Source organism: Dreissena polymorpha, chromosome 13 (assembly GCF_020536995.1).
Source record: "Dreissena polymorpha isolate Duluth1 chromosome 13, UMN_Dpol_1.0, whole genome shotgun sequence".
NCBI classification, from domain to species: domain Eukaryota; kingdom Metazoa; phylum Mollusca; class Bivalvia; order Myida; family Dreissenidae; genus Dreissena; species Dreissena polymorpha.
In genome coordinates this window covers 10,707,105-10,779,193 of record NC_068367.1, presented here as the reverse complement: position 1 = coordinate 10,779,193, position 72,089 = coordinate 10,707,105, and the positions used below count along the sequence as shown (strand labels likewise).

General features: G+C 34.1%; 2 protein-coding genes across 3 annotated transcripts; one reads left to right on the top strand and one right to left on the bottom strand.

Annotated features, from left to right (window-relative positions):
* The first annotated feature begins 4,978 nt into the window (after positions 1–4,978).
* LOC127855543 (uncharacterized) lies at positions 4,979–23,840 on the top strand. 2 transcript variants are annotated; one of them, XM_052391270.1, is made up of 3 exons: positions 4,979–5,404; positions 21,948–22,055; positions 22,313–23,840. In XM_052391270.1, the coding sequence occupies exon 3, from the start codon at positions 22,333–22,335 to the stop codon at positions 23,587–23,589; it is 1,257 nt and encodes a 418-aa protein (XP_052247230.1). In that variant the 5' UTR covers positions 4,979–5,404; positions 21,948–22,055; positions 22,313–22,332; the 3' UTR covers positions 23,590–23,840. The 2 variants fall into 2 exon arrangements, with proteins under 2 accessions (XP_052247230.1, XP_052247229.1); XM_052391269.1 differs by having other exon boundaries at positions 21,948–23,840.
* Positions 23,841–40,258: 16,418 nt separating this feature from the next.
* Positions 40,259–58,663, bottom strand: LOC127855939 (UPF0415 protein C7orf25 homolog). The gene is given in 9 exon segments (XM_052391856.1): positions 40,259–40,357; positions 40,957–41,037; positions 41,408–41,592; positions 44,691–44,891; positions 45,544–45,808; positions 45,940–46,139; positions 46,333–46,398; positions 46,401–46,566; positions 58,583–58,663. Coding segments are annotated over 9 exon segments (1,344 nt in total).
* Between the last annotated feature and the right edge of the window lie 13,426 nt (positions 58,664–72,089).

Genomic DNA, 72,089 nt, shown 5'->3' with positions numbered 1-72,089 from the left:
ACCAAGCAAATCATATCACTCCTGAATTGCTATTTATTGTTTTACATCCACTGGCACAGATAGCAAGCAAATCAAAGCACCCCTGAATGGTTACTAATTGATTAACATCATCTGGCACAGATACCAAGCAAATCAAGCATTCCTGGGTGGCTGCTTAGTAAATAACATTCACTGACATAGATACCAAGCTAATCACATCACCTATGAATGGTTACTTACTGATTAACATTCACTGACACAGATACCGAGCAAATCACATCACCCCATAAATGGTTACTTACTAATTAACATCCACTTGCACATATACTATGCAAATCACATCACTACTTAATGGAAACGAACTGATTATCAATCGCCGACACAGATACCAAGCAAATTACATCACTCCAGAATGGACATTAACTGATTAACATCCACTGGCACAGAGACTAAGAAAATCACTGAGTTGAAACTAACTAATTAAGAACCACTGACACAGATTCCAACCAAATCACATCACTCCTGAAAGAAAGCTAACTGATCTACATCCATAAGCCCACTGACAAACCAAATCACAACTCACCAGAAAGGTTGCCTTCTGATTCACGGTTTATTTTAAGAGTTTCATACAAAGTCAGAAAAGTAGTAAGTTGACCAACTAATTCACATGTAACTTCAGAAATCAATTAGCGTTGGTTAATAACACAATATCAACCAAATTGCTGTCATGTTTTTTTTTAAATATCTATTTATCCTAAATGTCATATTTAACTTTCTATGATGGGGTATACAACAAACTAGTGTAATAGGTAATTACGAGAGGAGAATACAAAGATTTAAGGAATCAGCAATTTAACAATTTAAATACACAACTTTACTTTTAAATTATGATCATCTTAATTCTTTTATTGTTTTAGTTTTCTAAAACATTATAGCAAGATATTTTACATTACTTAATTTGGTAGAGCTCAAAAAAGGCTCACATCTCTCTGAAATTTATTTAAAAAATTTAAATAGCTTTCCTGCAATTACGTAACTTTCAATTTTTTCAATAAGCTTTATAAATAAAAAAATATACATGTAAAAAGAAAACGGAATTCAAATTGTGATTTGATGCTTATTTAATTGTTAAAAAGTTATTTATTAATGTTATACATGAAAAAAAAATCATTTAAGAAAGTGTGTAAATACCCATATTCAGTACGAAAAAGGTCTAAGTGAATCTAAGTGAATAATATTAACCAATGTATCAATATGTTTTCTTAGTTTTTATCAGTTACAAAATATTATCTGTTCTGGGGGTTCTCAAAATACATTTTTTTGTAAATATATTGCTCAATTATTGCTAAAAGCTTCATTTAGAATTTTTCTATGCATCAACAACCTTAATGCGAAAGAGCTCTAAACAGCACTTCACTGCACATAGAACCTTTTCGCACTAAAATATATTTAATTTCACTTAGAGATTTAGGACAAATTACAATTTTACTTTTTATTTGATTGCCTGAAACTAAGATATTTTAATGCAGACTGGGCATGGATGTTACGATACAAAATATACAAAAAAGTCATTTTGTGAAAAAATGTCAGTTAGAGCCGTTTCGCTTTAACCCCTCGAAATGTATTCGTGTGTTGTTGTTTTTTTTTTCAAAGTTATAATTACCTAAAAAACGGTATTTACTTCCGAATCAGTTACTACATCGGACGAACAGGTTGATGTTATTCAATTATAAAAAATATGTTAATTGTTATGTGGAAAACTTACTTGAAACAAGTCTGCGTTGACGACAATTCATTGACGTCAGGTCAGTAAGAGTGAGTTCCTGAACATTTCATATTTTCCGCACACATGTTTTTTCTACATACAGTATATTACCGTTTAATGGCGACAAAATGATAGCTTAATAACAAACTGTGGCCACGGCCAACTTCACTACTTACCGTTCTCGCAATATTTGCTATTCATGACTTACGTAAAACAAGAAACCGTCGGAGACGGATGATGCTCCCCAAAGTTGTTTTGTCACAATATTGCACAATATATTCAGATAAAAGAAAACTCTTGAGGGGCATTACTTTGGACAAAATAATACGATTGATGGTTAAGCAACTGACAAATTTCAAAGGGTCATAACTCTCTAAATTAATCATCTAAACAGAATCCACAAATAACATGCGCATCACCTCAAGGTAGTTAAGCTTCCCTTAAAGCTTTTTTGAATTCCAGTCAGTAGTTGGGGAGAAATAGCCCGGACAAGAATTGCACTGTATGTACAGTTTAAAGATAATTTCAAAGGGCCTGTGAAGATCTCTGTGAAGAATCATCCGACCATAACCGGCTGATAATATGCAAATCTCCTGTTGGTAGTGCAGCTTCCCAAAAAGTTTCATTGAATTCCCGTAATAAAATGATGAGAAATAGCTCGGACAAGAATGCCACTATATGTACAATGGAAATTTTCAAAGGGCCGTGACTCTGTGAAAAACCATCCGACGAGAACCGGCTGATAATATGCACATCTCCTGTTGGTAGTGAAGCTTCCCATAAAGTTTCATTGAATTCCCGTAATAAAATGATGAGAAATAGCTCGGACAAGAATTGCACTATATGTACAATGGAAAATTTCAATGATCAGAACCGGCTGATACTATGCACATCTCCTTTTGGTAGTGAAGCTTCCCATAAAGTTTCATTGAATTCCGGTCATTAGTTTCTGGGAAATAGTCCGGACAAGAATTGCACTATATGTACAGTTAATGGAAAAATTCAAAGGGCCATAACTCTGTGAAAAATCATCCGACCAGAAACCGCTGATAATATGCACATCTCCTCTTGGTAGTGAAGCTTCCCATAAAGTTTCATTGAATTCCGGTCATTAGTTGATGAGAAATAGCCCGGAAAAAAATGTGCATGGACGGACATACGCACACACACACGCACGGACAGACGAAGCGGCGACTATATGCTCCTCCCCAAAAAAAATTTTGGGGGAGCATAATGAATACCGTTTAGGTGTTTTTGCAAAACTCTACGTTATGCTGAAAAAAGGTATCACTATATCAGGACCATAATGTGGAAATTGGAGTTTATAAAATATTTATTGGATGTCATAATATGGTTCTTTAAGGCAGAGTTTGTATTTTGTTAGTTTATGTGGTCCTTCCGCGCCTCTTGCTTTATTATGTTTCCCCGGCACTCCTATCTTTTACTTACCAATAGGAAGTAATCACGTGATGATCGAAATGAAGTCAAGATGGCGGCGTCCTTGTCGATACTTGAATTTTTCGACGTTTTATACCATGTATACTGAATATTATTATTTTAATGCCGCTAACTTCTCAACTATGTAAGTAAGAAAGTCATGAGCGTTTATTTCGTATTAATATTAGCTTTGTATATCGAATGTTACGCTAAGAAATTTCGTAGCCAATATTAGAGCGAATATTTATTAAACCGAGGTTATAAAGGGATTACAAAGAAATATAAAATCATGTTTCGACACGAACGTCGCCATATTTAACATCACGTGATTATCCATGCCCTCTGTTACTAGACTCACGAAAGTTTGAACTAATTTTTAATTACCGCTGCGTTGTCAAGCTGTTGTAAAGATTTTTAGACTGTTCAGTTTTAATGTGGCCGTATGATGTAGGGGAAATTAAAAGAACTCGTTAGTAACAACATCTTGGCAGTATTGAAACCACTAGCATGTTCACATGGGCTGGAAAATAATCATCCTTTTATCATTTACATTATATTTATATAGCATGATATTTCTAGAATATTTGCATAATTCATTTATAGGTGACACAGCTTTTTGTTTTCAGCTGTTCGTTTCATAAATGATACATCAATGTATTAGTATTTACTGGTGTCTTCTGAAATAATAAATTACTACAACAATTAAAGTATGCAAAAACACGGTTTTCATCCGTCGACTTGCAACGTTTCGTAGTTGTTTGTTGTTCTTTCTGAAACAAACAGCAGTGCGTGGACATTTATGTAAGTGTGACGAGTATTTAATGTATTATATTTTAATTAATGTATGTTAAAACACTGTACAATCGAAACGTTCATGTTTAAATAAAAATCCGCATATGAAGTTGTACTTGTTATAAAATATCTATAGAAACCACTGTGAGATGAAATGCAAATGGCAGAAATCTATGTTGAAAAGTGCAGCACAACTTTTACATAATAACATGTACACCCTTGATCATAAAATGTTTTAGAAAAAATAGCGTAATATGTATTTCTAAATTAACAAAGTCATCGCAGCACATGGTGAAATCAAATGATTTGATAAGGACTCTCAAATGTCATAACAGTATTAACTTCAACTCTGGGAATGGCATTCACCAAATCAATTACGCCCATCCGTGGCTGAATATCAATCAATATGAATTCAGACCAATAAAAATTATGAACTTTTGTAATAAACACGTAAATAAACCCCTTACCGCTATTAGATTTTAAGGTCATAATAAAGTTTTTTGGGGATGATGGTTAACTACATTTTGCGTCGTTTATCGTGATTGAAAGCGTAATTCATTAACAAAAACAGTATCATAGACATCAATGGAAAGCAAGATTCGACTCAAAATGAATGCGTTTAGTAGTTTTATAATTAAAAAGAATATTTGTATCAAAGAAAGTCGCGATGCTCTTTGCATTAAATAAAAGCAATTAAACGTTAAATACTTCGACATTTGTTAAAAAGCATACTGAGCTTGTTGGTTATCTGTTTCTGTTATATTATCAACAATAATTTATAACACTTACACTTAAAAAAATGAATCGTGGATGATTAATCCAGAAATATCATGGTATAAGCATGGCTGTAATGCAAAGCATCGTCCGCCTGGTACAGCCGGTCTTTTCAGAGCAAGAAATTTGTTTCTCTATACCACTATCGACGGACGATCAATTTTGTTACATTGACTTGCAATCGCTATGCTGCCTCCACGCTTGTGGCATTTATTAATATGTACAGCGAGGCTCGAAATAGAATTTCATCAATTGTCGGCAAGCAGTCAATATATGGAGTATATTACTCTTTCACCATACAGCGTAAATAGATATGTGACTGGAAATGTCCGTCAGCCGATGTTCTGTGATAACTAACGGAACGGAATTGTGGATAGTGAACATAGCAGCACAAGCTCTGGTTTTCTAAACCTTTGGGAATCGTGTTGAAATACAAATAAACACAGTTCACTTGACAGAATTACAGATTATTTTGCTTGTTTGTACAAGTGTTATCGATACAATTTAACGAAATTGTACAAAAGGAATATTTACAATTGTTGTGAATGAACTAAAAACTTATACATTACACATCAAAGTATGTGCAGCTAGCTGACAATATCGGAATTTCATGAAGTTGAACAAAGAAAAGAGTTGTATCATAAGGAAAATACCACTGTAAGTAAACGATATTATTAATAGTTCAATACAGTTCTTTAGATGACCTCTGCACAATTTAACTAACAAAACTTAAAAATAGGTCCACAAATACAATCATAAGTGATTTAATATTTTGCTATGCGGTCTATGAGTGTAAAATTCCAGTGATTGTTATCTTATAATGGTTCTATAGCTAAAGTAAAATTATAATATGTGATTTTTAAAATATGGTCACCTTGAGCTATTGTTTAAATACTTTTTTTAATTTGTGAATTTCATTATTATAAATGTAAATTTAAAACTCTTAAATAAAAGATACGAATGAAGTAACTGAAAATTGACGGCAGTGAGTTACATTTTTTACAATCACATGAGGTCATATTTATGAAGCCCCCATAAGATTGCATCAACAAGTGTCGCTTCTAAACTAACTTTGCGCTCATGCCCGTCGTATGGTGGGAAATGTGAAGTACTACTTTTATTTTGCGCAAATATGTGCATGAGACGCTTCCAATAAACATTTGCTAAAATCCCCACACTATTTATTGGTTGGGTACATCTGTGCAGCATTTCAATCAATTGTGAAATGCTTCTCCGCAGAATATGATTAATAAATTTACATTCATTTGAAATAGGTGTGCTTGAATACGCAAGTAACTGAATTACTTATGCGCGTATTAAAACACTGTTTTTAGAGTTTGAGGCTCATACAATGTCAACAGTATCCTTGTTAAGAAAAATTTCATTTTTTTTTTTCGTGAACAATATCTTAGCGAATGCACATTTGGGGAGTGTTACCAACTATCGCGCTTTTATGACTATCGTATTAACGTATAAACTACAAGTAATAATGTTGTTTATCACGTATAATAGAATATGAAAATACTTCTTACTCGCGCGGTGGTATATACTATTGATCTAGCATAATTCAAAAGTATTCCAAATGCAAATAATGCAATTCAAATTATGTAAAATTTAGCGAATATAATTGAAATGACAAACATTTATGTGAAAGTCATGCGTGCATTATTGGAAGTCCAAATAGAAAATCAATGAATAATTTAAAAGGTTGAAACTTTCGGAATCCAACCATATGGTAGTTGTAATGTGACTAAACGTCCACGAAAACAGGTTAAATTACGTATATTTACAATTAAATGAGGTATATTTACAGTTAAATTACGTATACTTACAGTTAAATTACGTATATTTACAGTTAAATTACGTATAATTACAGTAAAAGAACGTATATTCACAGATAAATAACGTATATTTACAGTTAAATGAAGTTTATTTACAGTTAAATTACGTATATTTACAGTTAAATTACGCATATTAACAGTTAAATTCCGTATACTTACACTTGAACACTTGTACAACCAGGAGAGCATTGAAACCTTATACCCCACATTAACCTGTCTGCGGCATATACAACATAACAGTAAACATTCGAGAAAAAACATCTGTTTACGAACCATTAAATGAAGCTAATGTGTTTACGTTTATGAAGAGAACACATGTCAGAAAGATTAGACAACCTTCTAGATAAATTAGACTTACTCGGATTACAAGAGCAAAACAAAGATGAATACAAATCTTATTCAATGGCATGTAGCTTTTAAATTCTATCTCGTTTTCTTTCAAAAGATGTTAAAGTAATTTTGTTCAAATCACGATTGCTTTTCCGATAAGATGTGCCTTTCCCAAAGTTAAGGCAGCAATTGATGGATCAGATGCAAATATATTTGGTATCTATTGTTCTTCGCGTGTAATTTCGGGGGAAATCTTCTTTAGTAAATCAATTTCTGACAGAAAGCATTTTTGGATTGTACTTATTAAATTTGACCTCAAAACACATTTTTATACCTAACAAAATACATTAAAAGGTTCGCATTTACGAAAGACTTTGTGCGTGTTTACGAAAAAAACTATTAACCATTTACAAACAATCGTAAAAATGTTATATACAAGTAAAACTGCACATTAATATCATCTTACAAAAAGTTATTATATGTCAAAGCACTACGGGAAACTGTTAAAACAAACATGTGTACGTTAAATGCCATTTAGTGCTTTACTAAGGTCACAGTATTGTCAAGATGAGTGGATCAATAATATTTGCACCATTAATTCAAATCGCATGTGAAGAATGCCACTTGCGGTTTAAGGGAACCTGACTATCGACCATAACGATCTCACAATACTTGTCAATCAGCATAATCATCTATCAGATTAGTTCCGTCTCTTATAAAAAGTTTCAAAAAGGTAATGGGTGGTTTCATATGTCATATGTCAGGTATCCAAAGTTGCAACGCTGGATGTGGCCTGGTAACAAAGATTTGACGCGATAAAATATGCTCTTTCTTTTTTGTCTCACAATATATTCAATATGAATTTTCGGCTACGATATCCGACCATTTACGAGCGAATGCGATATTAGCTTCGGGTAGCTTCGGAAGCACGACGTAGTTCTCTTGCATACGTCGTTCTTACGACGCTGCCCACAGCCAGTCTCGCGTTCGCTCGTAAAAGCTCGGATATCTTGGCGCGAAATTGTCATAGTATATTATTATCGCAAAAAATAACAGCATTTTGTATCTCGTTAAATATGTTACCATATCATATATAGCGTTGAAAATGATGGCTATTGCTAGCAGAAACACTGTTTTTGTATGTGTTTACTTAATTTTACCAAATATTCTAAATATTCGTTGATTTTGAGTGTTTAGGTTACTTTAATATGCAAATCGTCATTATAGATCATACTGATGAAAACGATGTTGTATATAAAAAGCATTATATGTAGTTTAGCATTAATTAAATGAATCGATACAACACAATAACCATTTAATTTATGTTTAATTGTGTTAATGAAGCCGCATATAGATTATCTTTTACCGGTAATTTTAATATTAGCATGCATATCACTTTCACGGCGTTAATGTCTCTTCGAACGCAAGTGAACGTTAGAAGTCAATTAATATAGCATAACAGACGAATACATATTAGGTGGTTCTTAGAAAGAATTTTAATGAAATGGAAGAATCTCGTTATGTGTTCATGAACCTCACGCATTGTTATGCATACTCATTTACAACCAAGCTGTCCCAACTTTAAAATACATTCATTAACGAACAATCAATTTAAAAAAAACATTGTTGCTTGAACTCTTGCGTGATAACGGATAAGACTGCATTACAGAAGCATAATTTATATTAACCAGACTAATTAACATTTACATGGAACACTCAAAAGCAGTTGTGAGTTGAACAATATACCATATATGGCTGCCTTGATTGCAACTCTTATGCCATTAACCAGATGGGGTAATCGCGTGATTATCTAAACGAAGTCAGGATGACGGCGTTCCTGCAAAGACAGGTATTTTAAGATACCTTTCCATCCATATCAGCAAAACAGTGTCAGCGTCTTTGTCGTATTAACATTCGCTCTAGTTCTCGACTTTTCTCGCAACGAAATTTCTCAGCGGGATCACAAAATTGCAGCTTCCGTTTAGAAAATTATTTTCCAAACAGTCGATATATAAAGCGAATATTAATAGAAAATAAACAACAATCACTGTCTTAATGATATGGCTGACACGTGAGCGGCATTTAAACTTTAAACCCAGGTAATAATGGGAATAAAACGTCGACAAATACCTGTTTCGGCAGGGACGTCACCATCTTGATTGTAACGATTAACCCACCATTTTACCAGACTCAAGAAAGTCTAGACTAATTTTGAATATCGGCTTCATTGGCAAGTTTTTTATATTTTACCAATATATTAATCAGCTATGGCGCGGTCTTGTGCTGTGAGGTAAATTCACGGTACTCGTAAGTAACCACATAATTATTGGCAGTATTAAGACCACTAACAACATGCTTTCACGGGCTGGGTTTGAAACACTTATCAAAGAACAAACAAGTTTTACTGACAAATATTCATCCATTCAACAATAAGACTATGATTATATATCACAAGCTTCTAATATCTTTGTATAATAATCGTTTTATATATGACACAACAATTTATTGTTAGCTGTTCGGTTCATACATGATACAGCGGTGCGTGGACATGTATCTAAGCGTTACGTTTCTTCAATAATTTATCTTTAAACAAATTTTTTTTAATTTTAAACCACCGTTCTAGTACAAACGCTCGCATTATAATAATAGCTACTTTTGAAGTTTTACTTCTAATAAAATATCTACAAAAACAACTGTGAGATAAAATGCAAATAGCATATATTTATTTTAAAAGGTACAACACTACTTTTTGAAAATGACATTTACATCCTTGATCATTAAAAGTATAAGAATATAGCGTAATATGTAAGATTTTAATTACAAAATCATCGCAGCACATGGTGAAATCAAATAATTTGATAAGGACTCTCCAATCTCATAACAGCATTTACGGCAACTCTGTGAATAACATTCACCATATCAATTACGCCCATCCGTGGTTGAATATCAATTCAGACCAATAAAAATACGAACTTGTGTAATAAACACGTACATAAAACACTTTTCAATATTAGATTTTAAGGTCATGATAAAGTATCTATTTGGAAAATGATTAACATTAACTACATTTAGCGTAGTTTATCATGATGATGAGTTTATGTTTCTTCGACGTTGTACATTTTGAAACGAGATTGTCAAAAGATAAATTTGAATGATTTATATACGTATTTCATTAAAAATTACATTTCATAGACATAATTGGCAAACAAAATCTGGCTCAAACTGCGTTCGCTTTATAATTAAAAGAACTTTTTTATCAACCAACGTCGTTATCCTCCATGCATTAAATCTAAGCATTTTTAACGGACAATACTTCGATTTTCGTTGAGTTGAATGCTAAGTTTATTGGTTCTCTGTTGCTGCTTTATTATCAACAACATAGACTCCTCAATCGAACATCAGTTTAAACGTCGATGCGAACACGCAATTTTATGTTCAAGTGGAAATGACAAAAATATGGTAGGTGTGTAGGCAAAAAAATGAATCGTGGATAATTAATCTAGAATCATGATAATAATTATCATGGTATAGTCATTGCTTGAATGCAAAGAATCGTCCGTATGATACAGCCGATGTTTCAAAAGCAAGATTTTGTTTCTCTGTACTCACTATCGACGGACGATCAATATCGTAACATTGACAAGCAATCGCTATGTCGCTTCTACGCTTGCTTGTGGCATTTAATAATATGTATAGCGAGGCTAGACATAGAATTTCATCAATTGTCGACAAGCAGGCAATATATGGAGTATATTTATTTTCCCAATACAACGTTACTAGATTCGTGACTGGAAATGTCCGTCAGTCGATGTTCTGTGATAACTTACTGAACGGAATTGTGGATTGTGAACATAGCAGCAAATGCGCACGCTCTGGTTTTATATACCTTTGGGAATCGTGTTGAAATACAAATAACCACAGTTCACGTTAAAAAACATGAAAATAGTAAATCAGTTTGCTTGTTTGTAAAAGTGTTTTATATACAATAAAAAGAAATTGAAAAATAAGGATATTACAATTGATGTGAATGACCTAACAACGTACAAAATACACATCAAAGTATGTGCAGCGTCCTGACAATATCGCAATTTCATTAAGTTGAACAAAGAAAACAGTTGTATCAAAAGGAAAATACCACTGTAAGTAAACGATATTATTAATAGTTTAACACATATCTATAAATGACTTCTTCACAATTTAACTCAAAAAGCTGAATAAATAGCTCCACATATACAATCATAATTTATTTTTATATTTTGCTAGGCGGTCTATGAGTGGACAAATTCTAGTGAATTTTAGCTTATTATGCTACTATAGCTTGAGTGAAATTATAATGTGTGCTTTTTAAAATATGGATACGTTGAAATATGTTAAAATACTTTTTTAATTTATGAATTTCATTATTATAAATGTTAATTTCAAACTCTTAAATAAAAGATACGCATGAAGAATCTAAAAATATACGGCAGTGAGTTACATATTTTACAATCATATGAGGTCATATTTATGAAGCCCCCAAAATATTGCATAAACTATTGTCGCTTCTAACCTAACCTTTGCGCTCATGTGTACATCTGTGAAGCATTTTAATCAATTTTAGAATGCTTTCTCGCTTGATATGATAAATAAATAAACGTTCATTTGAAATAATGTTCTTGCATACGTAAGTCACTGCATTATAACGCGCAATTTTATTACATATACTCGTATTAAAACACTAGAGTTTGGTGTCCATACAAAAGTAACGTTATCACGCGAAAAACGTTCATAAAAGTATCCTTATTAAGAAATAATTTCATTTTTTCCGCAGACAATATCTTAGCGAATGCACATTCGGGAAGTATTATCAATTATTGCGTTTATTTACTATCGTCTAAAAGAAAGAACTAAACGATTGTTTTCTTTATCACGAATAATTGCCTATGATATTACTTCTAATTCGCGCGGTGGTTTATACTATTGATATAGCGTACTTCAAAAGATTTTCATATGCAAAATATGAAAATCATATAATAACAAAATAAGCGTATATAATTTAAATAACACATCTTAGTGTGAAAGTCGTGTGTATATTGTACGAAAGTCCGCATAGAAAATCAATGAATAATTCAAATGCTGAAACTTTCGGAATCAAACCTAGATGCAGTTGTAATGTGACTAAACGTCCGTGAAAACTGGTTTAACAAAAGCTTTGTCACAGACGTGACGTATACCCCCCACATGATGCCTTGCCACAGACAATTTGCAGCATGCTGTCTTCACAAAACAAGAGAATCTAATTTTTGGCGATTTTTAAGAATTATTATGCCATTTTCATTAATGGACATTTTTGACCTTTGAACTCAAAGTGTGACATTGACCTTGGAGATATCGACGTAATTCTTTCATGCGACACACCGTCCAAAAATGGTGAACAAATGATTTTAAAATCTGACAATGAACGACATAGTTATTGCCCGGACATGCTCATGTATGGCCATGTTTTACATTTGAACCCAGTGTGAGCTTGACCTTCGAGATATCGACGTAATTCTTTCGCGCGACACACCGTCCAATGATGATGAACACATGTGCCAAATGATTTGAAAATCCCACAATGAATGCAAAATGATTTGAAAATCCCACAATGAACGACATAGCTTTGGCACGGACAAGCTCATTTATGGCCATATTTGACATTAGAACTCAAATGTGACCTTGAACTTGGAAATATTGACGTAATGCTTTTGCGCGATCACCGTCCAATGATGGTGAGCAAATGTGCCAAATGATTTTTAAAATCTCACCATGAACGACATAGTTTTGACCCAGACAAGCGCATTTATGGCCTTTTCTGATCTTTGAACACAAAGTTTGACCATGGCCATTCAGATATCGACGTAATTATTTCGCGCGACACACCGTCAAATGATGGTGAACAAATGTGCCAAATGATTAAAATATCTCACACTGAACGACATAGTTATTGTCCGGACAAGCTCATCTATGGTCATTTTGAACTTCGAACTCAAAGTGTGGCCTTGACCTTGGATATATCGACGTAATTCTTTCGCGCGACACACCAACCAATTATGGTGAAAAAAATGTTCCAAAGTATTTTCAAATCTCACAATAAATGGCAAAGTGATGGCCCGGACAAGCTCATTTATGGCCATTTTTGACATTTGAAATCAAAGTGTGACCTTGACCTTTGATATATCGACGTAATTCTTTCGCAAGACACACCGTCCAATGATGTTCAACAAATGTGCCAAATGATTTTAAAATCTCACAATGAACAACATAGTTATTGCACGGACAAACAAGATTTCGGGACTAACCGACAGACCGACAGACAGACCGAAAGACAGACCGACATAGTGACTCCTATATAGCCCCCATTACCAATATGAATGGAGGTATAGTTAGGTTTACGTACAATCAGGAGAAGATTTAAACCTCATAACCCGTATTAGCCTGTCTGCGGTGTATACAAAATGATAGTGATCATTCCAGGAAAAACACATGTTTACGAACCATTCATGAAGCTAATTTGTTTACGTTTTTGAAGAGAACACATGTCAGAAAGATTAAAAAACATTCCAGATAAATTATACTTATTCATATAAGAAGATCAAAATAATGATGAATACAAATCTAATTCAGTTGTACGCAATTCTATCTCTTTTTATTTCAAGAGATGTATAAATAATTTTGTTCAAATCACGATGTTCCCTTACCTAAGGTAAAGGCCGCAATTGATTGATCAGAAGCAATATCTTGTTTGGTATCTATTTTTCTTCGCGTCTAATTTTGGGGGAAATTTTCTTTAGTAAATCAATTCCTGACAGAAAGCATTTTTGAATTGTACTTAATAAATTTGATCTCAAAAAATATTGTAATACCAAACAAAATACTTTAAAAGGTTCGCATTTACGACAGATTTCGTGCGTGTTTACAAAAAAAAAATTAAACATTTACAAACAATCGTAAAAATGTTATAAACAAGTAAAGCTGCACATTAATATCATCTTACAAAAAGTTATTATATGTCAAAGCACTACGGGAAACTGTTTGAACAAACATGTGTACGTTATATGCCATTCAGTGCAATACTTGGTTCACAAGATTTTCAAGACGAGGGGATCAATAATATTTGCACTATTCATTCAAGTCGCACGTGAAGCATGTCACTTGCGGTTAAAGAGAACCTGAATGTCGACTATGACAATCTCACAATATTGTCAATCAGCATAATCATCTATATGATCAGTTCCATCTCTTATAAAACGTTTCAAGAAGGTAACGAATGGTTCCATAGTTGCGTTTGCCATGCACTTACAATATACAAAACACACATCAACTTGCAATCTTTAAGAGCATATAGTATTATTTAAACGCGACGCTTGCAGAATATTGCAATGATTTTTTCAGATTATAATTCATTTATTTTGGAGTGCAACTAACCCCTGCAGACACATATGCGGATATGCTTATACGAAAATTTGACCATTAAAATAATAATTACAACAACACGTGTTTGCTTGTTTTTGTAAAAAACTTACATTCGTGAAATCATGTTTATTCATAGCGTGTCTAAATTGACCGTACTAGCATTCAGCTAACGGGTCAAAAGTTTGAGCTAATTGTTAAAGACGTGTAAAAAGCCCATAATCTTTCAAAATCAACGAATTTTCGTACAATATCTCGAAAAATAAAGTTAACACATGCACAATCAATGTTTCTTTAAAATGTCATGTAGTTCTCTTGAGAACGTCGTTCTTTCGACGCTTCGACAAGCCAGTCTCGCGTTCGCTCGTAAAAGTTTGGATATCTTGGCGCGAAATTGACATGGATATAGCTTAGTAAAATAATTGAACAAATAAACAGATCAAATTGACGTGATGCGATCGAAACAATTGTATAAACGCAAATGAATGTTCTATCAAAGAACATATTAGCATACATATCACTTTCACGGCGTTAATATCTCTTCGAATGCAATTGAACGTTAGAAGTCAATTAATATGGCATAACAGACGAATACATATTAAGTGGTTCTTAGAAAGAGTTTTAATGAAATGAATGAACCTCACGCATTGTAATGCATACTCATTTACAACCAAGCTAATATATACATGGAACACTCAAAAGCAGTTGTGAGTTGAACAATATACCATAAACGGCTGCCTTGATTGCAACTCTTATGCCATAAGGGCCTCAATGGGAGTTTTATTGCGTAAATACTGATTGTGCATACATGTCGCGCTGATTGTATTTATAACACCAACAACAGCATCAACATTCCTGATCGTTAAAACCGTTAACACACAGAGGAAAATGCCGTCGATGTCAACATGGCTAATTGGCAATGAGTATGTCAAGGAAATGTTTCTACGCTGCGGCAAATATAATAATTATTGACGTTAACCTTCCTGACCGTTTCAACTTCACCCATATGAAATGTAATGCCATGGACTTCAAAATAGCTAATTTCCAATTTGTATGTCAAGGAAATGTTTAAACGCTGTGACGAACGGTCCAGGACAATATTGGTTCAAACGTGCAACCTGTATGAGACTCGTGGGAAGCAAGTCATACGCAGACGAAAACATTATGTCATTAATTTTATCACATGCCATACCCTGTTTTCCACGTAATATTACCATTACATATTTTTTTTTTTTAACTTACACATGTGTTATATACTCTTTAAGCGTTTTCATTGGCTTATTTTCGTTCGATTGACCAATCGCATTTTGTTATTTTGCTGAAATGACGTTGTAACGTCAAATGACGTCACGAAATGTAAACCACATTCGGGATTAACCATTATGTTTGCGTTAATATATATTTAATTTGCTCGTTTAACAGCATGTGATGAAAAAGATCTGACACTCGTTGTCAGTTCATACCATATTTTATAAAACTCGTCCAGGAAATTCGTTAGTAAGGTTGCCAAAGGCTCGCTTACTAACAAAATTCCTGAACTCGTTTAATAAATATGGTATGATATGACAACTCGTGCCAGATCCTATATATATTACATCGATTCAGTAGGTATATTGTTACTTTGAATAATACATGCTGTTAGTGCGTGTCGCCATTCATCAGATCGTTCATTTGTTCGCGGAACAATGATTACTCGAGAAGCAAAAGTATTCGTGTTATTGTTCAAAACTATCATTACCTTTAAGACGATATATGCTTCCCAATCAGTTACTACATCTGGCAGACAGACGCATGTTTTATATAATTATAAAAACATATGTTTAATGCCATGTTACACGATCTATCTTAAAAGAAATCTGCGTATACGACAATTTATTGACATCAAGTCATGCACAGTGAGTTCCTCATTTCACATTTTATCGGACACATATCTCTTTTCAAATTACAGTCGATTACCATTTAATGGCGACAAAAGGAAATCTAAATGACAAACTGCAATCATCATTTCATGGCCAACTTCACTTGTTTAAATCCTCGCAAAATTTGCTATTCATTTTTTAAGTAAAATAAATACCTTATAAGTGCGTTTTCTCTTTGCCAAACACTGTGTTATGCTGAAAATAATTATCACTATAAATGGATCATTAAGCGGCAGTTTGCGTTGATAAAATACGTATTGGAATGCCCTTATAAGGCTCTTTGAAAATGTTTATATGTTTTTGCATTAAAGATGATGAGATCCTTATGCGCCTCTGGCCTGATAATGTGCAAACACGGAGTGTTCCAAGCACTACTACCTAATTAATTTACCCCGAGGGGGTAATTACGTGATTATCTAAATGAAGTCAAAATGACGGCGTTCATGCCAAGACAGGTATTGTGAGACGTGTTTTACCCTTTATTACTTATATTAATTAAATGCCGCTACCTTTCCATCTATATCAGCAAAACAGTGTCAACGTTTATGACGTAATAACATTCGCTGTAGTTCTCGACTTTTCTCGCAACGAAATGTCTTCTCAGGACCACAAAACTGCAGCCTCCGTTTAGAATATTCTTTGCTGAACAGTCGAGATATAAAGCGAATAGTAATAGGAAATAAATGCCAATCACTTTCTTAATGATAAGACTGAAACTCGAGCGGCATTTACACTTTAAACCCAGGTTATATTGGGAATAAAACGTTGACAAATTCCTGTTTCGGCAGTGACGTCACCATATTGAGTCTCATGTTGTAACCCACTATATAACCAGACTCATGACAGCCTAGACTAATTTTGAATATCAGCTTCATTGGCAAGCTTTTTAGATTTTACTAATATATTTGTCAGCTATGGCGCGGTCTTGGGTTGTGGGGTAAATTCACGGTACTCGTAAGTAACCACATAATTATTGGCAGTATTAAGACCACTAACAACATGCTGCCACAGGCTGGGATTGAAACACTTATCAAAGAAAAAACATTTTATACTGAGAAATAGTCATTCATGCAACAATAAGAGCCTGATTTTATAGCACGAATTTCTAGAATCTTTGTTAAATAATCGTTTTATATATGACACACCAATTTATTGTTAGCTTTCGTTTAATACATAATACATCATAATGCGTGGAGATGTATCTAAGCGTAACGTTTCTTCAATATCTACCTTTAATAAAAAAAATATTAATTTCAAAACACCGTTCCAGTACAAACGCTCACATTATAATGAAAAGCTACAATTGAAGTTTTACTTCTTATAACATATATACGAATACCACTGTGAGATGAACTGCAAATGGCAGATATTTATTTATAAAAGTACAGCACAACTTGTAGAGAATACCCTGTTCACCCGTGATCATTAAATGTATTTGAATAAAGCGCAATATGTGAGCCTTATATTAACAAAATCATCGCAGCACATGGTGAAATCAATTGATTTGATAAGGACTCTCCAATCTCATAACAGAATTATCTTCAGCTCTGTTGACATTCACCATATCAATTACGACCATCCGTGGCTGAATATTAAAGGTCAATAAGCGATTATTTTCAATAACATACAACATCCATTCATATCAATGTCTTATTGTATATATTCACTACGTGCAAGTAACATAAAACCTGCTGTGTGATGGATCTTTCATACCAATAAAAAGTACGATGTTGTGGAATGAACAAGTAAATGAGCCATGGATAACTATTAAGGTCGTGATGAATTATCATAATTTGGAAGAGCGTGAAATACTTTTAGCGTAGTTTATGTACCTTCGACGTTCGGGATTAAGAATCGAGATTTTCGCAAAATACATCTGAATGACATGCACGCGTATCTCATTAGAAAATACAGTTAATGTAGATTATATAATAACCAAGATCTGATTAAGAAATCATTCGTTTAATAGTTTTATATATGCCAATGTGTCGATTCACTAGCCATTAAATGTAAGCAGTCTTAACGGAAAAATACTTTGACATTAATTTAGTAGATTGTTTCAACGTCAACGATTTAATAGTCGAGCTTCAATGTAAACGTCCTTTTCAAAAACGAAATATTATCTTCGAAGTGAAAAGGAAAAACTAGGCTTGTTGTATATGTTTAACCAACTGAATCACACAGAATAATTCCAGAAATTGTTCTCATGGTTTAATAGTTTCTCTTATGCAAAGCATCGTCCGTCTTTTGCAGCCGGTCAATGTAGAGCAAGATTTTTGTCTATACTCTCTAACAACGGACGATCAATTTTGTTACATTGACTCGCAATCGCTATGCTGCCTCCACGCTTGTGGCATTTATAAATATGTATAGCAGGCTCGCAATAGGATTTCATCAATGGTCGGCAAGCAGTCAATATATGGAGTATATTTCTCTTCACAATACAAGTTTCTAGGTACGTGGCTGCAAATGTTTGTCAGCCGATGTTCTGTGATAAATTAAGGAACGGAATTATGGATAGTTATCATAGCAGTAAATGCGTGCGCTCAGGTATTATAGAGCATGGAGAATCGCGTTTAAATACACATAACAACAGTTCACTTTATAAAATATGCAGATTGTAAAATATTTTGCTTGTTTGTAAAAGTGTTATTCATTCAAAAAAAACAAATGGAAAAATAAGGATATTTACTAGTTCTGTGCGTGAAATAAAAAAGTAACAATACACATCAAAGCATGGGAGGTTTCCTGACAATATCGGAATTTAATCGAGTTGGACAAAGGTAGCAGTTGTCTTGAATGGAATATAATACTGTCAGTAAACTATATTGATAACAGTTTTATACAGACCTATCATGACCTATCATGACGTATTCACAACTTAATTTTAAAAATTTACAAAATATCTGCATTTACTTCTATAAGTTATTTTATGTCATACGACGTGGTGTATGCGTGGTAAATTCAAGTGAATTTTAACCTTGTAATGTTACTCTAGCTAGAGTGAAATGATAATGTGTGATTTTGTTATAAGGTTACTTTGAATTATTGTTTAAAAAGGGTTTTTTAATTGGTGAATAACTCTTAACAACAGATGTATGACAGTGAGTTACATTTTTTTATTTATGATGCCTACATACCATTTCATCAACAATGATTGCTTCTAAACTATCTTTTGCGCGTATACCCTTCGTTTGATGGGACATGTGAACTAGTATTTTTATTTTGCGTCAATATGTGCATGAGACGCTTCCAATAAACATTTGCTAAAATCACAACACTATATATTGGTTGTGTACATCTATGCTTAAATTAATTTTAAAATGTTTCCTCACTGGAATTGATAAATAAATAGAAGCCTATTTGAAAAGTAGAACCTGTATTACAACACACATTTTATTGAATATATGTGTATTATAACGATGTTTTTTATTATTGGATGTTCAAAGCATTATACCGTGATCACGTTAAACATTCAAAATAGTATACTTCTAAAAAAATAATTCCATTGTTCCGAGGACAAAACTTAGCGAATGCAAATTCGAGAAGTATAAGCCATTCTCTAGCATTTTTTGCTATCGTCTAAAAGCATGAACTTAAAGATATTTATCTTTATCATGAATAATCGAATATCAAAATACTTGTTCTTCGCGCTGTGATTGGTGCTATTGATATAGCATTTTCAAAAATATTTCATACGCGAATAAAAAAATGTATATAATGTAAAAGTTCTCACACATAATTGAACAAACAAGCGTGAAAAAGCCAAATGTTGAAACTTTCGGAATCCACCCAAAATATCGCTGTAATGCGATTTTATGTCTGTGAAACCAGGTTAAATTTAATATATTTTCAGGAGATAATCGAAATCTTATACCCCTCATTAACCTGTCTGCCGTTTGTACAATATACTGGTAAATATTACCAGGAGCTTGATTCCAGGAATAAGAGATATTTACGAAACATTAAATGAAGCTAATTTGTTTACGTTTATGAAAGGAACACCTATCAGACAGAAGAGCAAGATAATGCCGAATATCAGTGTAATTCTGTTATACGCAAATTTTAAATTCTATCTCGTTTTCTTTTATGACATGTTTTGTAAATTAGTGTATTAAAATTGTGATTGCTTTTCCGATTAGATGTTCTTTTCTTGAGTTAAAGGCAGCCTTTGGTGGATCAGATGCAAGTTCTTTTTTTAGTATGTATTACGTTGCGTGTCATATCTTGGGTACAATGTTCTTACGTAAATAAATTCTGGATAGAAAGTGTTTGTTGGGTTATGCTTCAGAGTAAATATATAAATGAAAAAAATACTAACAACAATCACGTTTGATAGATCATGAATGAACAACAAACATTCGTAAAACATTTTTACACTAAGCGGGTCAACATTTGCCGTACCAGTAATAAGCTTACAGGTCTAACGTATGAGCTTAACGATAAAGATGTGTTTATGTGCTGATGTGAATAATCTCTCATTTGTACGAACAAATGTTATATATATATAACGAGCATTATCTTTAGTAAATAATGTATTTAATGTTAAATGGCAACATAATACAGTTGTTTTATTGATAAACTCAATATTGTCTGAAATCGCCTTTATTTATGACACATTATCCGTTGTTATAGCTTGGAAAAAGTATTGAATAAATAAACACATCAAAGTGACGGGATCCCATCTAAACAATGTATAAACGCAAATGAATGTTACTTCGCAGAAAATATTAGCATACATATCACTTTTACAGCGTTAATGTCTCTTCGAAGGCAAGGGGATTGTGAGAATCCGATCAATATGGAATAGAAGACGAAAACATATCAAGTGGTCATTAGAAACTGATGTAATGTAACGGACAGATCTCATGGATTTTTAATGAATGTCACACAGTGAATTGTGCAATCATTCACAGCAAAGTGCTCCAACGTTAAAATACATTAATTAAAGAACAAACAGTGCTTAAGGTGAATATATATTAAAACATTCTTCCTTTAATACTTGCTTAAAACCGGATGAGTCTTCTTGCCGAGAGTATAATGCTTATATGCAGACTTTTCAAGCTGTCTGAAAACATACGTACGTTTGAGATTTGGACCTTCTTCAGCTTTATGGCCGCCTGGCTTGCCACGTCTTACAAAAGTCTTACACATTTATTATGCGTGTTCATGCATGTCGCGGTGATTGTACTCTTCACATATATATATACATGAGCGTCATGAATTAAATTGGTGATAATTCAAACACTTTGAATAAATCTAAAGCTTTGAAGCCTTCATTACCACTCATGTTTAATGAACTCGGTCATCAGTCATACAAAAACAATCTTATGAAGCGTATTACTTTTCACATGAAAGAAATGCAATTTCATTCGCACCCATGCAATACACATATTTCAGTAAATTACACTTAAAAGAAATCTTTTTCTCTTCTTTTACTATGGGAACCTTTTTTTAATTGTAAGACTAACACATCTTTAAGTAGATTTTGTTATGTCTCGATTGCTAATAGTTAATCTCTTGTCTCCAAGCAATAATCATCCGCATACTTATACTTCCCTTGTTCGTCATACGATCTGATTGTGGTTGTGTATACGCAGCATAAAGCACTGACGTATTATTATCGGTAAGTATGATTTTCACAATAATGTGATTAAAAGTCTGTGCTTCCTTTTTCAGAAACCTCGCTGTGTATAGAACAACAAGCGATTGAACCCAGTGCGAAAACAAAGAAATACAAACAAACGATGAAACGTGAGCTCAGGGAAAATCTGAAACGGATTATGTGTAATAATAAAACTTTGGTGTATAAAAATAATGTGTATAATATTAAAATGAATTCATTGAAGTGAAAGCGGGTATAAGATTTAATAGACAATATATGCCATTATGAAACTGTTTATAGTATTATTTCTGAAAGTAACACAAGTAATAGAGTTTGATATATGAGATGTGCATGTTCAAAAGCATTCTCGGTAGAGAGTCATAAGTTAAATAAAAAGAAATCGAGTATTTTTAAATGCCAATAATATTTGTGTAAACAGGGGTAAATGGTACATGAAACATGGATACTACAACACAGTTTGAAGACAATATGCTGGATACGTTTGACGTATCGTCATCAACAGCGTCGTCGATTCAAGTTGGTTGGAATATAAGGTCGGCACAGGTGCCATTTGTGCAAGGTTTTAGGGTGCATTACCAGAAGATCTCCAGCACGTACGTGCAATATGGACCAAGACTGTACCCGACCGAAAACGAATACGAAATCGGAAATTTAGTTGCAGATACCTATTACAAAATATGTCTTGTTGTGTACAGGAACTACACGCATTCACCATATCGTACATGCACTGACGCTTCAACAACGAATTGGCAACTGCCGGTTTCTATCGGCAGTAGTATCGGAGCTGTTCTTGCTTTGTCAGTGATTGTTCTAATAGTGCTGCTTTCACGTTGTCAAATTCCTTTAAAATATAGAGGGAAAAAATCAAAGCGATTGCAAAAATATGACACAATTTCGTCGACATACCACGACGATCAATACGAATTCAGTGAGACAGTCACTCACGGAAACGATGAGGAATATGTTTCAGAATTTGACGATGAAGCGTTCTACGATGTCTCTTTGCATGACAACAAACGACCAACGCGGCCGACAGTCGGGGAAAAAGTATGTGTTCATAATGGCCTATGCAGGGGCCATATTCATTCTCACAGCAGTTCGCACAATCCTCAAAAGACTTATTGCGGACGAGCACAGTGTTCCCAGCAACATCCACATTCGCGCCAATTTCGGGCGTACTCAATCCAAGCAGATGGCAACGTGTGTTTTTTTAATCAGCCATGCTCACCTCTAGCGAAGGAACCGCGGCGATCAGCGTTTCACAAACAAGACTCAAAAGATTCGAGAAAAAAAGAAGAACAGGACTCACCACAAAAAGAATCGTGGACTATCCCGACATTAAGTCCAATGCAAGCCAAGGATCATCCGCAAGAGACTATGGATACACCGACAGTAATGCACAAACCTCACTCGGTGCCGCAAACATCAACGTTTTTGGACGAGGGAACAGATGTGGCTTTGGAAGAGTCCTCAACAAAATTGAACACCGAGCCCGATAATCAAGCTCCGAAACAGCAGGTGGAGAAGCGCCTACTTATTACAGACATTGACTTTGATGATACAGATCTCAGTAAATACGGGGCAACAGGCGGAACACATCGAAGGGATGCTGCATCGATGCCGATAGAAATGACAAGCAATGAAAGAATGATTGCTCTTCCAGAGAGCGACTCATTCGACGAACATACAGTTTAACGCAGTTCAAAGATTTGTGTTTTATATTATGGTTTGTGTAAGTCTCCTTAAAAAATACATATAGGGATTTTATTTAATTGTAAAATTGGCATGCACAACATTGTATGAGTAAACAAATAATATTATCATCAAGAAGTGTGCTTAATAATTTATTTGATAATTTCAGGCACTGCGTACATTTTGATTTGCACCAGTTTTATTGACACATTTAACCTATTTAAAATGAATTTTAATTTTAATAATAAAGATTAAAAATTGAATTGTGTGACGTAAAATATACCACAAATGATAATTCGCATCTGATAAAAAGCATAACGGTAACGATATTCAGTAATTTATGTGTGAAACTTGAGTTGGCGAAAAAAAACACTTTTTTTTGTTCATATGTAAACATACATAAAGACACCAAGACATCACTCTCTTCTTGAAAGCTTAAATACTGAGTAAAAGCATCGAGAAATCTTAAATACTGAATAAAACACAAAAACATCAACGTCAAAGTGAAAATATGAAGAAATGTAACAGTTTGTAACATTTCTGCTGCATACCTTTTATTTTCTAAATTATTAAGTAAAGCAAATGAATAAGGCTTTCTTTGATGCTAAATATCATATTTCAATGTCATTTGGCATCTTAAGTACCTTGCATATTATACTGATCTCATATATAGTCGTTAGTCATTACTTGGCATCTTAAGTACCTTGCATATTATACTGATCTCATATATAGTCGTTAGTCCTTACTTGGCATCTTAAGTACCTTGCATATTATACTGATCTCATATATAGTCGTTAGTCCTTACTTGGCATCTTAAGTACCTCGCATATTATACTGATCTCATATATAGTCGTTAGTCATTACTTGGCAACTTAAGTACCTTGCATATTATACTGATCCCATATATAGTCGTTAGTCCTTACTTGGCATCTTAAGTACCTTGCATATTATACTGATCTCATATATAGTCGTTAGTCCTTACTTGGCATCTTAAGTACCTCGCATATTATACTGATCTCATATATAGTCGTTAGTCCTGACTAATGATAATAGGCAATGATCGTTCCAACATGTGTTCTCAAACAAGCTAAATATAATCTTCCTGATACAATATTATAATCTGCTAATGAGCTGTTTGTATTCCCTTTATAAAGCCTTATATTGATGACCCTCAGCCATGGCACTTTGATCAATAATATATGAACGAGACCTGATTCAGTACTATCAAAGCCTCCAACTGTCACAACTGATGGATTTGTCACTATTCAAATATCAGCATTACTTTGTAACATCAAAGCGCTGAAGGCACTGAAGTTGTTCGCTATTGCATAATTTAAGACGCAATTCAATTTTCAAAATTAACGTTTGAAATGAACACACGCCATTCACATTTATAAAGAGTGTGTCATAACGCACGGGTAGAGCTTTGTGTGCACTTTTTATCATCCTATTTATTTCATAGTGATAACTTAAACAAAATAAAAACAACATTGCCTTTTTGGACGTTCTGAAAGCATAGAAAGTATGATGAAAATGGCAGTGAGAACTGAATATAAATTTGCATTCGCCATCATATTAAATGATTATTGTTGGAATATTGAATATCTATCTCACTAAGAATATAATTTCATGATGAAAATTCACTTTACAAAACTTTTGATTTTCGACACCATATACAAATTCAAAATATACAAGATCATTGATGAAAATAATAAATAATTAATCTGCGAGCAATATTTTTAACTCACGAATTAGGTAGTCATCAAGACAGCCCTGTTGACCTGAACATTGTTGTTTATGCATTACTTGTAACCCTAGCAGTTCACTCGGTGTAAACAACAATTACCTAATATAGGTATAGAGCACTCGTGCGCTTTTTCGGCGTAGCTGTTTTACTCAGCTTTTCATCTTAATGACTTTTACATAACGCCAGCAGACACGCATGAATATTTTCGAATATTGAATAGGCTGATTCGAGATAAAACCACTGAACTTTGACTACATCACTGTGTCTGTGCTCAGCGCAAAGGATGAAGCACTGTTCAGTGTAAGGAATTCCGGACTACTCTCTGAATGTTCAAACGACAGAATTTGTGGCCCAGTTACAATTACGCGTAAAAATCTTTTTCGCAGAATTTCAGTTTTGCTTTCAAGATGAGAAAACAATCATTACCAAAATAGTTTAGTGTCACGATAAGAAGCAAATCGTTTAATTATCCAACCAAAATGTTTGCCGTACTCCTTAAGCACATCTGGGAATAGTTTGTGAACGCCTGGATAGGCTGCCCTTATTTACAAGTTTGCTATTTTGAATTCAAGTTTGTATCGACTGCGCAAATGCACATGTTGAGTTTAAGAAACGCTGTTCGAAACGCATAAGACCCATTTTCGCATAACAAGGCTATGAAAGTGTGATTTAAATGCGTCGAAAGAAAACTGCACAAATATGATGTGCACTCTCGTAGTATATTTTTTATCTTCTTACACTTATGTGTGATTTGACACTGACAACACACATTCCATGCGGTGAATATGAATTTTTTAAGTGAAAAAAACAACAATAACTTTTGATTTCATTTTATTTATTTATTTAGAAAAGTAAATTGCAAACTTTATTTAAAAGTCAGCGTTTACCCCGACTACATTTTAAAAAGATATTTCTTGTTCTATTTAGTCGTTTTCGGTTTTAGCGATTATAAAGCATTTTTGAGGTTGTCGATTGTATACCTGTAGTAATTGGCGAACTCATGTCCAACGTTTTATAAATCGAGAACTGTCAATATAAACTAGCTAAACCTTCTACTATTGCGTTGTTAGCACCCGTATACTAAAGATCGCCGCTATATGTTGAGAACAAAAGAACGTTTCCCAGAAATCACCGCTGTAGAAGCATGAACGAGGTAACGAAACAGATCATTCGTGTTATATTTAATTGTTTGTTATATTCGGTTTTAGCGATTATGAAGCATTTTTGTTGCTGTCTATTGTATCCCTGATGTTATGGTCGAATTCATGTTCAACGTTTTATAAATTGAGAATATAAACAAGCGTAACAGTATACAATTGCGTTGTTTTCCCGAATCTATTAATAGCCTCAGATTAACAAGCGTAACCTGATACTATTGCGTTGTTTTCGACCGTGCAATTGGACTCTCCCTTGTTTATCAGCAGCCGCATCTCTTAATAGCCGCATATTATGAATGGGCTGAGCAAAATTACTACGTCATGAAGACGCAGCAGAAAGTGGACTATTTTAATCATTCAGAAATAATCTTAAACATTCATAAACAATCTCTTCCGCGACATGTATAATACAACCATTGTTTATTGATTCTTTTCTATATAAGCTCCGTTCAAAATTATTACATTTAACACGATATTCATATAATGTTTCCATTTGTGAATGAATATAGTTGGAGAACTCAAACCTGTTGCATAAATTATACAACACTTTCTCGCGCTGATGTGGCAGGTAGTAGGCTCTCCGTAGATAAGCCGAACCGAATTGAAATTTTGAGTAACAACATTAGCTGGTCGCTACACGAACAACTAATAAACCACAGATGTTAGAGCTAAGTGATTGTGTTCACGTGTATTTGGCAATAACATACAAAACGTAAGCAATAATTTGGTAGATACATGAATACTCATTTATTGTCTACAAAATATTCTGCAGATATGGTTCATGTAAATTTATAACACAATCAAATGTATTTAAAATAGTACAGCTAAACATTAATTGCTATACATATGTTAAAAGGTTTATATTAAGGTGACCAATACTGATGGATTTCCCGCACACAATTCCACTAAGACAGTTAACATTGTATACAGGTTGGATGATTTATATTAACCATACAATTCACATTTTTGATGTATTATCAATTAATTTCATACAACTTTTTAATTTTGTGTTAAAAAAAACTTGTTTATTCTATTGTGAGGTAGGGACAATCGATTACTTATGATGGTGTTTTTTTCCATTGTTATGTGTAAGCACACCTCAGGTTTTTTGCTTTTGCTTTTTCCAATATCAGTATGATTATGTGTGAAATAAATATAGTCTAATCGACAAGCTTATGCAGATTTTATGCAGTTTTTATGCAGATTTTATGCATATGTGCGTGATTCTACAAATAACACTTTCAAAATTCATAGCAAAAACTAAATTAATGTTTATGTGCCCAAATCTGTGAAACGTTCTCTCAATAGAAAACATTAAAAATAACAAAACAGAGACTTAATTAACACATTTGGCTCACACCCAGCTGCAAGCTAGAGGGTCATATTGAACTATTCAAACATTTGTGAACACAGTAAATACATACAGAAATCTTGTGACAAATTCAATAATTGCTTCCATGGTGATGAAACACTGTTGATCAATTTGCACTAAAAACTTAAAATGTCTCTTGCACACAAACTGTCTACAAGCTGTTATCACACATTACAAACAGATGTTATGACGTAGTTAAGGGTAAGCTTTTAAAGAAGAAATTATCAAAACTTAAAAAAGCATTTATTAGCTCATCAATTTTTGAAAAAAATTATGAGCTATTGTCATCACCTTAGCGTCGGCGTCGGCGTCCGGTTAAGTTTTGCGTTTAGGTCCACTTTTCTCAGAAAGTATCAATGCTATTGTATTCAAACTTGGTACACTTACTTACTATCATGAGGGGACTGGGCAGGCAAAGTAAGATAACTCTGGCTTGCATTTTAAGAGAATTATGTGCCCTTTTTATACTTAGAAAATTGAAAATTTTGGTTAAGTTTTGTGTTTAGGTCCATTTTATTCCTTAAGTATCAAAGCTTTTGCTTTCATACTTGCAACACTGACTAACTATCATAAGGGGACTGGGCAGGCAAAGTTAGATAACTCTGACTGGCATTTTGACAGAATTATGTGCCCTTTTTATACTTAGAAAATTGAAAATTTGGTTAAGTTTTGTGTTAAGGTTCACTTTATTCCTACAGTATCAAAGCTTTTGCTTTCATACTTGCAACACTTACTAACTATCATAAGGGGACTGTGCAGGCAAAGTAATGTAACTCTTACTGGCATTTTGACAGAATTATTTGCCCTTTTTATACTTAGAAAATTGAAAATTTGGTTAAGTTTTGTGTTTAGGTCCACTTTATTCCTACAGTATCAAAGCTATTGCTTTCATACTTGCAACACTTATTGACTATCATAAGGGGACTGTGCAGGCAAAGTTATGTAACTCTGACTGGCATTTGGACGGAATTATGGGCCCTTTATACTTAGAAAATTGAAAATTTTGTTAAGTTTTGTGTTTTGGTCCACTTTACCCCTAAACTATCATAGATATTGCTTTCATACTTGGAACACTTGCAAACTATCATAAGGGTACAGTAAAAGGACAAGTTGCATAACTCTGGTTGTCATTTTTACGGAATTATGGCCCTTTTTTGACTTAGTAACTTTGAATATATGGTTAAATTTTGTGTTTCAATCCACTTTACTTCTAAAGTATCAAGGCTATTGCTGTCAAACTTCAAATACTTTCATGCTATCATGAGGTTACTGTACCTGGCAAGTTGAATTTTACCTTGACCTTTGAATGACCTTTACTCTCAAGGTCAAATTATTAAATTTTGCTAAAATGCCATAACTTCTTTATTTATGATTAGATCTGATTGATACTTTGACAAAACTACTCTTACCTGACATACCACAATAGACTCCACCCAAACCATCCCCCGTGCCCTCCACCCTCCCCCCCTCCCCCCAATCCCCCCCTTAACTTTTTTTTTTTTTTTTTTAAGATCATCTCATAAATGACCACCACCACCCTCACACTATACTATACCCCCCACCACACCCCACCCCTAAAATTGTTTTTTTTTTGAAACGGTTAAAAATACAAATATTTATTTTTATTATTTTATGTTTGAAATACCGTCCAACCATCGCACCCAAGAATACCCCCCACCCCCCCCCCCGAATTCCCTCCCCCCTATTTTTTTTAAGATCATCTCACAAATGACCACCACACCCTCACACAATACTATACCCCCCCCCCCGAATCCCCCCACCCCCCCCCCCCCCGAATCCTCCCCCCCCCTAATCTTTTTTTTTAAAGATCATCTCACAAATGACCACCACACCCTCACACTATACTATACCCCTCCCCCCGAATCCCTCCCCCCTTTTTTAAGATCACCTCACAAATGACCACCGCACCCTCACACTATACTATACCCCCCCCCTACCCCACCCCCAAATTTTTTTTTGAAACGGTTAAAAATCACAAATATTTATTTTTATTATTTTATGTTTGAAATACCGTCCAACCATCGCACCCAAGAATACCCCCCACCCCTCTCCCCCCCTATATTTTTTTTTAAGATCATCTCACAAATGACCACCACACCCTCACACTATACTATACCCCCCCCCACCCCACCCCCCCCAATTTATTTTTATTTAAAACGGTTAAAAAACACAAATATTTATTTTTATTATTTTATGATTGAAATACCGTCCAACCATCGCACCCAAGAATACCTCCCCCACCCCCCCACCCCCGAATTCCCCCCCCTCTATTTTTGTTTAAGATCATCTCACAAATGACCACCACACCCTCACACTATACCCCCCCCCCCCCCACCACCACCCCCCCCCCCCCGCAATTTTTTTTGAAACGGTTAAAAAACACAAATATTAATTTTTATTATTTTATGTTTTAAATACCTTCAAACCATCGCACCCAAGAATCCCCCCGCCTCCCACCCACCCCCCCCTCCCGATTTTTATTTATTTTATTTATTTTTTTCGCATTTTTGGAAGATAATGTAATAAATGTCCACGCTCCCACACTATACACCCCTCTTCACTCCACCCTCCCTCCTTTGTGATTGAAAATGAGAGTCCCTTCACCTTTAAAAAGAAAATAGATGAGCGGTCTGCACCCGCAAGGCGGTGCTCTTGTTTTAAATGTATGTGCTACTAAAACCGATGGTCTATTGCATAATATGTTAAAAGGCAAACATAACAACAGCTAGAAGAATATGATTGCCACAGTATAACATATGCTGAATGAATTTATATGTGCTCTTTAGTTTTTTAATGTCAAAGTACGATATTGATCTTTTAGGTTATTAAGTCATTTTTATCTAATATTGCTCAATAGTCATACCAAAATGTTCTAAACAATATTATATGCATCTCTAAAATAAATCAATATTTGCACTGTCATTTTTACCATATATTAACCTGCAAGCGAAGAAGACATTTGCTTCACATATTGTTTAATATATTAAAATTAAAATTGATCACAGTTGGAATATTTTTTAAACAAAAAACATGTGTTTCTTTCAGTCGGCCATTTTTGACATTTTTCAAGCAGGCCAATTTTAAAATGTTGAAGACAATTGTTATTCCAAACGTGATTCCCAGAATGCCTTTCTTTAATTTAGTTCACAAGTTTATAATACAAATGTTCCATAAAACAGAAAAATCTAACATGGCAGTAGTTGGTTAGCATCAAGGAAAACGTGTTCCAAGAAAGTCGCCAATTCGCTGTTCGTAATGGTATTAAATTAGGTAAAAGCTTACTTATAATTTATAGCATGTTCTATGAACATATATTGTACATTATTGAAGCTAAATTAATGACAAACTTAAAGATGTATACCATTCACTTTGAAGTATAACGATTTTGCTAGGGAAGAACTGAATTATTTTCTATTCATGATTATGATATTAAAAAATATCAAAACACTAATAACTTCAGCATGTTTTAGGTAAAATAATATGATTATTTAATGCACTACAATAATTATTTCTCAGTTGTGTAATTAATAGAATGATCAGTTTGCAACAACTGAATCCTAACTGGATAAAGCTCCAATCTGTCTGTCAAATATATTTTCTCCCCAATGAGACTAGATTATTTGATAATGCGAAAAGCTATGTGCAAAGCTAAGTATTTATCATAGGTGAATTTGCTGCAGAATTGCTCATGCAATTTAAAGTTACAACTACATATCCAAGTTTAAATAATTATTTATTTGAATGTTAATACCTTATTTCGTGTTTAAAGGTACCGTCAACCACACACGACGAAAAAAGAAAAGTAAAAATTCTGCGATGTGAGATCGAAAGTACATCGCGAAAATAGGTTAAATAACAATACACATACAATAAATAACTCAAGTAGATAAAAAAAATATATTCAATTCACTACGCATGAACAATTTGCATTCCTGGGTTTACCACTTGACAATGATGATGAATCTACTTGCGTTATTTATAGTTAACTGGTAGTTACCTGGTAGACATACCCAGTACAATTGTATTACCGAATATACTGAAAATATGAAAACTTAACAACTGTTTCAAGTAATGTAATATACCAGTCGTGATATTGTAATCATTATACACTAATAATTGAAAAAATACAGTATTTTAAAACTGTTCTTTTTTGTCGCTGGTGGTTGACGGTCCCTTTAAAAAAAAGGCTCGTAATTAATTAGATAGACCTATGTCATAATCGATCTTTGGATCTTAAAGTTGATAAAATAAATGCCTATATCAATTAGTTTTGAGACACTCACTATATGACCGATTCTAATGGATGCATTCCATAGCATTGTATGAGGCCTTTGCCCTTCAACTGGACTCTTGGGGGCATTTATTTTTTCTGTATCAAGTCTTACTGACATTTTACAATCAAGATGGAAGCAATGGTAATCCCTATTTCCCTATTTCTTAGACTGAAAAACTTGAATCCTTGTTTGATCTATACATTTGTCTTTTGTTTTCTTTCTTCAAAGGTGATTGATTTAGATGTATCAGCTAAAAAGTGTCATGAAAGTTCTGTAAAAGTAATAGTACTTTATGTTGTAAACTCCCATAAATACAATACTTGTATCAGAATATTAATATTTTCTTATTTTAGTAAAATGTGTGTTTTTATAAGTAAGATAAATAAACTCCATAAAAATATTTTGTTTCGTTCAAAAAAATGTGGTTGACATAAAAAGGCGTGAAATAAATAGTCTAATCGACAAGCTTATGCAGATTTTATGCAGTTTTTATGCAGATTTTATGCATATGTGCGTGATTCTACAAATAACACTTTCAAAATTCATAGCAAAAACTAAATTAATGTTTATGTGCCCAAATCTGTGAAACGTTCTCTCAATAGAAAACATTAAAAATAACAAAACAGAGACTTAATTAACACATTTGGCTCACACCCAGCTGCAAGCTAGAGGGTCATATTGAACTATTTAAACATTTGTGAACACAGTAAATACATGCAGAAATCTTGTGACAAATTCAATAATTGCTTCCATGGTGATGAAACACTGTTGATCAATTTGCACTAAAAACTTAAAATGTCTCTTGCACACAAACTGTCTACAAGCTGTTATCACACATTACAAACAGATTTTATGACGTAGTTAAGGGTAAGCTTTTAAAGAAGAAATTATCAAAACTTAAAAAAGCATTTATTAGCTCATCAATTTTTGAAAAAAAAATATGAGCTATTGTCATCACCTTAGCGTCGGCGTCGGCGTCCGGTTAAGTTTTGCGTTTAGGTCCACTTTTCTCAGAAAGTATCAATGCTATTGTATTCAAACTTGGTACACTTACTTACTATCATGAGGGGACTGGGCAGGCAAAGTAAGATAACTCTGGCTTGCATTTTAAGAGAATTATGTGCCCTTTTTATACTTAGAAAATTGAAAATTTTGGTTAAGTTTTGTGTTTAGGTCCATTTTATTCCTTAAGTATCAAAGCTTTTGCTTTCATACTTGCAACACTGACTAACTATCATAAGGGGACTGGGCAGGCAAAGTTAGATAACTCTGACTGGCATTTTGACAGAATTATGTGCCCTTTTTATACTTAGAAAATTGAAAATTTGGTTAAGTTTTGTGTTAAGGTTCACTTTATTCCTACAGTATCAAAGCTTTTGCTTTCATACTTGCAACACTTACTAACTATCATAAGGGGACTGTGCAGGCAAAGTAATGTAACTCTTACTGGTATTTTGACATAATTATTTGCCCTTTTTATACTTAGAAAATTGAAAATTTGGTTAAGTTTTGTGTTTAGGTCCACTTTATTCCTACAGTATCAAAGCTATTGCTTTCATACTTGCAACACTTATTAACTATCATAAGGGGACTGTGCAGGCAAAGTTATGTAACTCTGACTGGCATTTGGACGGAATTATGGGCCCTTTATACTTAGAAAATTGAAAATTTTGTTAAGTTTTGTGTTTTGGTCCACTTTACCCCTAAACTATCATAGATATTGCTTTCATACTTGGAACACTTGCAAACTATCATAAGGGTACAGTAAAAGGACAAGTTGCATAACTCTGGTTGTCATTTTTACGGAATTATGGCCCTTGTTTGACTTAGTAACTTTGAATATATGGTTAAGTTTTGTGTTTCAATCCACTTTACTTCTAGAGTATCAAGGCTATTGCTGTCAAACTTCAAATACTTTCATGCTATCATGAGGTTACTGTACCTGGCAAGTTGAATTTTACCTTGACCTTTGAATGACCTTTACTCTCAAGGTCAAATTAATAAATTTTGCTAAAATGCCATAACTTCTTTATTTATGATTAGATTTGATTGATACTTTGACAAAACTACTCTTACCTGACATACCACAATAGACTCCACCCAAACCATCCCCCGTGCCCTCCACCCTCCCCCCCCCGAACCCCCCCCAATCCCCCCCTTAACTTTTTTTTTTAAGATCATCTCATAAATGACCACCACCACCCTCACACTATACTATACCCCCCACCACACCCCACCCCCAAAATTGTTTTTTTTTTTAAACGGTTAAAAAACACAAATATTTATTTTTATTATTTTATGTTTGAAATACCGTCAAACCATCGCACCCAAGAATACCCCCCACCCCCCTCCCTCCCCCCGAATTCCCTCCCCCCTATTTTTTTTTAAGATCATCTCACAAATGACCACCACACCCTCACACAATACTATACCCCCCCCGAATCCCCCCACCCCCCCCGAATCCTCCCCCCCCCTAATCTTTTTTTTTAAGATCATCTCACAAATGACCACCACACCCTCACACTATACTATACCCCTCCCCCCGAATCCCCCCCCCTTTTTTTAATGACACAATCACAAATGACCACCGCACCCTCACACTATACTATACCCCCCTACCCCACTCCCAAATTTTTTTTTGAAACGGTTAAAAATCACAAATATTTATTTTTATTATTTTATGTTTGAAATACCGTCCAACCATCGCGACCAAGAATACCCCCCACCCCTCTCCCCCCCTTTATTTTTTTTAAGATCATCTCACAAATGACCACCACACCCTCACACTATACTATACCCCCCCCACCCCACCCCCCCCCCAATTTATTTTTATTTGATACGGTTCAAAAACACAAATATTTATTTTTATTATTTTATGATTGAAATACCGTCCAACCATCGCACCCAAGAATACCTCCCCCACCCCACCCCCACCACCGAATTCCCCCCCCCCCCCCTATTTTTGTTTAAGATCATCTCACAAATGACCACCACACCCTCACACTATACCCCCCCCCCCACCCCACCACCACTCCCCCCCCCCCAATTTTTTTTGAAACGGTTAAAAAACACAAATATTAATTTTTATTATTTTATGTTTGAAATACATTCTAAGCATCGCACCCAAGAATCCCCCCGCCTCCCACCCCCCCCCCCCTCCCGATTTTTATTTATTTTATTTATTTTTTTCGCATTTTTGGAAGATAATGTAATAAATGTCCACGCCCCCACACTATACACCCCTCTTCACTCCACCCTCCCTCCTTTGTGATTGAAAATGAGAGTCCCTTCACCTTTAAAAAGAAAATAGATGAGCGGTCTGCACCCGCAAGGCGGTGCTCTTGTTTTAAATGTATGTGCTACTAAAACCGATGGTATATTGCATAATATGTTAAAAGGCAAACATAACAACAGCTAGAAGAATATGATTGCCACAGTATAACATATGCTGAATGAATTTATATGTGCTCTTTAGTTTTTTAATGTCAAAGTACGATATTGATTTTTTAGGTTATTAAGTCATTTTTATCTAATATCGCTCAATAGTCATACCAAAATGTTCTAAACAATATTATATGCATCTCTAAAATAAATCAATATTTGCACTGTCATTTTTACCATATATTAACCTGCAAGCGAAGAAGACATTTGCTTCACATATTGTTTAACATATTAAAATTAAAATTGATCACAGTTGGAATATTTTTTAAACAAAAAACATGTGTTTCTTTCAGTCGGCCATTTTTGACATTTTTCAAGCAGGCCAATTTTAAAATGTTGAAGACAATTGTTATTCCAAACGTGATTCCCAGAATGCCTTTCTTTAATTTAGTTCACAAGTTTATAATACAAATGTTCCATAAAACAGAAAAATCTAACATGGCAGTAGTTGGTTAGCATCAAGGAAAACGTGTTCCAAGAAAGTCGCCAATTCGCTGTTCGTAATGGTATTAAATTAGGTAAAAGCTTACTTATAATTTATAGCATGTTCTATGAACATATATTGTACATTATTGAAGCTGAATTAATGACAAACTTAGAGATGTATACCATTCACTTTGAAGTATAACGATTTTGCTAGGGAAGAACTGAATTATTTTCTATTCATGATTGTGATATTAAAAAATATCAAAACACTAATAACTTCAGCATGTTTTAGGTAAAATAATATGATTATTTAGTGCACTACAATAATTATTTCTCAGTTGTGTAATTAATAGAATGATCAGTTTGCAACAACTGAATCCTAACTGGATAAAGCTCCAATCTGTCTGTCAAATATATTTTCTCCCCAATGAGACTAGATTATTTGATAATGCGAAAAGCTATGTGCAAAGCTCATTATTTATCATAGGTGAATTTGCTGCAGAATTGCTCATGCAATTTAAAGTTACAACTGCATATCCAAGTTTAAATAATTATTTATTTGAATGTTAATACCTTATTTCTTGTTTAAAGGTACCGTCAACCACACACGACGAAAAAAGAAAAGTAAAAATTCTGCGATGTGAGATCGAAAGTACATCGCGAAAATAGGTTAAATAACAATACACATACAATAAATAACTCAAGTAGATAAAAAAATATACAATTCACTACGCATGAACAATTTGCATTCCTGGGTTTACCACTTGACAATGATGATGAACCTACTTGCGTTATTTATAGTTAACCGGTAGTTACCTGGTAGACATACCCAGTACAATTGTATTACCGAATATACTGAAAATATGAAAACTTAACAACTGTTTCAAGTAATGTAATATACCAGTCGTGATATTTTAATCATTATACACTAATAATTGAAAAAATACAGTATTTTAAAACTGTTCTTTTTTGTCGCTGGTGGTTGACGGTCCCTTTAAAAAAAAGGCTCGTAATTAATTTGATAGACCTGTGTCATAATCGATCTTTGGATCTTAAAGTTGATAAAATAAATGCCTATATCAATTAGTTTTGAGACACTCACTATGTGACCGATTCTAATGGATGCATTCCAAAGCATTGTATGAGGCCTTTGCCCTTCAACTGGACTCTTGGGGGCATTTATTTTTTCTGTATCAAGTCTTACTGACATTTTACAATCAAGATGGAAGCAATGGTAATCCCTATTTCCCTATTTCTTAGACTGAAAAACTTGAATCCTTGTTTGATCTATACAGCATTATACAGCAGCTAGATTATTTTAATTATTACCTCTAAGTATTAACGCTTCGACTAACACATTTGCAAAATGTTTGAGCTTCAAAACATTAGACAAAAATAATTAGTATGTATTTTCTTATGGTAGGCCATGATGTCCGGATATTATGTTTTACAGAGTTTACATTTGCGTTCTACCCGAAACAACCTACTATATCTTTTTCAATACAATGGGAACCTTACTGAAATTATCTCATTTTGATTATTTGCTTTTTTAGATATACAATCGATGTATTTTTCATTTTCGATGTATTTTTTAATTTTAAGTAGAATTCCAATTTGGACTTTGAAGATAAATTATCGCTCTACTTTTGAAAAATTGGTCTTTAATTCTTTGGTTCGCCATGTAACAAATGTCACACGTGTAATCGGATTTATCAAACATGAAACCCAAGCCAAGCTTGTCTCAAGTTGACTTCAAAGCATAATACCCTTTTTTCGTACAATTCAAATAAAAACATCAATATGTCCTCGACCAGTCGCTTTATATTTATATAACAGGCTTTTAGTCGTATTTTATATGTTAAGAGATCGTAACAATCAACACTTGTAAAAATAGTTCGCAGACATTCAGATGTTTAAAGAAACGAGCAATTTCACAGTAAATAGGCAATCTTGTAGTATAAATTATTCATCTTCTTGAATCCCTTACGCCGCGCGTTTTACAAATGTTGTGACCTAACATTGAAACCAAATGACACATTTTAATTTTCTCCTCATTCTTTGAATCGGAGAATCGAATTATGGCACAAGACATCTTCCGGCAGTGAAGCCTATATTAATCGGGAAGTAACCATTCTACACTTACATATCGCGTGATAATTGACAATGCTGCTTGATGGCGGTGTAGAACTTATATGCCATTTTATTGAATATCTCACAGACACAGTTGTTCACAACGATGACTGCGAAAGACCAAGGAGTCGATATGTGGCGACCTGAATGGCTATCATACATGCAAACATGCAGCTGATAGGCCCTTGTAATGCTACGAAAGCGCATTATTCTGCATGCATCTGCAGTTTGCACTTTATTTAAAAGCAATTTAAGTTTTAGCTTTAATGGAACGCATAAGAGATTCGAAACAATTGCAATAAACAAGAAACGGTTACTGGTTAAGTGTTAATCGTGTTAATGAACGCAAACTGTCATTTCAACTTCCTGTAGTCTACGCTTGCCTCATAAATACCACACCATATTGTATGAGAGGAAACGTATTTGGAAAATAAATCTTAAGCATGGTGACTGATCAATTTAAAAATTCGAAGTAAATACAAATTGCAATATTTATGTATCCCACACAGCTTGGAAACCTTAGAAATATCAGGCTTCTGTTCATATTTCCATCAGAGTTTCCCAATTGTATTGGTATCATAATAGATATTAGAAAAATCTAAATGTAGCTTTGAAATTGCTTGAGAAAATCGGTCGCACGTGTTGAATAACTTCAAGAACTCATGTCCTCTATTAATAAATTTGAAATTAAATTATTTAAAAGCCGTGCGCAGAAACTGCATGCATATGACATATAAAGATATAAAGACCATAAATAGCATTAACTCCATGTAGTTTTAGAAAAACGTCATGTTATCCTTTATCATCTTTTCACATATACAAATAAAGTTAAATTAAGAATAAGTATAGCCTGCATCCATTCACTTGCTTCATTCATCCCAAGGTTCAATGATCAGCTCATATATATTATTGCATACATACATTCAGTAAAACACAAACACTGCATGTTCAAGTAGCGTGTTGTATTTTTTCCCATTTCCCATTAACGTTAAACATAATTAACAATACTGTCCGTTTAAAGCGGCATCGTGTACACAAAACATATCATACATTCCTTTGGAACCTCAATCGCACATGTTGCTTCCCATTTAGTTCAACAAAAATAACGTTGATTGATATCAACTATTTTATAATAAACAATATGTGTTTGTGAAACACTATGTCCCCACATATATTTGACCTTTGACCTTTAAGGATGACCCTAATCTTGACCCTTCACCATTCAAAATGTGCAGCTCCATGAGATACACATGCATGCCAAATATCAAGTTGAGGCAAACCAACAAACAGACAGGGCACAAAAAATAAGTTCTCCAGTATAGACTGGGGGACATAAAAATTCGCATACAAAAAACACACACAACAATAACTAGTCATGAGTTATGCATAAAAACCTTTACTGTACGCTTTAACTAGGCTTCGTTGCAAGGTGAAAACTTGCATTCCAATTCAAAAATATGGGTAATTTGAACATTAAAACAAAGTTTTTCCAAATTCCAAATACATAAGTCTTTATATGGACATTTGACGAAATGTTACGCATTTAATTAAGCATACATGCATATACATTTGTTAGGTATTGTAGTTTACATATTATGTGTTATATTCAATGTTTTAGTTGTTTACTAGCATTACAAGTGCAAGCCGTAAGTAAATCACAATTGTATTTCGATTACTGGCACTTACATTAAACATATTACACGGTAAAAAAACATAAATCAATCAAACAAAAATTAGTTAAAACAAAATAACATATTACCGCATACATACAAAGTAATGTATACTCTATCGCAATCCATTTCCAAAACCCGAACAAAACAAAGTGACGGGCCAACAAAACTAAAACCACAAAAACAACGCATTATTTAGTCAGCCTATATATATCTGACGCCTTTATGTGGAAACATATGAAGCGATTATTGAGGTGACTTGTCTGATGCAAATAGTCTTAAATTTGCAAAACTGTCAATAACCACTACATAATATAATGCTTTGCTATTCAATGAAATCGATGCACTTATTTTAATTTTTCATTATAATTTTACATACAAGTGCATTGTAATACTGTTACTTCACCTACATAACAATAAATACTGTTATTCAATTAAATTGACTCCTGCTCCTTTTCGATTCTCTCCTCGCTTTCTTCCCGTCGCTCCGTGAGCGCCCGCGAGGCATGAAGAAAAACGGACAACATCACTCCCTGAAAAATGAAACATTTAGATAGCATGTGTAATTGGATGGTTTGGTTCATTTTTTTAATTTTCTTATATGTTATTATAATTACTAATCATTTTTAATGCAAATACAGGTCAATCATTCATTTCATTTTTTCAGAGACGTTTTCACATACTTTTGTAAATCTTAAAGACGTTAGTTATTAAAAGTCGTGCCTTGAAAAAAAACGAGTTGGTTGTAGCAAGACTATATCTCTTTAAGCTTCTGGCACACATTTCTAAATATTGTCAATTTGCTCTTCGAATACGTCATTTAATTGTGACACTACAGCAATCGCGTGTTTTATTCATACCAATTAACGCAGACAAGACAATTAACACGCTATCGATTCGAATAGCCATTTTTTTTAAACAAACGTCTTCAATGAACAAGTGGTTGATATTAGCAGCACACACTTTAATTAAAATTAATTAAATAATAATAAAATATATTGCAAACGAATTCCGGCGTGGACATTAAAACAAAATGTGTAACTTAGGATTAGAAATAGGTATTTAAGTAAATAAGTAACCAACAAACATACATTATATTGAAATAGTATACTTAAGATTGCACGCTGTATACCTGATGATTTGCGGCGCGTACGAAGCCTGAGTTCGCAGTTACCGTCACTGCACGAAGGCTATCACCTGTGCCGAATATGATCTGAAATCACGTGAAATGGCAGGTCGAGATTCCATAAAAAAAACGGACTTATGTCAGATGTTCAAACACGTTATAATTTAAAAGCAAAATGTATACATGTTGTTAAAATGTAGCTTCTTAACGAAAGCAAGTAACTATCATGCAAATTGCTTTGAAGTAAACATCAATTGATGTCAACACATTTTCTTTCACACATAACACAAGTACCATGCTGTATGAGGTAGACCGTAACATGTATTTAATTGTGCATTGCATTTCCGTTAAAAAGAAACATACACTAGGTGTTCGCAATTAATCAATTGAGTAATTTGAAAGTATAAAACATTGTGTTTAACAATTATTGAACACAAACAAGAAAACAAACAACAACCTTAGACCTATCTTTAATATTCCCAGTAATTGGCATTGAAGTCGTTCGAATTGATGGGTCGTCAGGTACGACGGTTATCGTTGGCAACAAAGTCTCTGCTCGAAGGCGTTCTCCTGCTCCGCCCAACGTATCCAGAATGAGCTTGAAACTGCCCACCGCAGTTTTTTAACTAAACATTTGTTTTCCTATGTAACAAATATCAGGAAACAAATGTTATTCAACAGTTGGTATCTTCGACAAACACAGTCATGATAAATATATGTTTTTAAAAGTTTATTTTGATTTTAAAGGGGCCTTTTCTCAGATTATGGCATGTTTTGAAGTTTGTCATTAAATGCTTTATATTGATAAATGTAAAAAATGGGTAAAAAAAGCTTTAGTAAAAAATCAAAAATAAATTTTTAAAAAAAAGAAACAAGAGGGTCTAAAAGGCCCAAAGTCGCTCACCTGAGATAAAAAGTAATGACCTGTTCTTTGCAGCCCAAGATATCAATGGAACAAATGTTCTAACCAAGTTTCGTGAAGAATGAACAACAAATGGCCCCCTGGCGGCCATGTGTTTTTAACAGACCTGAACCATTTTTGAACTCTTCCAAGATATGTACAAATTTCATGAAGATTGGGCAAAACATGTGTCTTTTAGACTGTTCTCATATTTTCATAATATACATAAAAATAAAACTGCCCCACCTCCTGGCGGCCATGTTTTTCACTGATCACGACCATTTTCAAACATGTCCGAGACATTAACATAACTAATGTTTTGACAAAATTTCACGATGATTAGGCAAAGAATGTGACTTCTAGATTGTTCACAAGCTTTTTTACTATATAAATATAAGGAAAAAGAACCCCACCCTGGCGGCCATGTTTTTTTACCGATCCAAACCATGTTCAAACTCAACTGTTGTTTCCTGGTGTGGTAGTGCGGTCTCGTTCGCTTACGCAAGTGAACCCGTCAAGGGACGGTTACGAGCTATGTAACTGTGTGAGCACTTATGATATACGGAAATATTCGACGAACGCTCATATCCGGTCAGGATGACACCACTGACTGGTTGTAATTCAATTAACTAAAGGCGTCCAGTCAGATAAGCCTGAATACACTCAAAGAATTAATCTATAAGTGAAAACCAAAGCAGCTTTAACGAAAATAACTAACTTTTATTCCAAGAACTCGGAAAATGAAGAACAATGACAGAGAATTAAGAACAGGTTCAAGCCGAGTCTAAATAATCTAAGTATCGATACAAAAATGAACAACATCCAGCAAACACCTTAATGAATGTAAAAAGAAGTTCAAAATCTGTCAAAAATGATATAAATTATTACTTACTGTAAATCTAGAAGTTGCTTCAAAAATCTAGTATAGAAAATAGGTCTAACTTAATCTAAAGAACACAATTTATGGAGATTAGGAAATTTTAGTGAATCAAATGTAAAAATAAGAAGAATTTACTAAAGTTATTGAAATAAAATAGGGTCTTTCTTATTTAGAAAATACCAAATAAAAATAATTTAAATAATAAGAATAATTTAGAAAAAATGCCAAAATGTCTTGATGCTGTTGTTACAATAATTTAGAGTTTAATTATATCAAAATTCCAAAATTTTTCAAGAGCTGTTACCTTTTCAAGAAAGCATCAAGAGGTGATTAAATCAGCCAAAACAGCTTATATTATACAGTTTTGAGAGCACTGGCAGAAGAGTCTATTTTCCCTCAAAACAGTCCATTTATCAATGATCTTCCCAAATTCCAGAGGAAAAGTAAAAATAGATTACTGAACCAGGTTAAACAAGGGAGATAAATACTGCAAAATTATGTACTTGTTGTCTTTCTTTCAGCTATGTCTTAGTTGATAGGCTTATCATAAGTGCTAATGACTTAAACAGTTATGTTAATTATGAAAATTCTGTGTTATGAAAAATTGCATAATACAGTAAATGTTACAGAATGAAATAATAAAACCAAACTTTACTAAACAGGAAACAAATGTTCTGACCAAATTTCATTATGATTGGGCAAAAAATAAGTCTTATAGACTGTTCACATGTTTTCACTATATACATATAGAGAAAACTATCCCACCCCCTGGCGGCCATGTTTTTCCATCCATCATGACCAATTTCGAACTCGTCCGAGATATCTATAAAATCGATGTTTAGAAAAAAATGTATGATGATTAGGCGAATAATGTGACTTCTAGTGTGTTCACAAGCTTTGTTTACTATAGAAAAATAAGGAAAATGCTCCCCCCACCCTCTGGCGGCCATGTTTTTTTTTACCAATCCGAACCATTTTCGAACTAAACCGTCATATCAAGAAAACACATGTTCTGACAGAATTTCATGAAGATTGGACCAAATGTGACTTCTAGAGTGTTCACATGTTTTCACTCTATACAAATAGAGAAAACTGCCCCGCCCCTGTAGGCCATTTTTTTCACCGATTTGGACCATTTTCAAACTCGTCCGAGATATCAATGAAACCAATGTTTTGACCAAGTTCCATGATGATTGGGCAATATTTGAGCCTTCTAGAGTGTTCACAAGATTTCTCTATAGCCATATAAGGAATACTGCCCCGCCCCCTGGCTGCCTTGTTTTTCAACGGACTGGAACCATGTTTGAACTTATTAACATATCATTTAGACAAATAAGTTACATGAAGATTGGGCATCAAATGCGACTTCTACAGTGTTCACAAGCTTTTACTTTTTTTACCTAGTGACCTAGTTTTTGACCCAGCATGACCCAGTTTAGAACCCAGTCGAAGTGTCAATAGGACAAATGTTCTGAGCAAGTTTCATGAAGTTTCATGAAGACGGACAAATGGCGATCTTAAAAGCTCAACATTAGAACATTGTGCTCAGGTGAGCTAAAAAAGGTAACCCTCAACAGGTCTCGAACCACTGACCCCTGGAGTACTGGAGTAAAAAGTCTACCACTTAACCCCTCGGCCATTCTTCCGACTACAATTCCAGATGTATTTTATACTTTATATAAGCAATCCTCGTAGTTTCACAAAATATAACAACAACAACAGAACTCTCCAAATTATTCATTCATTTCGCGTTGCAACGCTTTATTTTCGGGTTTTAAATCGTCAAAAGATGAATATAATGGCTATTTTAGAGCATGGAAAATGTTCAGTATTACTGTTTCCTAACAAATATCATAAATTAAACGAAATTCTGCGAATCTGAAACAACTTTTTTTAATTTTGTCAATTTACCCAAACGGGAAAAGGCCCCTGTAAGGTCATTTAAATAACTGAGTTTACCCTTGAGGAAAGCTTTTAACGTGGGCAGAACAAGATTATCCCTTTCATCTTCGGCTTGATGTGCAAGTATCTTTTCGTGAAATTTGAAGAAACAGTTGCAATTAGCAACCGAGAAAAGCAATGTTATTAGTGTTGTTACATCTAGGTTCACTCTTGGATTACTGTTGATCGACTCAAAAGTTATTTTCTCAAGAACAGAGTCTAAATCGGCATAAGTTATTAACGTGTTCCCCAGTATCTCATTCTCGATGAAAACTTGAATCGTTTGATCCGGGAAATTCCATTCCCCAATATATGCATAACGTCTACATTTTAAATCGTGTTGCGGCTCCACTTCCATATTAGTTTCCGATGAAAATTGGCTTCTGTTGCTTAATTCACTTAGCGACATATTGTAGTCGAGCTCAGAATTCGGATTACTTTCTTTAATACTTTGGCAAGTATTAATATTCCCAGAGACGATTTTATCAGAATTGTATTCCTTTTGTGTGATTGCCAGATCGATAGTTTGTAATTGGTTTTGCCCCTTGACCATGGTCACAAGAACTACTTTTGCCTGATTTAATTTCATCGCTGTTGTCCATAAGCAATGTTCGATTGGTTGTTGAATGTTCAATGTTTGTGCTTTTATTTTGGAGATGAGTACATATTGTCATATTGGCTTGCTGGTTTTTTCCACATGGATCGAAGAAATCTGTTCTCTCACTTAAGGTTAGATGGGATGTTTTTAAGCTCAAACTAAGCTTGCTTTGAACGACCGAATCAACGCAGCCGGAAGATGTACATGCAGTAACAGCGGTGCATTAACCATCACCGGATATATCTTTTCGCATTTGTACAATGGATTGCTCACCAACTGACACCAGCTGTTCGTCTTCGTCTTCACCCACAGGACGAAGATACTCCGTTGCCAGCCGCTTCTTAAATCGAGATTCATTTACAACACAACCGGTTCTATATAGACATTTAAGTACTGGTTCTTTTTCACCATCGCTATTAGCTATCCGTGCATCGACACTATCAAGTGTCTCGGCGGCGTTTTCGATTCCGATTGCGAGGCCTTCACTATCATCCGCATAACTCAGATACACGCTGTCTAGTCTAGCTTCAAACGCATCCTGGTAATCAGATTGAGGCATTAAAACTGCACTTTCAGACTCGTGAAGGACATCTTGAACAAAATGGCCCCACTCGACATCCGCTTCATCGCTTTCGTCCCCCAAAATCTTAAACTTGCTAATTTCGTTACAGCTGCATCGTCCAAAGGAACGCAATGTCCTATGACTACAATACCATGATCACGTATTTTGTCCGCTAGTGTTGATCTCACCCCACCATAGAAAGCAAACACAATACTCGGGTCCGTAAAGTCTTCCGGGTGAACCTTCGACGCCGCTATGTAATCCAAACCTTGATCAACAATATCTCGCTCATCAAATTGACCTTGTACTATACAAGATGAAACCCGAAAATCATAAAATATTTTTTTTAAACAAATAATACACTGGTTTGTCTCATGAAATTAATCAATCATGAATTGTATACATCACACTGATCTATAAGGTTATTAAATCAGAAAATAACACTATGAATTTCAAAAACCTACAGTTTAGCTGTATTTGAGAAGCAACAAAGGTAGTACCAGCCCAGATGAGATACAGAGCTTGCGCTTTTCTTGCAATGACTTTTATCCATAGGTGGCCTTGGCACCCACTACGTCAACATGTAAGGCTTCCGACCGTTCAGGAGATCTGAAAGCTTGCAAACGGTGTGTAACATGCGGTAGGGATTTAGCTGCACGCAGAACACCCGCATAGTGGTTGATGTTGCTTCTGCGTCGGTGAGTGACGTCGTAACCACCCCGTCGCCTTAACAACTGAAATTAAATAAAGTACATTATAATTAATTATAAATAAATAATTAAACTTTCCTGCAGCAATCTAATAATGTAAGATAAAAATATAAATTAAACAAGTAATAAAAAAATCTGGTAAACCTTCTTAATAAGAAACCAACATTTACAGGAATTAGGTGAACAAAATTGGCTCCAAACATTAACATAATATATTTTTTCCACTTCAAACTAATTAACTAATAAATCGACGTTCATCTTTCATAAATCAACACATTTGAGCAATGAAATATAGTTTTTATTATTACACTACTTAATCTAGATATGTATTTGCACAGTAATTACACACGCCTATGCAACGACATTATTTTAACAAATTAAGTAAGCAAGTTGCACCTAGTCGTTGTATAATACAATTTAAGACAAAAACTGCTTTAAAGACATGGCTTCATCGACTTAATGCAGTACAAGAAGTCCATATGTGTATCGTAAACGCCAAGTTCAACATCAGTGTTGAAAATGCTAATTTTACAATATTTGCTAAATTTTCTCTGCATAAAGACGGAGTGTGAATTTCCAATGACTTAAACATTTATCGACGTACATTTAGTACAATCAAACATTTACACAAGTTCTTAAAGATAGTAATAAAGTCTCTCGGAAATGCTATTGACTCCTTTTTAAAATAACATCTTGAATAGATGAACCTAATAGTACCTAACTTAACTACCCTCAATACAATTAAAATATTGTGATACTGTTACAAGCTCGCGGTTAAAACTAATTACTTATCAATAAGCATATCCACCACTGCTACATATAACCCTTACTTAATGCAGTAGAGTATGCATATCTTTTTGGCATAATAATCCGCATATCTTGAAACATGCTACCATACAGGCAACTTTTATATTTTTGTTCTGCAAATATCGCCAGTGAATTTCTTGTATGTATGATAACATTTAACGAACACAGCAAATCAAAGCCCATAAAGGATAACACGTGTCACATTTGAAAGTAACAATAACGTCGAGCAAAGTATAATGGTATTATTGGTGTTAAAATAAAATTAAAACATTATATATCCTCTTTTATAACAAAGGTTCTGATTCGACAGGCATCATTGATAATATACCGTTTTTGGAGTTCAACTAATACGTAGGTACGATCAAATGTTTACCGTTGGGCCTTGATATCACGTGAATATACGCATATTGAACAGAGAATTGGGGCAATGCTAGCTATCATAACAATTCTTATACCATATATTTCTGTCAGTTATATGTGTACCTTATTTCAATTAGTGCAAACAAAACAAGTATTCTAGTTTTCAGTGATTCCGAGTAACTTCAATTGAAAACACTGTCCTCGAAGTAGAACTGTTTATTAACAGTAGCTTTATTTACGTCCCAGTGTGGCGATTAACTAATTATACTATATTTAACATATCCATTATACATTTTCACAAATCATTCGACATTATACAAACGGAATACGACGAAAAATAAGAAGAACATTGCTTCCGTCAAGGCGGTATACATTAATAGCGAACACTGGGTTAGAGAAATGGATAAATGTGGGGCTCGCAAACCGAATGGTTCCAGCTGAGCTTTTTTATTAACCCATATATGCCTAGTGGACTCTCCCATCCTTCTAAATTGGATCAATTTATTTCCAAAATTAGGGGTGTCAAGTATATTTATTTCTATATTTAGAATATTCCATAAAGAAATTCATTTAAGCAAACAGCGCAGACCCAGATGAGACGCCGCATTATGCGGCGTCTCATCTGGGTCTACGCTGTTTGCAATGTCCTTTTTTCAGGACGCTAGGCATGAATGGGTTAACAGTAAAACTCTTCTTGACTGTGTATTGTAAATACTTAAACATACAATATATATTGTAGTTTTGTCTTTTTGTCTGTTTCACTTTCTTGCCTATACAATATCAGTGAAAGTTACAAATTTAACGCATACACATGAACTAAAAATATTAGTTTTTAAGTTGTATCGGTATATTAACGGTTTTATTCATCTTTCAAAATAACATAGTTGATTTTACACATAATTATACACATAAACAACTTTGCACTTAATGTGAAAATTTATATGGATCATGAAAAAAACTACATTAAAAAATCAATTCGCGTGTAGAACTACACAACAACCATCCAATGCTTTTGTGCAGTTAGGCTATCGGTTAATAAAGAATTGCGGTGGCTCTATACATGAATATATAGGTCCTTCAATTTTAACAATAATGCATGTCAAATCAAAATTAAGAATAAGTTACATATTTTAACGGAATACTACTGATCGGTTGGTTAAATGTATCTTAAAATCTGCGCAATGATTTTCATGAAATGTACTAGTCGATTGTAGAGCTGACTTGAAGTATTGTAAACAATATGCGAACTTTTAAGTACATTATTTATTTTACAATGTACCAAATTAAATTATCATGATAAGCGTCGTATATCTAATAGAGCTTCTTTGGAATGGTTTGTACATTTGTTCTAACATAATACTGCAAAAGTATTTTACGACCTCAAAAATTGAAACTCGTAATTTTTCACAAGAACTAAATGTTACCATGCGGACACCATGTGTGTGCTTTACAATTTATTTTACAGGAAACTATGAAACAAAATTAAAAAGTTACCTGAAATAAAATAATCAAAACTTTAATAATTATTTCAAGACAATATACACATATCATTTGGACGTTCAGATGTTTTTATGTATAATCATGTTGATATACATATTTATTGTTCCGTTTCTTAAGGCATCGTATGCGCGCCTTTAAATATCAACCGCTACATGTGAACAATTAATATATATTTTAAGACACGACATGGTATCAGACATGTTTGCCTCAGTTTGAGCACAGTTGAAAGTCTAGACGAAAGTGCGTAGGTAACTGGTTGTTCAAAATAGCTTATAATAAATACATGCACAATCCTAAGCAACCTACACACACAATTTTAGCGTAATATCTCAATTTAAACCCAAACTATTTCGTAAAAAACTAACTTAAGTTTCTTCTAATTTCAGTTGCTGTGATTACCTTCATCCAACTCTCTTCAAATGCAAAATCAAGCTAGGTATACATGTAACCAACCAGTTTAAGAACAATAGCAGCATTCAAACTAAACATATATAGAGAACACACTTTGTGCATTGTTTGAAAAAGTAACCTTGATCTTGAACCAACTGGTTCCAAACGGAATTACACGACTTCCGTACGGAATATCCCGACTTTCGAACGGCATAACCCGACTTACCCAGAGTTAAAACCCACGCGTATGCATAGAAGAAACTTGCAAATCAAATTTCAGCGCATACCTTCATAACAACTCTATTTATTTATAGGAAACCAATGGTGGTCATTAAAGACCTGCAAATAAAACTCAGCTCACATTCCTCATCGTTGCAACCGTATCCTTAAAGAAGAAAATGTCATCGATGTCAAAATTGATAAATGGCTATGTGTCTTTCAATGAAAAGTTTCAACTCTGCGGTAAATATACCAACGTCAACATTCCTCATCGTTACAACCGTACCAATATACCGGACACTATAATGGCATTGACCCTTCAAAATAGCTCATTGGTTATGTTCATTGTTCGGGAATGTTTCTACTCTGTGGCGAATGGTCTAGGACAGTATTGTTTAAACAACAATTGCGATATGCATGAGACTCGTGGGAAGTCATACACTGGCGGAAATATTATGTGCTTAATTATGTTACATCGATTCAGCAGGTAAATTGTTACTTTGAATAATACATTCATAATCTCGTTTACTTTGTTCGCAAAACAATGATTACTTGAGAAGCAAATGTATACTTTTTTTTCAAAACTATCATTACCATTAAGACGGTATATGCTTCCCATTCAGTTACTACATCTGGCACACAGGTGCATGTAATACAATGATAAAACAAGAGCACCGCATAACGGGTGCCACGCTCGGCTGCGAAAGCTTGTCAGAAATGTGTTTTTTTTTAGAGGTAACAGTGACCTTGACCTTTGATCTAGTGACCCAGGATGGGCGTGGTGTGTAGAACTCATCAAGGTGCATCTACATATGAAGTTGTAGGTTGAAGCACTTCGATTTTAGAGGCAATGTTAAGGTTTTAGCGCGACGCCGGTGGACGGCAGACGGCGGACGACGAGCAGGCTATGACAATAGCTCGGGTTTTTTCCGAAAACAGTCTTGCTAAAAATAAGTTTAATGTCATGTTACACGATTTATATTGAACCAAAACTGCGTTTACGACCATTCATTGACATCAGGTCATGCAGAGTGGGTTCCTAAACGTTTCACATTTTACCGGAAACATATATCGTTTCTAATTACAGTCTATTACCCTTTAATGACGACAAAGAAAATCTGAATGACGAACTGTGATTATGGCCAACTTCACTAGTTTAAATTCTCACAAAATGTCCTATTCATATGTTAAGTAAAATGAATACCGTATTCGTGTGTTTTCGTTTTGCAAAACACTGCGTTATGCTGAAAACAGTTATCACTATAAAAGGATCTTAAAGCGGCAGTTGGCGTTCGTAAAATATTTATTTGATGCTCTTATAAGGCTCTTTGAAAAGGTAGAGATATGTGTTTGCATTTGTTTAGTTGATGTGGTCTTTTCGCACCTCTGGCTTAATTATGTGCAAACGCGGAGAGTTCCCAGCACTGCTACCTAATACATTTTCCCAAAAGGGTAATCACGTGATTATCTAAATGAAGTCAAGATGACGGCGTACATGCAACGAAAGGTATTTTAAGACGTATTATACCCTTTATTACATATATTAATAGTTTAAATGCCCTAACTTTCTAGCCATATCAGCAAAACAGTGACAGCGTTTATGTCGTATTACCATTCGATCTAGTTCTCGACTTTTCTCGCTACGGAATTTCTTAGCGGGATCACTAAATTGCAGCTCCCGTTTAGAAAATTCTTTGCGCAACAGTCGAAATATAAAGCGAATATTAATAGAAAATAAACGCTTATCACTTTCTTAATGATATGGCTGAAAAATGAGCGGCATTTATACTTTTAACCCAGGTAATAATGGGAATAGAACGGCGACATATACCGGTTTCGGCAGGGACGTCACCATCTTGATTGTCACTTTATATCCCAATATGTTACCAGACTCACACAAGTTTAGACTTATTTTAAATATCAACTTGTCATGCTTTTTAGATTTCGTTATAGATTTTTCAGTTTTGGTGTGGTCTTATGCTGTGGGGGAAATTCAAAGTACTCGTAAGTAACCACAAATTGGCAGTATTAAGATCACTAACAAGATGTTGTTACGGGCTGGGATTGATGCATTAATCAAAGAATACTCATGTTATACTGAGAAATACTCATCCATTCATCAATAAGAGCCGGAATCTATAGCACGAGATTTCTCGATTCCTTATATAACAATCGTTTCAGAGATAACACACAAACTTATTGTTAGCTGTTTATTTTATAAATGATACATCAGTTGAAAAAAATTTAACACCGTTTCAGTAGTAGAAACGCTCGCATTAAAATAAAAGCTACATTTGAAGTTTTACTTCTTATAAAATATCTATGGAAACCACTGTGAGATGAAATGCAAATGACAGAATTTTTTTTTTAAGTACAGCACTACTTAAACAGAATACCCTGTACACCCGTGATCATTAAATGTATTAGAATAAAGCGTAATATGTGAGTCTGTAATAACACAATCATCGCAGCACATGGTGAAATCAAATTATTTGATAAGGACATTTTTATCGAACAACGTCGTTATGCTCCATGCATTAAATCTAAGCATTTTTAACGAACAATACTTCGACTTTTGTTGAGTTGAATGCTGAGTTTGTTGGTTCTCTGGTTCTGCTTTATTATCAACAACATAGACTCCTCAATCGAACATCAATTTAAACGTCGATGCGAACACGAAATGTTATGTTCAAGTGAAAACGACAAAAATATGTAGGCAAAAAAATTAGCCGTGGAGAATTAATCTAGAATCATGAAAACGATTATCATGGTATAATCATTGCTTAAATGTAACAGCATCGTCCGTATGGTACAGCCGGTCTGTCTAGAGCAAGATTTTGTTTCTCTATGCTCACTATCGACGGACGATCAATTTCGTTACATTGAGTTGCACTCGCTATGCTGCTTCTACGCTTGCTTGCGGCATTTAATAATATGTATAGCGAAGCTCGAAACAGAATTTCATCAATTGCCGGAAAGCAGTCAATATATGGAGTATATTTCTTTTCCAAATACAACGTTACTATATACGTGACTGGAAATGTCCGTCAGTCGATGTTCTGTGATAACTTAAAACGTAGTTGTGGAAAGTTAACACAGCAGGAAATGCGCACGCTCTGGTTTAATATACCTTTGGGAATCGTGTTGAAGTACAAATAGCAACAGTTCACTTTAAAATATATAAAAATTGTAAATTATTTTGCTTGTTTGTTGAAGTGTTATTTATATAATTAAACGAAATTGGATAAACACGTGTTTTGAATGAACTAAAAAACGTATAAAATACACATAAAAGTATGTGCAGCTACCTCACAATATCGGAAAATAATGAATTTAAACATGAATAGAGTTGTATAAAAAGAAAATACCACTGTAAGTAAACGATATTAATAATAGTTAAGTACAGTTATGTAACTGACTTCTTCACAATTGAACTCAAAAAGCTGAATAAATAGGTCCGCATATGCAATCATAAGTAATTTAATATTTTGCTATGCGGTCTATGAGTGAAAATTTCGAGCGAATTTTAACTTATAATGCGACTATAGATAGAAATTATAATGTGTGATTTGTAAATTATGGTTACATTGAAATATTGTTGAAATACTTTTTTTAATTTATGAATTACATTACTATAAATGTAAATTTCAAACTCTAAAATAAAAGATACGAATGAAGAATCTAAAAATCTACAGTAAGTTACCTATTTTACAATCATATGAAGTCATATTTATGAAGCCCCCAAAAGATTGCATCAACTATAGTCGCTTCTTAAGTTAGTTAAGAAGCGACTATAGTTGATGCAATCTTTTGCGCACATGCCCGTCGCATGATGAGAAACATAAAGTACTATTTTTATTTGGCGCCAATATAAGCATGAGACGCTTCCAATAAAGATTTGCAAAACTCACAACACTATTTATTGGTTGTGTACATCTGTGCAGCATTTAAATCAATTTTTAAATGCTTCGATTTGAATAATAAATAAACGTTCATTTGAAATAGGTGTGCTTGCATTCGCAAGTAACTGCATAACAAAGCGCATTTTATTCATATACGTGTATTAAAACAGTGTTTTAGAGTTCGCTGTCCATAAAATGTTAACGTTATCCTGTTTTAACATTCAAGAAAGTATCCTTGTTAAGAAATAATTACAAAAATCCGTGCACAATATCTTAGCGAATGCACATTCGGGAAGTGTTTCCAAATATCGCGTTTGTATTACTCTCGTATAAAATCATTAACTGGAAGAAATTATTGTGTTTATCAGACTAGAATATGAAAATACTTCTTATTCTCGCGGTGGTTAATACGTTTGATCTAACATAATTAAAAAGTATTACATATGCAAATTATGAAATTCATATCAATAAAAAAGCGAATATAATTTAAATAACATCATAAATGAGAAAGTCGTGTGTATATTATTGGAAAGTCCGCGTAGAAAATAAATGAATAATTCCAATCTTAAAACTTTCCGAGTTCATCCTAAACGTCCGTAAAAACAGGTAAAATAACGTATATTTACAGTTAAATAACGTATATTTACAATTAATTACGTATATTTACCGTTACATTACGTATAATTACAGTTAAATAACGTATATTTACACTTAAATTACGTATATTTACACTTAAATTACGTCTCCTTAAAGTTTAATTAAATTAGATATATACAATCAGGAGATGATAGAAACCTTAAACCCCGCATTAACCTGTCTGCGGTGTATACAACATGATGGTAAACATTCCAGGAATAACAAATGTTTACGAACCATTAAAGAAGCTACTAGTAATTTGTTTACGTTTATGAAGAGAACATATGTCAGAAAGATTAGACAACCTTCCAGATAAATTTGACAAAGTCATATAAGAAGAGCAAAGTAATGATCAATACAAATCTAATTCAGTTCTACGCAGCTTTTAAATTTCAATTTCTTTCAAAACGTGGTTTATAAATAATTTTGTTCAAATCACGATTGCATTTCCGATAAGATGTTCCCTTCCCGTAATTTAGGCAGCAATTGATGGATCAGATGCAATATCTTGGATTGGTATCTATTGTACTTTGTGTCGTGTTTCGGTGGAAAATCTTCTTTAGTAATTTAATTCCGGACAGAAGAAGGTTTTGGCTTGTACTTATTAGATTTGACCTCAAAACAGATTGTTATCTAACAAAAAAAAGGTTCTCAAGTACGAAAGATTTCGTGCGTGTTTACATATGAACCTTTTACAAACAATCATAAACATGCTGAACAATGACCATATACAAAAAAATCTGCACATATACATCATTTTATAAAAAGTAAGTACTAGTATACGGTCAAAGAACTGCGGGAAAGTGTAACAACAAGGAAATTCGTTGAATTGATATCACCCGCCAATATGCTTCTGGACACAAAAGTGTTATATTTGACACTCAAAAAAATCATTTTTTCAAGATACAAAGGGCCATGACTCCTTTATTATTCAATGGTGTACAATGCCATTTGACGTGCATCATCCTTTTATCCATATATATAATCATACCAAGTTTCAATGAAATCCGCCAAAGCACTTCCAAGATATGGCTCCGAACACAAAAAAAGCATTTTTCCAAGATACAAAGGGCCCTAACTTTGTTATTAACAAATGGTGTACAATGCCATTAGGCGTGCATCATCCTCTTATCAATATATATACTCATACCAAGTGTCATTGAAATCCGCCAAAACACTTCCAAGATATGGCTCCGGACACAAAAGTGCCGGACAGACGGAAGGACGGAAAGACGGACGGACGGACGGACGGAAGGACGGACAACGCCAAAACAATATACCTCCGCCTATGGCGAGGATAACAAAAATATGTACGTTATATATATACTTATAACATGCCATACCCGGTTTCCTATGTTATATAACCATTAAGAATATTTTACCTAACACATGTGTAATATACTTTTTAAGCGTTTTCATTGGCTTAGTTTTCGTTTATTGACCAATCGCATTTAGTTTTTTTGCTGAAATGACGTTGCAACGTCAAATGACGTCACGAAATGTAAATAACATACGGGATTAATCATTATGTTTGCGTTAATATTTATTTAATTTACTCATTTAAAAGCATGTGATAAAAAGATTTGACACTCGTCAAAGGCCTGCTTACTAACAAAATTCCTGAACTCGTTTAATAAAATATGGTATGATATGACAACTCGTGCAAGATCCTTTATAAATATAAAAAGCAATTCAGTGCGTTACTAAGGTCACATAATTGTCAAAATGAGTGGATCAATAAAATTTACACCAGTCATTCACGTCGCATGTGAAGCATGTCACTCGCGGTTAAAGTGAACCTGACTATCGACCATAACGATCTCACAATCCGTTCCGTCTCTTATACAACGTTTCAAAATGGTAATGGATGGTTTCATAGGTCATATGCGTTTGCCATGCAATTTTTATATAGTATTATTTTAACGCGACGTTTGCAGAATATTGTCATGATTTATTTAGATTATAATGTATGTATTATTAGGAGAATAATCCATTTATTTTGAAGTGCAACGAACACCTGCAGACACATCTGCGGATATGCTTATACGAAAACTTGACCATTGAAATAATAATAACAACAACACTTTTTGCTAGTTTTTGTGAAAAACTGATATTCTTGAAATCATGTTTATACATAGCGGGTCACAATTTACCGTGCTAGTATTCAGCTAAGGGTAGTTAGTATGAGCAAATTGTTAAAGGCGTGTTAAAACTCCATAAACACTCAAAATCAACGAATTTTCGTACAATATTTCGAAAAATAAAGTTAACACATACACGATAAATGCTACGTATAGCAATAGCCAAACTGTCAACGCTAGATGTGGTCTGGTTACAAAGATTTGACGCGATAAAATATGCTCGTTCTTTTTTGTGTCACAATATATTCCATGTGAATTTCCGGCTACGATATCCGACCATTTACGAGCGAACGCGATATAAGCTTCGGGTAGCTTCGGAAGCACGACGTAGTTCTCTTGCATGCGTCGTTCTTCCGACGCTGCCCACAGCCAGTCTCGCGTTCGCTCGTAAATGTTGGGATATCGTGGAGCGAAATTGATATGGAATATATTATCGCAAAAAGAACAAGAGATGAGTTTGTCAGAAACACAAGTTAAACTTATTACATTTTATTTTGCGAAATATTCGATGGTTTTGAATGTTTAGGTTACTTTAATAACCAAAAGCGTCATTATTGTTTATACTGATGAAAACAATGTTTCATATAATTGGCATTATATGTATTAAAGCATTAATTAAATGTATCAGTTAAACACAATAAACATTAAGTTTATTTTAAATTGTGTTAATGAAGCAGAATGTCGATTATGTTTTACCGGTAATTTTAATAACATTTTTAGTCTGTATAGCTGGATCACTCAAAAGTTTTGTGTGTAATTAACTAAATAATGTCTGAAATTCCATTGATTTATTGCTAATCCATTATGGTTATAGCTTGGTTAAATTATTGAATACATAAACACATCAAAGTGACGTGATCCGATCGAAACTATGTATAAACGCTAATAAATGTTCTATCGCAGAACATATCAGCATACATATCACTTTCACTGCTTTAATATCTCTTCGAACGCAAGTGAACGTAACAAGTCGATTATTATGAAATAAAAGACGAATACATATTAAGTGGTTCTTAGAAAATGATGTAATAAAACGGACGATTCTCATAGATTTTTCATTAACAAACAATCAATCTATAAAACAAACACTGTTGCTTAAATACTTGCGTGATAGCGGATGGGACAGCATTACAGGAGCATAATTTATAATGACCAGACTAGTTAACATTTACATGGAACACTCAAATGCGGTTGTGAGTAGAACCATATACCATTTATGGCTGCCTTGACAACAATGCTAATGTCATAGGGGCCTATATGGGAATTGTATTGTGTTAATACCGATTTTGTATACATGTCGCGTTGATTGTATTCTTAACACCAACAACAGCATCTACATTTCTGATCGTTAAAACCGTAAACAACTAGAAGAAAATGTCATCGACGTCAAAATGGCTTATTGGCAAGTAGTCTGTCAAGGAAATGTTTCTACGCTGCGGCAAATATATAAACCTAAACCTTCTTGACCGTTTCAATTTCACCCATATACATGTAATGACATCGAATTCAAAAGAGCTAATTGGTAATGTTTATTTCACGAGAATGTTTCTACGATGTGACGAATGGTCCAGGACAGTATTGTTTCAAACGTGCCATATGTATGAGACTCGTGGGAAGCAAGGCAAACACAGACGGAAACATGATTTTATTAATTATGGCACATCGATTCAGCCGGTAAATTGTTACTTTGAATAATACACAATGCTATCGCGTGTCCGTCATTCATAAGCTCGTTCCTTTTTTCGCGGAAAAATGATTACTTCAGAAGCAAATGTATTCGTGTTATTGTTCAAAACAACGCGTATCATTACCTTTAAGACGGTATATGCTTCCCAATCAGTTACTACATCTTGCACACAGGTTCATGTTATACAATGATAAAAAAATATGTTTAATGTCATGTTACAAGATCTATCTTGAAACAAGGCTGCGTATACGACAATATATTGACATTGACACCAGGTCATGCAGAGTGGGTTCCTAAACATTTCACATTTTACCTGACACATATATCTTTACTAATTACAGTCAATTACTCTTTAATGGCGACAAAAGGAAATCTTAATGACTAACTAAGCAATTTACCTCCGTCTTCACAGAAGAAAATCTCTCCAACATCCCCGTCAAAGGACCATCTCCATTTAAATCCATGGACCCAATTACCATTACTCACCAGGGCGTTATTAACAGCATAAACCGACTCAACGAGAAAAAGGCATCTGGTCCCGACAAATTACCAATCATCATGCTAAAAAATAACTGCGAAATCATAGCAGACATTCTCTTATGCATATTTCAACGTTCTCTGGATACAGGAATTTTTCCATCAGACTGGATAACGGCAAATGTTGTTCCCATCTTTGAAAAGGGCGATCGCTCGAATCCATCTAATTATCGTCCTGTCTCACTAACTCCTGTTGTCTCCAAAATGCTCGAGCATATAGTAGTATCTAACATAATGAAACACCTAGACTCGCAGAACATCTTACACGAGAATCAACACGGCTTCCGACAGAAACGGTCATGTGAGTCCAAGCTGTTGTTAACTACAGTCGACCTTTTTAAACACCTAAATTTATGCAAACAAGTTGACATGGCCATTTTGGACTTTTCTAAAGCCTTCGATAAGCTTCCACACAAACGTCTATCTTCAAAACTTCAATTCTATGGCAGTTCTAATAACACACGCCGATGGATTGACTACTTCCTATTTGGACGGAGCCAGAAGGTTGTCGTCCAGGATGCCTCATCTGAATCTTCACCAGTCTACTCAGGCGTACCACAAGGAACTGTCCTCGGGCCTTGCCTATTTCTTCTGTACATCAATGACATCTCTGACAACATCTCTTCAACCATACGTCTCTTCGAGGATGATTGCGTTCTTTATCGCCCGATTAACTCTAACTCTGATCAGCAATTTCTACAACAGGACCTCGACACTCTCATACATTGGAGCAAATCTTGGCAGATGGAGTTTAATGTTAAAAAATGCGCCATAATGAATATCTCCGACTCCACTAAGAAAAGACTTTATAACTATACTATGAATGACGAAACCCTCGAAACTGTTAAACATCACCCTTACTTAGGAGTCGAACTTTGTGATAATCTGAAATTCAACACTCATATCGATAACATGACCAAAAAAGCTTCACAGACTCTGGGATTCATCAAACGCAACTTGAATAAATGTCCACAACCAGTAAAACAAACGGCATATGTGACTCTTGTTCGACCTAAATTAGAATATTCGGCACCAATATGGACTCCACAACAACAAACACAGATTAAACAGATTGAACAAATACAACGCAACGCTGCAAGATTTGTCGCCAATAAACTGTTTAATCCACACCAGCCAGACAGTGTCACATCCATTCTTTCAACTCTCCAGTGGCCGTTTCTCCAACAACGCCGGCAGTACTTTGATTTAGTCCTCCTCTTCAGAGTCAATAATGGTCTTATCGCTGTTCCTGTCACATACATCCCAACCCCAGCATTTATTAGACCTACCAGACAAAGCAACAGCCTGAAGCTTCTACAACCACATTGCAGAGTGAACATCTACCAGCACTCCTTTTTCCCAAGAACAATACCATCCTGGAACCTTCTACCTACCTCAGTCGTTACAGCCCCTAGCCTGGACGCGTTCAAGTCAGCAGTCCAGTCTATCCAACACAGCGCCTAGAACATGAGGCATCTTTTTGTACAGTGTATTATACAAGTTGGCTTTATAGCCATTTTATCCGTGCTTGATGTATTCACGCACTCTACCATGTACAGATTTTAACCCTCTTCAGTCGATGTCCACCGTGGTGTTGAAGAGTATTCCATTGAAGTTGAAGTTGAAGTGAACTGCGATCATGGCAATTTTAACTTGTTTTAATCCTCGCAAAATTTGCTAAGCATCTTTTAAGTCAAATAGATACCGTATAAGTGTGTTTTCTTTTTGAAAAACATTATATTATGCTGAAAACAATTATCACTATAAAAGGATCATATAGCGGCAGTAGGCGTTGATCAAATATTGGTTTCTCTTTTAAGGCTCGTTGAAAAGGTAGAGATAAGTCTTTGTATTAAAGTCGATGTGGTCCTTCTGCGCCCCTGGCTTAATTAAGTGCGAACCCGGAGTGTAGTCAGCACTCCTACCTTATTAATTTACCCAGAGGGGGTAATCACGTTATTATCTCAATGAAGTCAAGAGGACGGCGTACATGACAAGACAGGTATTTTAAAACGCATTATAGCCTTTATTACTTATATTAATCTTTTAAATGCCCTAACTTTCCAGCCATATCAGCAAAACAGTGTTAGCGTTTATTTCGTATTAACATTCGCTCTAGTTCTCGACTTTACTCGCTACGAAAGTTTTAGCGGGGTCACAAAATTCTTCCGTTTAGAAAAATCCTTTCGAAACAGTCGAGATATAAAGCGAATATTGATAGGAAATAAACGCCAATCACTTTCTTAAAGGGGCCTTGTCATAGATTTTGGCATATTTTGAAGTTTTACATTAAATGCTTTTTATTGATAAATGTAAACATTGGATCTTAAAAGCTCCAGTAAAAAATCAAGAATTAAATTAAAAAAAGGAAAAAAAGTAGCCGGTACCAGGGCTCGAACCAGTGACCCCCGGAGTCCTGGAGTTAGTCTGAAGTAAAAACACATTAGCCCTCTCGGCTATTCCGCCGGGTATTCACATTTATGTAGTTTATACCTTATATAGGCAATCTTCGTAGTTTCGTAAATTTAAACGACAACAGAAATCTCCAAATTATTCAATCGTTTCGCGTTGCAACGCTTTATAATTTTTAGGTTTTCAAATCGTCAAAAGATACATAAAATGGCTATATTGGACTATGGTAAATGTTCAGTAATACTATATTCTCACATATATCATAACTAAAACGAAAATTTGCGAATCTGAAACAACTTTTTTCAATTTTGTCAATTTACCAAACCGTGAAAAGATCCCTTTAAGGATATGGCTTAAACGTGAGCGGCATTTAAACTTTAAACCCAGGTGATAATGGGAATAAAACCGGCGACAAATACCTGTTTCGGCAGGGACGTCACCATAGATTGTACTTAAATAAGTTTTGGTGTGGTCTTCTGTTGTGGGGGAAATTCACGGTACTCATAAGTAACCACATCTTGGCATTTTTAAGACCACTAACAACATGTTGCAACGGGCTGGATTTGAACGACTTATAGAGGAATAAACATTTGTTTCTGAGAAATATTCATCAATTAAAGCCTGATTGTTATGCACGAGATTTCTAGAATCTGTGTTTAGTAGTAGTTTCATAGATAACACAACAATATATTTTGAGCTTTTCGTTTCATAAATGATCCAGCAGTGCGTGTATATAATTCGTAACGTTTATTCACTATCATATCTTCTAAAGCAAAAAATATATACTAATTTTTAAACACCGTTTCAGTAAAATCGTTCGCATTAAAATAAAAAGCTGCATTTGAAGTTTTACTTCTTACTAAAATATCTATGAAAACCACTGTGAAATGAAATGCAAATGGCAGATATTTATTTATAAAGTTACAACACCACTTTGATAGAATTACCTTTACACGCTTGATCATTAAATGTATAAACATATAGCGTTATATGTATGTCTTTAATAACAAAATCATCGCAGCACATGGTGAAATCTAATGATTTGATAAGGATTCTCCAATCCCATAACAGCATTAACTTCAACTCTGTGAATAGCATTCACCATATCAATTACGCCCATCCGTGGCTGAATATTAATGGTCATTAAGCGATTATTTTTAAAAAGCATGCAACATCGGTTTTTATCTATTTCTCAAAGTATATAATTAAATACGTGCAAGTAACGTTAAAACCTTCTGAGTGATGGAACTTTCATACCTTTATAAATTACGAAGTTGTGGAAAGAAGAAGTTAATAAACCACGAATCACTATTAAGGTCAAGATATTATCTTTTTAGTAGATCGTGAAATACCTTAAACGTAGTTTCTGTACCTTTGACGTTCGGGATAAAGAAACGAGAGTTTCGGAAGATACATCTAAATGACATAAACACGTATCTGACTAGAAAATATGGTTTATTTAGATCATAAGATAACCAAGATCTGATAAATAAATCATTCGTTTAGTAGTTTTAAATACGCCAAATAACTGTATTTCTGATAAAACAATGTTTCGATGCACAGGCCATTAAATGTAAGCAGTCTAAACGGAAAAATACTTTGACATTAATCTAGTAGTTTGTTTCAACGTCAAAGATTTAATAGTCGAGCTTCAATTAAAACGTCCTTTTCAAAAACGACATTATTATCTTCGAAGTGAAAAGGAAAAACTAGGCTAGTTGTATATTTTAAACCAATTGAATCGCAAAGAAGAATTCCAGAAATTGTTCTCATTGTTTGATAGTTGTTCTTATGCAAAGCAACGTCCGTCTTTTGCAGCCGGTCAATGTAGAGCAAGATTTTTCTCTATACTATCTAACTACGACGATCAATTTTGTTACATTGACTCACAATCGCTATGCTGCCTCTACGTTTGTGGCATATATTAATATGTATGGCGAGGCTCGAAATAGAATTTCATCAATTGTCGGCAAGCAGTCAATATATGGAGTATAATCCTCTTCACAATACAAGTTACTAGGTACGTGACTGGAACTGTCCGTCAGCCGATGTTCTGTTATAACTTACGGAACGGAATTGTGGATAGTTAAAATAGCAGCAAATGCGTGTGCTAAGGTATTATTTTGCATGTTTGTAAAAGTGTTATTCATTCAATTAAACCAACTGGAAGAATTATAAGAATTACTAGTTTTGTGCGCGAAATAAAAAAAAGTTTAAACATACATTAAAGCATGGGGGGATTCCTGACAATATCGGAATTTAAATTTGTTCGACAAAGATAACAGTTGTCTTAAAAGGATTATACAACTGTCAGTAAACTATATTGATACCAGTTTCATAGAGACCAACAAGATAGGCGTCGGGAGTTTCAGTGTAAAAGGCACCCAATGAAGTTACATGAAACGATTTTTCTACTGTAAATATTAATATATTGGCCGATTATTTTAAACAAAATAGAAAAAGATACTGGTATAACCATTATCTATGATTTTGTGTTATAACTCCCCAATAACCATTATCTATGATGTTGTGTTATAATCCCCAAATAACCATTATCTATGATTTTGTGTTGGAACTCCCAAATATTTCATAGTTCATTTTATTTACATTGGTTTCCTTTTTTTACTGGCATCCGTGTGCAGCTTTTTATTAATGGAACAGAACTGTGTAGGTTTTAAATATCTGCTTCATCTTGTAAGCGTAATTTTATATTTTTCTCAACTTTAATAGGAGATGATTCTGAATTTATTCTTACGTTGCACATTTACGATAGTGGTTGAGTACTCATTGATATGAAAACTCTGTGAAAGTTTTAATGTGTTTACGACCCCCCCCCACCCTCTCACACTTATATTTCATGGGCATAATAAAAACAAAAAAATGGTTACAATAAAACAGCATATTTATTTAAATAAAATGTCTACATCAAAACAAAAAGTTAAAATAGAACACAAATAAAATAATATGTTTCTACTGGGGCTCGAACTTTGGGCCTCTCACATGTGAAGCGAGCGTGTAACCACTTCACTACGGAACCGCTTGAAAAATCTGTTTCTGACTAAGATATTAATAAGTGACTGAAGTGTAACGGTTATCTATAAAGCAATAAACCGTGTAATCGCTGTCGTCTTGTAAAATTGAAGAAAATACGCGTTAACCAAAACTTGAACAGCATAAGTCTGCGCTATTGTTAGAAAAAACACAATATAAATATATTTTGATTATGTGTTGTTTGTTTACAAAACCAGAAAGTTTCAACAGGTTTGCGTATTTTCCCAGTCCCTGTGATCTTTTATTATTGCCCAGTCCCTGTGATCAGTTATTAATTAAAAAAAATTAGCTTTGCATTATTGGCAATAAATGTTGTAGTAAATGTTATAGGCACAAATGCGGTACTTATTTAAACTAATTTACACAAAAAATCACCACTATGCAAGATATTCTGACAAAAAATATATACATTGATCCGTAAAATAACTTCTCCTCCCATAAGCGAAAAAAACGTATTACATACGAGTCGCCGCACTTCAGTGCGACGCCAATAATGACTTATACACAACTTAATTTAAACAATTTACAAAATACCCGCATGTACTTCTATAAATTATTTAATGTCATGCTACGTTGTGTGTGCGTGGTAAATTCCAATGAATTTTAACCTTGTGATGTTACTCTAGCTAGAGTGAAATGATAATGTGTGATTTTGTTATAAGATAATATTTAATTATTTTTGAATATTTTTTTCAATTGCTGAAATACTATTAAACAATAGATGTAAGGCAGTAAATCACATATTGTTTGTAATCATACGATGTCATATTTATGAAGCCTACATACCATTTCATCAACAATGATCGCTTCTTAACTAACTTTTGCGCTTTGCCCTTCGTATGATGGGACATGTGAACTTGTATTTTTATTTTGCGCCAATATGTGCATGAGGCGCTTCCAATAAACATTTGCTTAAATCACCGCACTATTTATTGGTTGTGTACATCTGTGCTTTAATCAATTTAAATGGTTCCTCGCTGGAATTGATAAATAAATAGAAGCCTTTTTGAAATGTATATTCTGGCATACGAAAGTAGAACCTGTATTACAACGCGCATTTTATTGCATGTACGTGTGTTATAACAATGTTTTTTATGATTTGATGTTCAAATCTTTATACCGTGATCAGGTTAACACATTCAAAATAGTATACTTCTTAATTCTATTGTTCCGTGGACAATTCTTAGCGAATGCGATGAAAAATCGAATATCAAAATACTTGTTCTTCGCGCTGTGATTGGTGCTATTGATATAGCATATTGAAAAGTATTTCATACGCGAATAATGCAATTTATACAATGTAAAAGTTCGCACACAAAATTGAACAAACAAGCGTGAAACAGCCAAATGTTGAAACTTTCGGAATCCACCCAAAATATCGATGTAATGCGATTTAACGTCCGTGAAACCAGGTTAAATTAAATATATTTTCAGGAGATAATCGAAATCTTATACCCCTCATTAACCTGTCGGCGGTTTATACAAAATAATGGGAAACATTACCAGGAACTACCATGCGCTGGATTCCAGGAAAATCAGATATTTACGAAACATTAACCCATTTATGCCCAGTGAACTCTCCCATCCTTCTAAATTGGATCAATTTATTTCCAAAATTAGGGGTGTCAAGTATATTTATTTCTATATTTAGAATATTCCATAAAGAAATTCATTTAAGCAAACAGCGCAGACCCAGATGAGACGCCGTATTATGGTCTACGCTGTTTGCAATGTCCTTTTTTCAGGACGCTAGGCATAAATGGGTTAAATGAAGCTAATTTGTTTACGTTTATGAAAGGAACGCATATCAGACAAAAGAGCAAGATAATGACGAATATAAATGTAATTCAGTTCTACGCTGATTTTAAATTCTATCTCCTTTTCTTATATGACACCATTAAAAATTATTGTATTCAAATCATGATTTCTTTTCTGATTAGATGTTTTTCTTGAGTGAAAGTCTGCTTTTTGTGGATCAGATGCAAGTTCTTGTTTTAGTATGTATTATGTTGTGTGTCATATATTGGGTAAAATGTTCTTAAGTAAATAAATTCCAGACAGAAAGTGTTTGTTGGGTTATGCTTCATAATTAACATAGAAATAAAAACAATAATAACAACAAACACCTAAAATAGTATATGAATGAACAACAAACATTCTTAAAACATTTTTACACGAAACGGGTCAAAATTTTCAGTACCAATAATAAGCTGACAGGTCGAACGTATAAGCTAAGTGTTAAAGATGTGTTTATATGCTGATGTGAAATAATCTCTCATTAGGATGAATAAATGTGATATATGTAACGAGCATTATCTTAAGTAGATAATGTATTTAATGTTAAAGTGCAACATATATAATAACAGTTGTTTTAGTAATAAACTCAATATTGTCTGACATTACTTTAATTATGGCAAAGTCGTCGTTGTTATAGCTTGGAAAAAATATTTAATAAATAAAGACATAAAAGTGACGTGATCTCATCAAAACAATGTATAAACGCAATTGAATGTTATTTCGCAAAAAAAAATAGCATATATATCACTTTAACGGCGTTAATGTCTCTTCGAACGCAGGGGAGCGTGAGAAGCCGATCAATATGGAATAAAAGACGAATACATATAAAGTGGGCATTAGAAACTGATGTTATGTAACGGACAGATCTCATGGATTTTTAATGATAGTCACACAGTGAATTGTGCAATCATTCACAGCAAAGTGCCCCAACGTTAAAATACATTAATTAAAGAACAACCGTGCTTAAAGTGAATATATATTAAAACATTCTTTCTTTAAATACTTTCTTTAAACCAGTTGAGTCTTCTTGCCGAGAATATAATACTTATAAGCAGACTTATTAAAAGTACAAGTCTGAAAACATACGTACGTTTTAGATATGGACCATCCTCAGCTTTATGGCCGCCTGGCTTGCCACTCCTGACATATTTCTTAAATATTGCGTGTACATGTATGTCGCGGTGATTGTATTATTCACATTAACTGTGTATCTGTTGATATACGTGAGCGTCATGAATGAACTTGTTGATAATTCAAACACTTTGAATAGATCTAAAGCTTTGAAACCTTCATTACCACTCATTTGTTATTTACTCGGTCACCAGTTATACAAAAACGATCTTATGAAGCGTGTTACTTTTCACATGAAAGAAATGCAATTTCATTCGCAACCATGCAAGACACATTATTTTAATAATTTACATTTGAAGAATAGTCAATATCTTGTCTCCAAGCAATAATCATCCGCATACTTATAATTCCCTTTGTCGTCATACGATCCGATTGTGGTTGATAATACGCAGTATAAAGCACTGACGTATTATTATCGGTAAGTATGATTTTCACAATAATGTGATTTAAAGTGTGTGTTTCCTTTTTCAGAAACCTCGCTGTGTATAGAACAACGAGCCATTGAACCCAGTTTGAATACAAAGAAAAACCAAAAACGGTCAAACGTGACCTCAGAGGAAAATCTACAACAGATTATGTATTATAATAAAACTTTGGTGTATACAGATGACATATTATATATTAAATTGAATTCCTAGAAGTGACAGTGGATCTAAGATTTAATTGACAAGATATGCCATTATGAAACTTTGTATAGTATTATTTCTGAAAGTAACATAACTTTATAGAGTTTGATAAATGAAATGTTCATTCTCGGTAGACAGTCGTAAGTTAAATAAAAAGAAATCGAGTTTTTTTAAATACCGATAATATTTGTGTACACGGGGGTAAATGGTTACATAAAAACATGGATACTACAACAAATTTTGAAGACAATATGCTGGATACGTTTGACGTATCGTCATCGACAGCGTCATCTTTTCAAGTTGGCTGGAATATAAGGTTGGCCCATGTGCCATTTGTGCAGGGTTTTAGGGTACATTACCAGAAGATCTCCAGCACGTACGTTCAATATGGACCAAGACTGTACCCGACCGAAAACGAATACGAAATAGGAAATTTAGTGGCAGATACATATTACAAAATTTGTCTTGTTGTGTACAGGAACTACACGCATTCACCATATCGCACATGCACGGATGCTTCAACAACGAATTGGCAACTGCCGGTTTCTATTGGCAGTAGTATTGGAGCTGTTCTTGCTTTGTCAGTGATTGTTCTAATAGTGTTGCTTTCACGTTGTCAAATTCCTTTAAAATACAGAGGGAAAAAATCAAAGCGATTGCAAAAATATGACACAATTTCGTCGACATACCACGACGATCAATACAAATTCAGTGAGACAGTCACTCACGGATACAATGAGGAATTTGTGTCAGAATTTGATGATGAAGCGTTCTACGATATCTCTTTGCAAGACAACAAACGACCTACGCGGCCGATTGTCGGGGAAAAAGTATGTGTTCATAATGGCCTATGCAGGGGCCATATCAATTCTCACAGCAATTCTCAAAATCTTCAAAATACTTATTGCGGACGAGCACAGTGTTCCCAGCCACATTCGTATTCGCGCCAATTTCGGGCGTACTCAATCCAAGCAGATGGCAACGTGTGTTTTTTCAATCAGCCATGTTCACCTCTAGCGAAGGAACCGCGGCGATCAGCGTTTCACAGACAAGACTCGAAAGATTCGAGAACGAAAGAAGGACATGACTCAACACAAAAAGAATCATGGACTATCCCGACATTAAGTCCACTGCAAGCCATAGATAACCCCGAAGAGACACAAACAATAATGCACAAACCTCACACAGTGCCGCATGCATCAACGTTTCTGGACGAGGGGAAAGATGCGGCTTTGAAAGAGTCGTCAATAAAATTTAACACCGGGCCCGAGAATTAAGCTGTGAAACCCCAGGTGGAGAAGCGCCTACTAATTACTGACATTAACTTTGCTGATACAGATCTCAGTAAATATGGAGCGACAGGCGGAACACATCTTAGAGATGCTGAATCGATCCCTATAGAAATGACAAGCAAAGAAAGAATGATTGCTCTTCCAGAGAGCGACTCATTCGACGAACATACAGTTTACCGACGAACATACAGTTTAATGCAGTTCAAATATTTGTGTTTTACATTATGGTTTTTGTAAGTTTCCTTTCAGAATAATACATGTAGGGATTTTATTAAATGGTAGAAGTGGGCATGCAAAACAGTGTATGAGTAAACAAATACTAATATCATCAAAAAGTGTGAAAACAAGCTTGATTATGTATTTGATAATTTCAGGCACGGATACATTTTCATTTGCACCAGTTTTATTGATGCATTTTACCTATTTAAAATGATTGTTTTTTATTTTAATAAAAATGATATAATTTACGTACAATATACCACAAATGATAATTCTCATCTGTTAAAAACTAAAACAGTTAAAATATTCAGTTATTAACATGTGAAACTTGATAAGGCGAGAGAAAAAACACGTTATTTTCTTGTTAAAATGTAAACATACATTAAGGCATCAAGACATTACTCTCTCAAATGTATCGGGAAATCTTAAATACCAAAGAAAACACAAAAACATAAAACAACGTCAAAGTGTAAATATAAAGAAATTGAACATTTTGTAACATTTTTGCTGCATCACTTTTATTTACTAAGTTATTAAGTAAAGCCAATCAGTTAGGTCTTCGTTGATGCTTAATGTCATATGTCCATGTCATCAGGCATCTTAAGTACGTTACATATCATACGGACCTCCTATATAGTCGTTACTTATGAGAATAATCAATGATCTTTCCTACATGTGTTCCCAAACAAGCTAAATATAATCTTCTTGATACAATACTATAATATGCTAATGAGCTGTTTGTATTCCCTTGATGAAACCTAATAGTGATGGCCCTCAGCTATGGCATTTTGATCAATAATATATGAACTATACTTGATCGAGTACTATCAAAGCCTCTAACGTTCACAACTGATGGATTTATCACTAGTTAAATATCAGCCAGTGGCCCGAGCTTAAGGGCACGAGTTTCAATGTTTTTGAGCAGTTTCCCCCGGAAGTCCTGGAAAAGCGGCGTCGCCTCATTCCAAATATAAAGGAAGAAAAGCGGGAGGGCAAACGCGCTGGATTGGCGTACGACACGCTGTTTATTGATGGGCATCCGGTGCAGCAGTAGGAGTTCGCGGTTGATGATCTGCCTGTGCTATCGTTGAACATTCAAGGTTTGACGCAGGCTAAGAAGGAGAGTGAGGACTTTATTAAGACGTTGACTAAATATGGCATTTGCTTTTTGTACGAATCATGGTGTAAATCGGACTCTGATGTAGAGATAAATGGATACGTTGTACATAATTTTTCAAGACAATTCCAGAACAAAAATGCCAAACGTAATAGTGGTGGTTTGTAATTTATATACAGAGATTATTTAGAAGGTGGTATTGAAATTATTAGAAACCGTTATGATTCTATAGTTTGGATAAGATAAGATTATGAATTTTTTAACATTGAGCAAGACCTATTTTTATGCGGAGTTTATATTTGGTGCCAGAGTTCGCCAGTTTATAATTTCTTAAATGTAGAATTGTTTCAAATTTTAGAAAAAGATATATCGGATTATGCTAGTAAGGGAGCCATTTATATATGTGGAGATTTCAATAGCCGTGTTTGACAAAGAAGTGATTTTATTTTACATGATTGTTAATATGTATGTATTGATGATATTGATTAAAGTCCTGACATCACTTTGAGCAGGGCCTCATTGGATCATAGGCTAACAATCATGGCATTAAGTTGCTAGATCTGTGCAAAGCTACCGGTTTACGTATTGTTAACGGCCGGCTCGGAAATTCAAATCAGTATACATTTTTGTCCAACAACGGGTGCTCAGTTATTGATTATTTGCTAATCGTTGATAGTAATTTTTCACAAGTTTCATGCTTTTTTGTTGGAGATTTTAATGAATGGAGCGATCATGCCCCAATACTCTTTAAATTAAGCTGCAGTCATAATAAGCTTGTAAACATAAACAAAATAGATGTAAATGGAACGATAATTTTAGGGATCAATTTCGGTCAGGTATTATTGGTAATCTGACAAAATTTAATTCAAAAGTAAATAATATTAACTGCGAAAGCAGAAAATCTGGTAATAATATGATTAATGATTTTACTAATACTATACGGAGTGTAGCCGATCCACTTTTTTGTAAAACCGGCTATTTTAAAAGTGACGTAAACTTTAATGTAAATAAACATGAGGAAAATAAGTGGTTTGATAGCGAATGCAAAGAAGCGCGTGTTTGCTATTTAGAAGCCCTGAAATTATTTAACATACATAAAACGGGTGCTTTTAGAATAAAATTTTGTAAACGAAAAGAGGAGTATAAAAATATTGTTACTAAACAAAAGCGTATATACTACAAAAATAAAATGCGAGAACTTGAGCAGATGAAAAGGTGCAGACCTAAGGTTGTTTGGAAACATTTTAAATCAAAATCATGTTAAAATTCAAGAGATATTTCTTTGGATGATTTCCTCAAGTATTTCGAAAAAATAAGTACTGACATGTTCAACAGTAGCAATGAGGAGTCTGAAGCTTTTAATGAGTATAATGATTTTAATTAGCCTAATGATGTATATCCAGAACTTGATAGAGAGATCAGCATTGACGAAATTATGAATGCCGTAAATTTTTTGAAACGCAGTAAATCCTGTGGTAAAGACACTTTGTTAAATGAATATTTTCTGGAAAGTATTGATATTTTATCGGCTCATATGTGTGACATGTTTAACGCAATTCTTAATTCATGTGCTTTTCCATATGCGTGGACTGAGGGAATGATTATACAAATTCATAAAAAGGGTCAATAAATGACGTCAATAACTATCGAGGCATTACTCTAGTAAGTTGTTTATCCAAAATATTTACAACAATATTAAATAAGCGTATCGAAAAAGTCTGTA

Coding starts and splice junctions, on each gene's coding strand:
- LOC127855543 (XM_052391270.1), top strand. CDS start 22,333: ATGGATACTACAACACAGTTTGAAGACAATATGCTGGATACGTTTGAC.